This window comes from Parasteatoda tepidariorum, chromosome 2 (genome assembly GCF_043381705.1).
Source record: "Parasteatoda tepidariorum isolate YZ-2023 chromosome 2, CAS_Ptep_4.0, whole genome shotgun sequence".
NCBI classification, from domain to species: Eukaryota; Metazoa; Arthropoda; class Arachnida; order Araneae; family Theridiidae; genus Parasteatoda; species Parasteatoda tepidariorum.
The window spans coordinates 24424351-24475480 of NC_092205.1; the positions used below are offsets into that span (position 1 = coordinate 24424351).

At 29.2% G+C, this 51130-nt stretch overlaps 3 protein-coding genes across 4 annotated transcripts; all 3 read right to left on the reverse strand.

Annotated features, from left to right (window-relative positions):
* Positions 1–2094: 2094 nt before the first annotated feature.
* Positions 2095–4084, reverse strand: LOC139425077 (uncharacterized). The gene has a single exon (XM_071178113.1). It carries the CDS (start codon positions 3990–3992, stop codon positions 2490–2492), a length of 1503 nt encoding a protein of 500 aa, XP_071034214.1. The 5' UTR covers positions 3993–4084; the 3' UTR covers positions 2095–2489.
* Positions 4085–7571: 3487 nt separating this feature from the next.
* Positions 7572–10295, reverse strand: LOC139424966 (uncharacterized). The gene has a single exon (XM_071177320.1). It carries the CDS (start codon positions 10215–10217, stop codon positions 8556–8558), a length of 1662 nt encoding a protein of 553 aa, XP_071033421.1. The 5' UTR covers positions 10218–10295; the 3' UTR covers positions 7572–8555.
* A 5612-nt stretch (positions 10296–15907) lies between these two features.
* Positions 15908–32804, reverse strand: LOC107442463 (uncharacterized). Of its 2 annotated transcripts, XM_043055984.2 has the most exons (3): positions 24533–26228; positions 17931–20701; positions 15908–16085 (listed from the first exon to the last, which is right to left on the reverse strand). In XM_043055984.2, the coding sequence occupies exon 2, from the start codon at positions 19551–19553 to the stop codon at positions 17976–17978; it is 1578 nt and encodes a 525-aa protein (XP_042911918.2). In that variant the 5' UTR covers positions 19554–20701; positions 24533–26228; the 3' UTR covers positions 15908–16085; positions 17931–17975. The 2 variants fall into 2 exon arrangements, with proteins under 2 accessions (XP_042911918.2, XP_015911522.2); XM_016056036.4 differs by lacking the exons at positions 15908–16085; positions 24533–26228 and adding an exon at positions 31091–32804 and having other exon boundaries at positions 20555–20701.
* Positions 32805–51130: the final 18326 nt, after the last annotated feature.

The following is a 51130-nucleotide window of genomic DNA, read 5'->3' on the forward strand; positions in this document are numbered from 1 at the left end:
GTTTTGCCTATGGCAAAAATTTTCCATACATGTATGGCAAAATTCTGCCATACGTATATGGCAAAAGTGTATGGCAAAATTTTTGCCATAGGCAAAACCCCATAGGAATATCCTATGGCATTTTTTTATGGCAAACCTATGGCAAATTTTCCTAAGGGAAGGAAGGAAAATTCTAATTAAATCATGAAATTATCTAAAGTAAGATTATGTATTATAAAAGCGAACACTTTAATAGCCTCAGATTTTATAATCGGATTTTTAATTATTAGAGCACAGTTCTGAAGTCGGGAACACAACCTTAAATGTGCTAATTAATTAATAAGGGCAACATTTTAATTTAAGAAATAAAACACAAAAATGTACTTTCTCAAATAATTTTTTGCCGTACTTTCAAAGTAAAAGAAAGTTAATCAAAACCTTTTTGCTCAGATTTATAGAACTTTCAAAATTCTATGTAAAATTTTATTTTTATGATTGTTTATTAATTTTTATTTTTTAATTTGCTAAATAATACAACATCTGTAAGGACTTGGGGGAATCGACTTGAGAAATTAAAAGTTAATAATGTGATTTCTTGAACATAATTTTTCATAATACGATTTTACTTCATATTTGGAGGGTCAAGTTTTTTAATTTGTTAAAAATATATGTACATTTATTTTTTTTAAAAAAGTGTTATTTTGCAATTGATTTCGTAACTTATATTCGCAACTTTTGAAACAAGATCATATTCAGGATTATATCCCCATAACATTATTATGAAATCCAAGTACGTTAAAACAAGAGTTAGATCAAAAGTTAATATAGTGTTTGATTTCTTGTCCACTGTCCTTTAAAACATATTTATAATTTAGTTCGAATTTCAGTTTTTTATTAATTGTTAAGTATTTTTTATATAAAATTCAAGGACCAGGATAGACTGGTTGTAGGACGTTGGGCTCGTGTTCGTCAGAACGGGAGTTTGAACAACGCTGGCAAAGAAAACCCGTGTATAAAAAGGTGACTGGTGCACGCTGAATCTGCCGGAGCCTCCAAGTTCCCGTAACAAATCAATACCGCTGGTGGTACTGAATAAAAGCTTGATCGTTCTCTAGTTCTGGTCAAAATAATGATTTGTGGATGAATGAATGGATGTGTGAATGGGTCCACCGTGTAAAACGAACTGCAACATTAGTGTGTGTGGCTGAAATCGTATTATTAGCAATAGATGGAGCCACTGAAAAGCAAGAGAAGCACCCTATACCTTAAATTCGCTTGGTTTCCCAAAGCCGGCTTGCTGGCTATTCCCAAGTGGCATTTTAAACAGCAATATATAAAAATAAGCATAAAATAAATCAATTAAACTTTTAGCTAACTTAATACTTCCAAGAAAAAATAAATGCTACATCTCTGCTAAAAATTAGTTCATTAAAAGATCATTTTATTTCAAATTTCATATATAAAATTAAATATTTAAGTGAAAGTACCTACATTTAAGAACGAAATTGTTAATGATTAAAAAAATTAAGATTTTCAGTAATGAGCCCACTTCTACATATATGCCTTTTTTATCGCATTATATAACTTACCTACACATTATATAAATTATTTTTCTAAATACATTAAAATAAAAAAGAAGCGTTTCGATATCTGAAGAATCATCATCAATATTCAAATTGGTTAGGTCCATGTTTTTACTTATTTTCAAAATTTTCATCGAAAATGAAGAAAAAGTATGCGCAAGGTAGGGGTCAAATTAATATTAAGTCAGGAATAAAGAATATTAAAATTATTAAAATAAATATTAATAAATTTTTTAATAATTTTAATTAAATAAAAATAATTATATGGTAAAAAATGTATTATTTAAACAAAGAGCTTTGATTTTTCTTAAATGTGAGGAATATAAAAATTTATAAAATAAAATTTTAATGCAATTTTTAATAATTATAATTAAAATACTTTAATTAAATTTTAATTAATTAATAATTTAATTAAAAATATATACTTTTAAAAAATGAAAACTGTATTTGAAATTCATTTTAACTAAAAATAATTAAATAAATAAAAATAATTATATGGTAAAAAATTTCTTATTTAAACAAAGTGCTTTGATTTTTCTTAAATGTGAAGAATATTAAAATTTTAATAATCTGAAACTTCATCGTTAAATTTCATATTTGATTCTTCATAAAACATTTTGCCTGAACCAAATATTTATCATAATTAATAATTAATTAAATTAATTTCATAATAAAATAATAAAAAATAGATTTCAAGTTTAATATCTTTTGTAATCAAATGGGTGCCTCTTTTTAACTAGATGTCCGGGACCATTGCCGATCTTGCACACCACAGGAACATAGATGCGTTGTTCTTTCCCATCAAAAGCACTAGTATCTAAACATTGAACGTCTCCCAGTTATTCAAATATAGCTGCACAACGTTTCTTAAACCTTATCTCATCTACCAGACTAATTTTTCGCTTCGTTATTAAACTTTTGGGATAATTAGAAAACTATTTCACTTGCCAATTTCACATTATGTTCGACCCACGTTGACCACTCGGTGGAAGGTAATACCTTAAGAGAGTTTTTTACAACGTAATCAATTGCAGCTGATTTTAAAGAGATATCGTTCACCATGTCAGACAACGAAAGAACGTCACACACATTATTCAACGACAGAACAGATTCCAGGTACCCTGAGCACATCTCTTTCAAAGAAAGAACTTCATATTTGTCAGCGACAACTAAAAGATTCTTCGCACTTTCCACATCCAGTTTGTCAACTGTACCGGAATACAAGTATTCCAGAAACAATTTGAGTGTTTTGGATTCCACATCATGAATTTCAACCACACCATTCTTGCTCTCAAGCATGTCTCGCTCAAACATGGCACTGAAAACAGGCGATCTGACAGCTAGCAATGCCTTGTGCGATGGAATTACTTCGTTATCTGCTTTTAAGACAACATCAGTAAATTTTGAATCTGTAAGCATGTTCTTTAGATGGCTTTGAAGGCGAAACAAACTGACACTGTTCGATGTTGAAGCTTGGCATTCATTTGAATGAGACTCGGAACTTAGCTGAGTACTTTGTAGTTTGTTATGGTCAATCACACCTAAATCTTCTTTGAAGTACTCAATTGTAGAGAAAACCTCATTATTCGTTGAGGATATTTCAATATTCATTTTGATATCATTATTGGGAACACTCCTTGCGGGCCCATGAACAATACCTGCAAGATTTCGACTTGCATCTGAAATCAGCAAAGCAAATTTTTTTGATAGAATTTGAACTCCTTTTGAATCTAGGAAAGTTACGATGCAAGAAATAAACCGAGATTTAAACTTCTCAATTCTTGACCATATTTCCACTCGAATTTCATCGCCCACAACTTTGCAGTTTATTTCAACTGAAGACATATCAGGAAAAATGATTTTCTTTTTGCTTAACCATTCACGAGATTTCGGAATAATGATAATCGAAGTATGTTTGAAATTATCCAAGCAAAACTCAGTCAAAGCTTCACATCTAGAGTAAGAAAATTCGTTTGGCATTAATGGCAGCACATCGTGAGTTTTTATCAAATAGCAGCTAAGTATTAAAGTGCCAGTAGGCCAAAGTTCCATTTCCTCCTGTAGTTCTCTGATTTTAATTAACTCTAAATCTTTGGACTTGTCTCCTCTATGAATTTCTTGGTTTTGAATTTCACAAACTTTCACAATAATATCATTAGAGTTGCACAACTCGAATCGTAAATCGATTGTGATTTTATCTTCACTTTCATCATCTTTGTTATATTTATAGCGATACAATTTACATGCAACACTGTCGACCGAGGTTTCAGAACAGCCCCTTGGATAAAGAAATATTGACCATTCACTTCCACCTAAACTGTTGACTCTAAATAAAGGACTCATAATGTATTGGCCATATCTTTGAAACGCAAATGAATAATTTTCTATTTTCCATGAGCATAAAAATTCCTTATTTTCAAATGACGCCATTTTATGATTACAAGTACGAAGTATTTTGAAAATCAACAACTATTCTGAAGCTTTTATTAAACTAAAGTGTGATTACTTCCTCCTAAACTAGAAACATTTTTTATCTAAGAATATTCATTGTTCTTTTTTGTGTAATAACGCATGAGGTGAACTAACAGAACAGAATTCACAATCTGTTGATATCTTACATACATACGTTTATCTAATACTGTTTTGACTTTAAAATAACGAGTGCGAATAACATATTAATATATGCATAGATGTTAATATCTTATTTGAACACGTTATTTTGTAAGAGAAGAAATAAAAGAAATTAAAACTCTTTTATCAAATCGGTCCACGTAACAAGAATAATTTATCAGAAGAGCTTTTCCCATTCTTTCAAATTCTTGATCATGTGAATAAAATATTCAAATAATTTATATGATTTTTAACGTAAAAATCAAGTAGTTTGTTTTTCGGTTTATTAAATTCTTAACGCTCTTTTTTTGCCCGGACTACTATAGCATTTCCTTTGTTTAATTTTTCTTTTACTCAATTGAAAAATATTTTGAACTTTGCTTCGTTCGTTTTATTAAAAATAAAATGAATCATTAGAAAAAAATTTACATATATATATTTTGATTAAAAACTGTAAATTTAAAAAATGCGTCAGCATTATTGATTAAAATATTACAAGAAATATGAGCAAAGAAATTGTTGTTTTTTTAATAATAGGGGAGAGTGGTGTCAATTGTAACATTTTTTACTTAACCATTTTTAACTAACAAAAAATCCAATATATTATTAGTATTAATTGACAGACGAGTAAAGTAGACTATCCTCTACTAGAAAAAAAATTAAATACCTGATTTTAAATATTATTATATTAGTTATTAACAATTTTTNACGTGCACTAGAAATCAATATCGAGGGACATTTTGAGCACCATATTTGGTGATCTCAAACATGCTAACATGTTAATTAATTAATGAAGACTATATTTTAAGTTATTTTTGAGTCTGATTTCGTTACTTAAAATATCTTCTGTACTAATTAATTCTCATATTTACGGTCATCTCCAACCATTAAGATTGAGTCCTAAAATGTGAAGATCCGATTATTAGATCAAAAGTTATTCAGGAAAGTCAGTTTCTTATTTGGCTTACTGGTCATTTATAATACGAAGATTTTCTCGTGTTTCAAAAAACTTATTTGCAAATTTTTAATATGGTTAAAAGAAATGACAAACATTAAGTGTTAAATAAAACTATATTAAATAAAAGAAAGCCTTTCAGCATATGTTACAGTAGGACATACTAAAATGCGTTTCATTTTAGACATCAAATCGGTGGTGAATTTTTAAATATGAACACAGCTAGAAATTCGTGTTTACGAAAATGGTCACAGCTGAACATGCGTATTTAAGAAAACAAACAAAACTGAAAATACGTGTATAAGAAAATGAACACAGCTCGAAATGTGTGCTTTCAAAAATGGACATAGTTAAAATGCATGTTCATGAAATGGACGCAGTTCAAAATGCTCATCTTCGAAAATGAACACAGTTTGAAAAGCGTGTATATACAAAAATGGACACATGAAAAAATTGCGCCTGATCAGTTTTTCCCCCAAATTTAGCAATTAAATGAAGAATTATGTTCTTATTTTTCCTTACTTAATACCCTTCCTTAAGCATAATAATTACTGGGCTGAGTCCCTAATTTCGGGGGACAGAAAGTCAAGGACTACGGATATTACGGATGCAACTTTTCAGACTATATCTTCATATTCAGAACTCTAAACAATAAAGTGAGTTTTAAATTTCTACAACGTAAATTTATTGCCACTGTTATACATTTATAGGACCCGTAATATCCCTGGTGAAAGAGAAACAGTTGACTTTTAATATCTTTTCAAACGAATAATAATTTAATAAAATGTACCAAGTGATAAGTGATTTTTGGAAATAGGTGATACCACGTTACGAATTTTTTTGGATTCATTAGTTTATTCTTTACAGAGTTGGCCAGAAGTGTAATCGGTTACATTTTCCGATTACAGTAATCAATTACTTGTAATCATGATTACAAGATAACATAATTTTGATTACAGCTGTAATCGTGATTACAACAAAGAATTACAGTAATCAATTACTTGTAATCATGATTACAAGATAACATAATTTTGATTACAGCTGTAATCGTGATTACAACAAAGAATTACAGTAATCAATTACTTGTAATCATGATTACAAGATAACATAATTTTGATTACAGCTGTAATCGTGATTACAACAAAGAATTACAGTAATCAATTACTTGTAATCATGATTACAAGATAACATAATTTTGATTACAGCTGTAATCGTGATTACAACAAAGAATTACAGTAATCAATTACTTGTAATCATGATTACAAGATAACATAATTTTGATTACAGCTGTAATCGTGATTACAACAAAGAATTACAGTAATCAATTACTTGTAATCATGATTACAAGATAACATAATTTTGATTACAGCTGTAATCGTGATTACAACAAAGAATTACAGTAATCAATTACTTGTAATCATGATTACAACTTTGATTACAGCTGCAATCATGATTACATAGTCGATTACAGTAATCAATTACTTGTAATCGTGATTACAACTGTAGTCGACGGCCAACTCTGATTCTTTACTCATAAAAGAAAATTTGAAAAAATGGAATCGAATTTTATGCTAATTTTCCTAAATAGCTATGTCAATTTTTTTTAAATATACATTTCAATCTGTATCCGTTTTCTTAAACATATATATTTTGAGCTATGTCCATTTTCGTACACATATTCCAGATTTTAAAACTCATCGACAATATGGAATTATAATATACGATAGGGAAATACAGTACAGTGAGTTTAAGTAATATTAAATATTAAGTAAAATTAAATATTATATATGTGTTAAAAATATTAAATAAAATAAAATATTAAATAAATATTAAATAAATTTAAATATTAAATAAAATTTAATATAAAATAAATATTAAATAAAATTAAGTATTAAATAAAATTAAATATTAAATAAATATTAAATGAAAAAATATTTCTCAAAATCCTTTAACAAAACATTGTTCAGTTAGGCAAAGCATGAAATTATAGAAAGAAAATTAAAATTAAATAAAATTGAACGAACTCTTCCAATGCATTTTCTATTGCACCAAAGTATTTACAAATCTATAGATTAATATATTAATCAATTGCTTATTGATTTATCTATTTTGATGGTTAAAAGTAAAGAGCTTTACGATTGCTAGCCATTAAAATAACTAGCGTCTATCGCTAATATACTTATAAATATTATAAATAAATTATTGAAATTATTTATTTATAATATTTATGCGTGGGTTCTCTCTGTCATCTCTAATTGCATAAAAATGCTCCCCTGGTTGTAGAGTTCTTTTGAATTTCTATCAGCACTCAACAAATTAATTCAACCATTTTCCATATAATACACATCAAACAAAAGAAGTTATTTTAAGTCTCAAATATTTTCTTCGAGTAATAATTTTCTCTTTTAGAAACTAAATTTATAATTATTTAACAATTGCTAAAATTTTAATTTTGAAGAAACATTTATTATTTTTATTTTCAATGTTATAGGTAATATTTAAACAGAAAGCTAAAAACAACATTATAAAAAATACAGACAATATAACAATAGCAAAATGCATATAATAACAAACATTTTAAAGATATTATTCACAGTTAGATCTTAAAATGTTTTTTCTTATGATTTTTCCAGTTTTTAGCGGAGGCTCGAAATATTATAAAACTAATTCATACTCTTTAGTTCTTTGAATAAAAATAAAGATAACAATAAAAAAATCATGAGATATACATACATTGCCTTGAACATATATTATTAGAATGATAGTCAAAAAATAAATAAAAGATTCACAAATTCACAAGTTCACAAATTAACCCGTTATCTGTTTTTATTGTTTTTGATAACGAGCTATGGTATTTGTGCACCCGTTTTTGACATAATCTAGCGTTCCGGTTTAGTGCTTCTATTTCATTTTGTTTTTCAAGTAGGATAAACTAGACTTTCTGAAAATTTACTTTCAGTCAATTAAATATCTCCAAAATTACAACAGGGGGAGACAAAAAGCAAGTTAGCATTAAAACAGATTAGGGGTTAATACTCAAGAAAAGTAAGTCATCGAAATATGACGAACCTTAACTGGAAAAGACTAAATAATTATATAAGCCAATTTAATTGCATTATGAAACTCAAAAGGATTCCTTAAAATAACTTTGTCACCCCTGAGTCCTCCAGCAAAGAAACAGTTTTTGATGCTTTTAATCTCACCTACTCGTTGAAGACTTATAAGAATGTGATAATTTTTATTTTTTCATCACTTAAGCATCAATGTACGATCATTAACTAAATACTTGCTTGACGCTATATATAATACACTTTCGGGCAGAATTTGTTTCTAAAAAATATACTTAGGGTAATCATCACCTATACAAAAAAAAAAAGAAAAAGGAATCGCACAAAATGTTCTAAAATTCTTTCAAGGAAAATTATTGTTTATCTGCCCGATAAACTCTTTGACTCACAATTAAGCTTTTGAGACAATTTAAAAAACAGTTCAGTGGCAAGTTTTACATTATTCTCGACCCATGTGGACCATTCTGGCGAAGGTAAAACTTTAAGAGAGTGTCTTACAATGTAATCAGTGGCAGCCGATTTTAAGGTGGCGTCATTCACCAGGTCAGCCACATATAGCACATTACACACATTATTCAGTGACATGACAGATCCCAGGTACCCGGAACACATATCCTTCAGAGAAAGAACTTCATATTTATCAGCAATAACCATAAGATTTATAGCATTTTCGTCATCCATTTCGTTAACTGTTCCAGAATATAAGTACTCCAGAAACAATTTTAGAGTTGTGGGTTCCACGTCGGGAATTTCAACAATACCGGTCTTGCTTTCAAGCATGTCTTGTTCAAGCATGGCACAGAAAACAGGGGATCTAGCTGCTAGAAGTGCCTTGTGGGCCGGAATTACTTCACCATCTGCTTTTAAATTTACATCAGTAAATTTAGAATCTGCAAACATATTCTTTAGGTGGTTCTGCAAACGTAAGATGCTGTCAGTTCGTGTAGCCGAAGTTCGTTTTGGGTTTAATATAACCGCGGCACACGGCACATTAGAGTTTTGAAGTTTATTACCGTTATCAGTATTTAAATGTTCGTTGCAGTAGTTAATTCTTGAAAAAATGGAATCATTAGTAGAGGATACTTCAATCTTTAGTTTAATATCATTATGAGGTTGACATGTTGTAAGATCAAGAACTGATTTATGAATAACACCTGGTAATTCCCAAGTTTCATTCGAAAAAAGACGGGAAGAAGTTTTACTTAAAAGTTCTCTTCCTTTTGAATCTAAGAAAGTTACGATGCAAGAAATAAAGCGTGAGTATTTGTACTTAACTGTTGAGCAAACTTGGACGTAAATTTGATCGCCAACAACTTTGTAGATGAGCACAACTGGGAGCATATCAGGAAAGATTATTTCTTTTCTCCTTGACCATTCGGAAGATTCCGGAATCCTGATAATCCAATTATGCTTAAAGTTATCCACACAAATTTCAGTAAAGGCTTCGCAACTGGAATATTGATTTCCTCTTGGAACAAATGGCAACACATCGTGAGTTTTTATCAAATAGCAGCGGAGTACTAAAGTGTCTACAGGCCATAGTTCCATTTCCTCTTGGAGTTCATCGATTTTGACTAACTCAAACTCTGTTGATTTGGCACCTCTAAGAATTTCTTGATTCTGAAAATCACAAATTTTCACCGTATTGCCATTTAAGCTCGCCAACTCGAATCGTAAATCGATAGTAATTTTCTCTTCACTTTCATCGCCTTCGTTGTATTGATATCGATACAATACACATGCAACACTGAAGGACATGTATCGACCATAACCTCTAGGATAAAGTAAAATTGTCCATTCACTTCCCCCTAAATTTCCGACTTTAAATAAAGGACTTCGAATGCACTGTCCACATCTTTGATAAGCAAAAGAATAATTTTCTATTTTCCATGTGCATAAAAAGTTTTTATTTTCACCTGTCGCCATTTTATATTTCAATACTAAATAAGGAATATTTGGTAATGAAACCTTGCTTTGTAGCTCTCCAGAAATAATAAATTTCAGCTCTTTCTTCCAAAACATGAAACAGAAGGAAGAATCATTTTCTACCCGTTATCGAGATAATCACGCATGCGCAAAACTTGTTTTAACAGGGAAAGAGAAGGAAAGGACTTCGTAATCTATGTTCAAATCATTTTTGTATGCGTTTAATATGATGACGTGTAATGTTTTACGTCCTGAAGAGAAAAAAAAAGCGAACTTAATTTTAAGGCTATCTTAATTTAAAATGAACTATGATTTTGATTTAAAACGAATTAAATTAAGCAGAATAATTTATTTTAAGTGTTTTTAAAAAAATAATTTTTAAAAATTAAGTTTTGACGAAGTTAAACAATCTACTTTAAACAATCCTAAAATCTTTTTTTTATTATATTATACAGATTAATTATTAGAGGTATAGCAGCAAATTTTAGGTTTTGTATACGTTATCATACATATTTAAATGAATCAATTTCATAATTTTTACGCGTTTGATTTTTCTTATTTTTTTTAATTTTATTATTTTTTAAGCAACTAAAATTAGATTGTCAAAATGTTACGGAAATATGGTTTAAATTTAAAATTAAAATCATTTTTATTTATTGCTTTTCACAATTAAATTTAGTTTTCTTTTATTTAATTAACTAAATATGTAAAGGTTATTATTTTTTTTTGTTTATTCTTTCATTGGTTTATTCAATTTAATCAGAACCAAAATACATAAATTGCAAATTCGAATGACTTAAATTAACTAGATATAATAAAAAATTCAAATTTCCTCAGTTCAATTTTAATCACAAATATTCTTTCATAATAAAACTTTATATATAGTATTTCAATTTTATATTTAGTCTTGAAAATCTTCTAAAGTTTTAAATTTAAATCTGATTTTATTCTTATTTCAATCATGTCTGTTTTTACTGAATAAATGTGTCATATTTTAATTTTCATAAAATGATGCAGCATCATTAGTTTTTTTTTCTTCTCCTATTTATGGTGCGTTTTTTGAAACTCTTTCTGACGAATCATTTAAAATTAAAGCAATAAAATGTACCAATATTTTTAAGAGGCGAATACTTTCCTTTTAAATTAAAATAAATAACTGCTGCCGCAGTACGCGTTAATGTCTGATTAAAGTTTGCTTTATAAATTTCCGAACATTATGTTTAAAAACTTAAAACTTGAATACTTAAAAATTATAGTACTTTAAATAGATGGTAATAGAATAATTTGTAATTTAAATGAATTTTTTCTTTGAGTCATCAAATATGAAACTACTTTTTAAAAACACTTGTTACTAAATGCAAAATTTATTTTGTAGTAAAATGGTAACGAATAATAAAAGAATTGTAAACTAAATGCATATTTAGCGAGAGAATATGTAACAGGGCCTTAAGACACCTTATGTACCGCCTCTAAAAATGATTATAAAAATATTACTGTTATCAATAATATTAGTAATAATTTTCAAAAATTACAAATATGACTGTATTAAAATTAATCTTTTACCAATAAGGAATCTGAAAGTAATAAAAAATTAATTCTATGTACTAAATGCAAATTTAGAAAGATAATTTGGAATAGCACTTAAATGCAGTATCGTGATATTAAATGACCTAAAATGATTTAAAAAATGTTGGTCATTATGTGCCATTACAATGATGCCATTAGTAATTATTTTCGAGAATCATAATTATGAATGTGCCACATCTTTTCGACTCTCATAATTTTGTGACATGAAACAAAAATTAAATAATTAAGCTATTTATTCAGCAAGAATATTTCCATCATAAATAAAGAAGAGGTATTGTTCACCAAAAATAATTATAAAATAGCAATAAAACAAGTACTAATTTACGGAAATTTCATTTTGCTCTTTCAGATCACTTAATAAAGTACCTTTTTTACCCTAACAGTGCTAGGTAATACTGCTATTTCTAGAATGAAATCATTATTTAAACGATTATTGTTATTTCAGATTGATTAACGTTATAAAGATCTTCTGATACAAATTGTATTAGCAGAAAGTTTTGTTCACAATCTTTCAAAGTATGTCTCAGTTTTGACCTCGAGAAATTTCTATTATTTTCTGTTAATCTTAATATTACTTTTTTATTAGTAAAGTTTCTGAGTTTTGAAAAGGTATTAACTTGATTAATTTTACCCATTTTTCCCCTCTTGCATCAAAGCTAGAGCCATACAGTTTCATTTGAACTAATATGAGAATGTTTATTTCGAAATATGAGAATGTTTATTGCGATATGAGAATGTTTATTTCGAAAAGAATAGAAGAGAAATTAAAAGCCAGCTGGTAAGTATCCTACTCACCGATTCCATGACAAAGGAATTGATTGAAAGGCTTGACTTCGTCAAGCCTGTTTTGTCCTTTTTTTTATAATTTCCGAAATCCTAGTGGAGTTCTATTATTGCCCAGTCATTTTAGTTCTTCGGTGTGAAATTATAAAATAAAAAAAGTTTGTTAGTTTTAGACAAGGCCTGATTATCGTGAAGACAGAGACTAACGAGAAATACAAAATATAGGAGCTCCCACCTTTTAATGTTTAAAAAATTTTAATTGTACACTTAAAACTTTATTCAAGTTTGCACTTATTGATTAAACTTTTACACTTCTTGAATCTTTACCCAAATTGTCCAATGTCGCATATGAGCCAATACTTACTTTTGCTACAGTGAAAACATAACTGCAACGCTTTTCAAAACTTTCGGACTCATTCTGATCAGTAGGCAACATGTGAATAGGGGTCATTTTCAAATTGGGGAGACACTTAAAAAATATTTTTAAAAATTTAAAAATATTGTAATTAATAATCGTGAAAATTTCAGCTGCAATTGTAATGTTTCGTGTACATAAAACTCAAAACAACAACGCACGTTTGATTTAGATCATTAAGTAAATAAAAAACTTGAATCTGGATTATTTTTCCTTCTATTACCTGTACTCAAAAAAGTTCAAATAAAAAAACAAGTAATCAGAAACAGAAAACATCTCAGTTTTAGTACTTACATTGTAGTTAAAACCATGTATAGAATGAATTGTATTTTCTATATTATTATTTTTATCAACATAAAAGATAAAAATATTTCCCTTCTGTTACTATTTACGAAACAATTTAAACTTTTAAATTGCGCATTTGTATTTGAATTTGTATATTAAAAAGTTTTCACACAGCTTACTCGCTAGTCAAATTGACACACATTGTAAATCACTAAAAGTGCTTTATTGTTATATTATATAGAGATGTAAAGCATAATAAGTGATAGATAACAGAATAGAAATAGGTTACACCAGGGATGGGCAAACTTTTCTGATCGAGGGCCAAAAATCGAGGAAAAAAAATTTTGGTGGGCTGAATAAAAACATCTAAAATAAAAAAAATACTATATGCAATTTTCAATGTAAATATTTAATGAGATAAATGAAATTGCGATTTCATTTTTAAAAGTTATTATTTTAAAAGTTACCTCATATTAAGGTTCCAAGTGAGATGTACTTATTTTAAGGAACAAGGGTAAATGTTTGCCTGTTATTCTACTTCTGAAATGATTTTTTCTCAGGTTCGTAGATGAAAACACTTGCTCACACATAAATAAAAGGAAGCAAACCTAACCCTGATTTTCTAGGCATGAAGCATTTGGGAAACTAGCTTTTGGTATTGATTTGCAAAACTCAATTTTTGGCACATTTAGAAACAATTGCTTCAGATGGCACCAATCTACGGCTATTCTATAAATATCTTCTGCTCATTTTACCAATTGAAGCTGTCTGTGCTAGCCTCCATCATATGTTTGCCATCCTGCGCATCCTGCGTTGCAAATTACTGAACTTTAGCCATATAAATATTGATACCTACCTATATTTCTTTGAATGATTTTAATATGTAAAAAATTAATAAAAAGTTAAACATTAACTGAATCTGAATCTTGTTTTATTGCCTATGTTCAAAAATGCTTAAATAAGAAAAAATAACTCATCAGAAACAAGTAAATATCATGGTTTGGCACCTTTATTATTGCTACATACATGTAGAATCAATTTTTTTTTATATAATTATTTTTATTATTATTATGATAGAAAAAAAATTCCAGTTTGTTACTATTTACGGAAATAATGTTTTATTTAATCGAGGAATTCCGTATTTCAAGTTAATACTTAAAATTTTTTGCATAATTTAAACTCCAGACAAATTTATACTGTAAATCACTAAAATTGCTTTTTATTAGCTGTTGCCATTAACGTGAATTAGCATTTTTATCTCTACAATAATTGTTCGATAAGTTTTGGCAAGTTACCAGAAACAAAAAATTTCTCAATTTTAACACTTTCATTGTTGTTTTTTAACAATATAAAAGATAAAAATGTTTCCTTTCTGCTATTGTTTACGAAGCAATTTGAACTTTTATTATCTTATATTTCAAGTTATCTAATCTTATATTTAAATTTAGAAAAGTAGCAATACCTTGAAATATTACTTATCTTATATTTCAAGTTATTACTTAAATTTGCTTTTTGCATAACTCACACTCTAGTCGAATTTACACTGTACATAACTAAATTTTTTTTGTTAAATTATTTAAATATTTAACGCTTAATGAATGGTGTGAAAATGTAACAGAATGAAAAACATATTTTAAATAATCTTGCGTTGCAAATTACTGAACTTTAGTCATGAAAATACCTACCTATATACCTTTTAATAAATTTAATATGCAGTTAAATACTAAATCAAAAGTGGTCAATAAATAAAGTTAACATGAACATAGTAGCGTGGTAGAGAAAGACAGATGAAAAAAGGAACTCTAAACATTTATACATACATACATATATTTTTTTTTATACGATTCAAGCTATAAACACAACTTTAAATATTTTCTTCTTCGCGAAATTTGTTAACTATTAAATTATTATTTTATTTTTAACCTTATTTTATTTTGCTACAGGCCGGTAAGTTTGGTTTCTGCTTTATTTTATTTCATACTCTTTCTCAACTGATTTTTTTAGCGATATCGACACATTATAAAGAATAATTTTATCTTAGGATACTTATTCTTTATTCAGAAAGATCACATTAAAATATAGCAAAAGATGAGTCTAGAGGAAAACTTTTGCTTTTTCCCATTAATAGTTTTCTATTTTATATTATTTTATTATTATTTGTGATTAACCACCGAAATTTTTATGATTAATTATTACAGTAATTGCTTAAACAGACGTCATTGCGCATACAGTCTATAACGATGCAAAAACGATTCCCGGATTTGCTCAAAGGTGCTGGGAGTGAATTGATGTAATCCGTTGCAACATCAAAAGTACACCACATGAAATTTATCTTTCAGTTAATAAATTTCTGAACAAAATTTAATTATATCCACTTCAAAATTTGCTTCTCAAAGACGTTTTTTTTTATTTATAATGGCTTAAAAGAACCTAGTTTTTAACTTTTTTTTCTCCAAAAAATTTAGAAAGAAGCGGTTAAACATTCATTATTTTATAAAAGTATTTTTAATATTTTACCAGAGATATTAAATCAATAGTACTGAAAAAGAAATAAAAAATCTTTTCCTTGATTTTAAAAACGGAAACATAAAAATGTGATGACTAAAATAAAATTTTAATACATTTTATCCATGTAATACATTTTATACATTTAATACATTAGTATTGAAAAATAAAAAAGACCCTTTCCTTGATCTTAAAAACGAAAACATAAAAATTTAATGATTTAAATAAAATTTTAATACATTTAATACATTTTAATGAAATTTTAACGTAATTTATATTTGAATTGAGGAAACAAATTTCTGCGAAACATAATTTCTAACAAATTCTTCATTCATATTTTCACATCTGCTGGAACAAAACCTCCCCGTTTTATTTCTTCAAACCTAAAACTAAATTGTTAGAAATATAAATTCAAAAGCATAATTGTTGTATATTAGCACACTTTACAAGTTAAAAGTTTTTTATGAGTATTTTAAAGAACATGTACACTGGAAAAGGGTTAAAATTAAGAAAAAATTTAAAGTCTTATAATCAATTTAAAACAGAGTTATTTAGTCACTACTTTTTTTTCCTCTTCTCTCTCTCTCTCTCTCTCTCTCTCTCTCTCTCTCTCTCTCTCTCTCTTTTATTTTTTATTTTACGTACGCTATACGTGCTTTACATTTGACACTCAAAATAATAACTTTTTCAAATCAATAATCACCGAATTGTTGTCAATATCAGCGATAAATACTGTTAAAACTTCTATTTCTCGAATATCAAGCTCACGCTGCCTCTGAACCATTTTTTGACGGTTATCGGATTAACAAGGCTAGTTAACCTTTCGCTTACGATGTACCATGTCATAAGTAAAAGGTTAAAACTTGATGCCAAATTAATATTTTTCCCAAATTGAGTCTTTTAAGTTTTATTTTGTCAGTATATATCACCCAAATATGTATCAATATATTTATTTTAGTTTTTAAAGCAAAAAATTTTATTCTTTAAAAAACATTAAAAATCATCCATGAAAATAATCAGTTGCATACGAAAATCTATAAAAATTCTCTTTTATAAAAGGGTGAAATCAAATGAATATACCCATAAATATATTGTGTGTGTCATTTCTTCACAAATTTACCAAAAATATAAAGATCACAGTAATGAAAACGAGTAGCGAATAAACTTTTAAGCTCATTTACTCGAAGTCACTTTCCTATTCCATTGATTTCTTCAATTGAGTCCATAGTTCTGCAATTAGATGTTCTTCAATATTTCCATAAGTTCATCAATGAGAGTGACATTATATAATTCGGATTGCTTTTAAATATTATAAAGCATGAATTTAACTAAGTGCTAGAAATTTAACCCGACTCAAATTAATTCTTTGATAGCCCATTTTATTTCTCGAGAAATTTTGAACCAGAGTAAAATTAGGTAAATTAAAATTCTATCAACAACAAAAGAATTATGTTGAAAATTAAAAATGCCTAACACGCAAATTGATATGAAATAGAAAAAAAAATTAAAAAAATCAATGAAAATAAAACATTCTAAAGTTACAAAAAGAGGAAAAATGACAATAAAATCATTAATTTAAAATTATGTAAAAATCTATTTTCAACATAAAAGAAAAACTCATTGGAAAAAAAAAATTTTTTTTAATGGCAGCCACTTGGAATTATTGTCCATTGGCCACAGAAAGTGCCAGAACTGCTAACTCTCTTTTCGTTACCCTGTGGGCACCTGTGGCGGAGCCACGGTGGTGGAGCAGCGTCGCCCACGTCACACTACCACAACCCGTTGTTGAAAAATTTTAATGGCTGTAATAGTCTTCTGTTTATGTCTAAAAATATAAAACAAGCTAGAAATATTAAAAAAATCAGATTTCGGGGGGAAAATTGACGACTGGCAGACAATTTTTAAACCAGTGTTGAATGATGTATTTGCCTATACTGTTTAGCTGCTTATAATCTTTTACCTGGTAATGACTATTCACTAGATTTTATATTTGCAGCTTCACTTTTTTGTTGGCAGCGCGAAAAAGGAACTGCATCGGCTTGGTGACATTTTAAACGTATCAGTACACAAGTGTTGTTTTGAAAATGATTAATCCAATTTGAGCAGAAAAAAAGATATTGTTGGTTGTTAATTGTTTACAACACGAAAGTACAATTTTTAAAAGATATGGGTCATTAATTTTTACCACCGATATTTTGAAATAAAAACGAGAAATAGAAACACTCAAAACTTACCAAGTAGATTATCTGGATATACTCTTTACGATCTGTATTTACTAATCAGGAAGACACTTCTGCTACAATATCAGCAGCCAATTCTAAATTCTGCCTCAACCATTTTTTCCACTTTGAAGTAGATAGGATTTTCGAAACATTAGCTTTGATATACGCCATAGCGCACAACTTTAAATCTTCTTGATTAACCATATCGGCAACAGCAATTACATCGCACACATTTTCATCAGACAAGATGGTCTTCAAGTAAGCAGAACATCCCTCTTTAAGCGGTATAACTTGATACTTATCAGCAATTATCATCAGTTTGATGACATTTTCATGGCTCTTCATTTCAACGGTGTCTGTGTAAATGTATTCTAAAAACAATTTAAGTGTCTCTACATCAACATCTGATAAATAAATAGTACCTGATTGACTCTCCAGCATATCTTGATGAAACATGGCTGAAAAAACGGGTGATCGTGCTGCCAGAAGAGCTTTATGGGCTGGCATAATTACATTTTCTGACTTCAATGTCACATCAGTAAATGTTTCATTCTTTAACAATTTGCATAAGTCATCTTGCAATGGCAAATGAACAAATTTCATTAATTCTTGCGATTTGAAGTCTACATTGCTTTCTTCAGTTTGCGTTGAGATTGAAATTCCTTCTGGATTAAGGGCTTCAGCTGTATTGGCTAGAATTTCATTATTTTCGCTGGAGTGAGCCGAACTCTCAGTTGCATTTAATATGCAAGCAGGTGAATAGCTTACTGTATCGAATCGAACTGAATTTGAAGATTTTGTCTCACATTTTAAATAATATTTGTCATCCATTCTTCCTATACAGAACCTATCACGTCCAACCGATTCGAGATATTGTGTGGGAGTATCCAGCAAAACCTTTGCTACTGCACCATCTGGACAAATTAAAGATATTTTGAAAGATACATAAATTACATCCTGGGCTCTTTTTGTGTAGAATGAAACATACACTTCTCCCTTCTCATTCACCGAGAAATTAATACAGAATCTTGTAGGCGTCGGTACAACCTTTTCTCCTTTCAAAGCTCGTAAATCTTTATACGTGCAAGTAAAAGTATCGACTCCGTGAATGGTGTTGCATTCACAATCAGACTTCGCTTCGTCAGCTCTTTGATTTTCAAGACAACTGTTGAAATTCTCACTGGAGCTATCAACTTTCATTCTCATTAAAACGCAACGAACTATTATAATATCTTCTGGTAAATCTTTCAGATCTCTCTCTAAACCTATATCTTTGAAATATATATATTTATAACAATACCCTTCATCTATAAAAGTCTGAATGTCAGAGGAACGAAAAAGCACACCATTGATGTCATGTAATTCAAATCGGTGACCTATAACATCTTTTCCAACACTTTTGCTTTTAGATATATCATATAACTCCAAAGTATTAGATGTTTCATTTTTGGCATTAAACCAAATTAGTCTACAAGAAGACTCGTTCTGATATCCTATGGGGCAAACATCTACTTTCCACCGTGTTTGGCCTAGACATTCTGCCTGGAATTCTGGACATCCTATGTATCTTCTCTCTCCGAACGAAACATTTTCGATTCTCCACGTAAAAACAAATTCTCTCTTTTCACTGTTCATTTTTTTCTCTTTTTTGGAGTAGCTTAAAAAATATTTAATCTCTATCTCTGCTTTATAAAGTCAAATAATAATGACAAAGAATGCATTACCACTACACTTAGTAATGATATGTTGCTCTTTTATCTATGCTTGCTATGATAAAAACTCCTGGAAACAATCTATTCTATCTAGGGGTGTGCAGAGGGATAGAGAACGGTTGCAAGCAAACGAACGCATCCATATGACTGCTGTGGAATCTAAAATTTTAATTCAATAATTTTTTTTATGAAAATTAAATTTTTCAACTGATAAATATTTGGCTTATGCAAAATAATATATCAAAAATAAACTATATGAGAATATGACAACTAAATATAATATGAAGAATAAATTATGATTCAATAACAAATGGATTCATTAAAATTTATATTTTTAGAAATACTCTTTTGAAAATAATTTCTTCTAAGACACGTATTTAAATTTTTATAAATCTATTTAATTATAAACTTTTTTCTGCTTCTTTTTTTATTTCTTTTCATTGCTCTTTCTATTAATTAGTAATACTTTACTTCATAGGGGCATTTAGTAGAAAATTTAACCTAGAAAAATACATATTTCTGTATGTAACTGATTCTATCCGGCTAGAAAGACTATCTCTCCGAAATTGATGTTGAATGACTAAAAAAAAATGTACGAAGGAACACTTTTTTTCAAGTTAACACCACTTAGAGCCTTCATGCATTACTTAAAGAGTGTAATTTAAATCTGAAAAACGTAGAAGGTTGCGCCATTCACTCCAAACATTAAAGCTTCTGAAAACACTAATATTACCATACTTTTTATATCATCTGTAGAATATTTACAGTCTATTACGAGTGAGATTGAGTTTGTTGCTCATTTGTTACAATGTTGCAATTTCACCAAAAATATTAAATCAATACTGAAAAATAAAAAATAAAAAATATTTTCCTTGATCTGAAAACCGGAAACTTAAAAATGTGATGACTTAAATAAAATTTGAATACATTTAATATATTTTAATGAAATTTTAACGTAATTTATATTTGGAAACTGGATACAAATTTCTGCGAAACATAATTTCTAACAAATTCTTCATTCATATTTTCACATCAGCTGGAGCAAAATTTCCTCGTTTTATTTCTTCATACCTAAAATAAATTATTAAAAATAAAAATTCAAAAGCATAATTGTTGTACATTAGCACAATTTACAACTTAAAAAAGTTTTTTTGAGCAAAATTAAAGACACTTTAAACTGGAAAAGGGTTAAAATTACGAAAAAATTTAAAATTTGTGTGTCATAATCTATTTAAAACAAAGTTATTTAGTCACAAAGTCAACAGCTATATAGTTATTATTTTTCTTTTCCTTTTCTCATTCCCTCTTTTTCTCTCTTCTCCCCTTCTTTTTTTCTTTTTTTTTTTTTTTTTTTTTTTTTTTTTTTTTTTTTTTTTTTTTTTTTNTTTTTTTTTTTTTTTTTTACATATACACTGCATCATTTGACACTCAAAATAGCAACTTTTTTAAATCAATAATCACCGAATTGTCGTCAATATCAGCGATAAATTATGTTAAAACTCGAATATCGAGCTTATCGAATAACTTCCTCGAATATCAAGCTCACGTTGCCTCTTAACCATTTTTTGACGGTTTTCCCGATTAACAAGGCTATTTAACCCTTTGCTTACGGTACACCATGTTTTACCAGTCCTAAGCGAAAGATTAAAATTTGATGCCAAATTCACGTTTTTCTCAAATTGAGTTTTTTAAGTTTATTTTGTCACTATATATATTGCCCAAATACGTATCGACACATTTATTTTAGTTTTTAACACAAAAATTATATTCCTTGAAAAGCATTAAAATCATCCATAAAAATAAGCAGTTGCAACACACAAAAATTGTTAATAATCCTCCTTTATAAGAGAGCTGAAGTCAAATTAATATGCCCCCAAATATATGAGTTACTTCTTCACAAATTTACCAAAAACATAAAGATACAGTAAAGAAAACGAGTAACGTATAAACATTAAAGCTCATTTGCTCAAAGTCACTTTTCTCTTCCATTAAGTTCTTCCAATGCGATCGTTAGAGTGAAATCACATTAATTGGATTGCTTTTAAATATTATAGACCACAAATTTAACTTAGTGCTAGAAATTTAAACGGACTCAAATAAATTCTTTGTTAGCCCAATATATTTCTCGTGAAATTTTGAACCAGAGTAAAATCAAGTAAATTACAAATCTATCAACAATAAAAGAATTATGGTGAAAATTGAAAATGCCTAAAACGCAAATTGACATGAAACAGAAAAAAATTTAAAAAATCAAAGAAAATAATATATTTAAAAGTTACAAAGGGGAAAAAAGATAGATCATTAGAAAATCATTAATTTAAAATTGTGTAAAAATCTATTTTCAACATAGAAAGGAGAAAAATTAAAAACGTTTTAATGGTTGTAATAGTCTATTGTTTGTGTCTAAAAATATCAAAACAAGTTAGAAATAAAAAAAATAAAATTTCGGTGAAAAAATTGACGATTGGCAGACAATTTTTAAACCAGCGTTGAACGATGTTTTTGCCTAGACTGCAGAGTTGGCCAAAAAAGTAATCGATTACATTTTTCGATTACAGTAATCAATTACTTGTAATCATGATTACAATTTAACAAAATTTTGATTACAGCTGTAATCGTGATTACAACAAACAATTATAATAATCAATTACTTGTAATCGATATTACAACTTTGATTACAGCCGTAATCATGATTACATAGTCGATTACAGTAATCGATTATTGTAATCGTGATTACAACCTTCATAAATTTTGATTACAGCGCGAGTACAATATGGATTACATTAATCAATTACTTGTGATCTTGATTACAGCTGTAATCAAAATTTTGATTACAACTGTAATCATGATTCCAAATAATTGCGATTACAAGTAATCATGAAAAAAACGATTACGGGTAAATATGATTACAATTAATCAAAATATATGATTGCATGTAATCATGATTACATGTAATCATGATTACATGTAATCGTAAATACTAGTAATTACGATTAATATGTAAGAATGTTGGTAAAAGTTATAATACGTGTACATAGTTGCGTAAATAAAATGCATACATGTATGCATGTACATTTATATGTACATAGATATATGGTATGTACACGCAACGTATGTACTTATGTACAACTTACGTATGTACTTGTATAACTACATACTTTGTTAATACTTATGCACATGTAATGTATGGATGTACAAAAAAATAGTTATATGCACAATGTACGTATGTACATACAACGTATACAGGTACATAATTACAAGTAATGTATAAATACATGCGTACATTTAAATATATATAATTACAATATACGCATGCATTGTGCATGCATGAAAAAAATTTATATAAGTAAAGTTATCAAAGTTTGTTTTAAAATTTATTTTAAGACATATGAAACTCGACCTCATATTTTATAGAAAGCAAACGATAATCTTATTTCAAATTTCTAAATATTATTTCCACATATAAAATTTACCGTTTTTTCCTTTGCCATTTAAGAAATTTCTATCGACCATGCATTATGTTACAAAAAAAAATCTGTATTGTCAAACATTTCATGAAAATACCTGAAAATAATTATTCAAAAAATTTTAAAATGATATAGAACATTCAAAGCTGAAAACTAAATTTAAATATCGCTTGATTTTGTCATTTAACTAGCTTGAGTCATTATAAGTTAACTCACATGCATTTTATTTATTGCATTGTACACATATTTAGACATAAATGTAATGTACACATGTATACGCGCAATGTATGTACATACATTCATGCATTGTACATGCATCTATAGTACATATGGATATGCATACATGGAACATACGTGCATTGTACAGGTGTGGATACATTCATTGGGCATATATACATTGCACATACGTATTGATTGGGGTAGTATGTATGTACACTTGTAAAATTTGTACAAAAGAATTATGTCCAATATATTTAAGCACATATGTACAGTATATGCACACACATATGTACATTATATGTTTATTACATCGTATGTACGTTATATGAATCTACATCTGTACACTATACGTACAACCATCTGTACAATATATGCATCTCAAATGTGTGTATGTACATACGTTATGCATGTCAAATGTATGTGTGTACATCTGTACAATATATGCATGTCGAATATGTAAAATATAAATACTCCCAATGAAATTAACTAAGTGCTAGAAATTTAGCCCAACTCAAATTAATTCTTCGATAACCCAATTTATTCCTCGTGAAATTTTGAACCAGAGTAAAATTAAGTAAATTATAATTCCATCAACAACAAAAGAATTATGTTGAAAATTAAAAATGAGTAAAAAGCAACTTGACATGAAACAGAAAAGAAATCGAATAAATCCATGAAACTAAAACATTCTAAAGAAAAAAAAGACAATAAAATCATTAATTTAAAATTATATAAAAATATATTTTCAACATGGAAGGAAAACACATTGAAAAATTTTAATGGCTGTAATAGTCTTCTGTTTATGTCTAAAAATTTCAAAACAAGCAGGAAATTTTAAAAAAATCAGATTTCGGTGGAAAAATTGACGATTGGCAGACAATTTTTAAACCAGTGTTGAACGATGTATTCGCCTATACTGTTTAGCTGCTTATAATCTTTCACCTGGTAATGACAATTCACTAGATTTTATATTTACAACTTAATTTTTTTGTTGGCAGCTCGAAAAAGAAACTGCATCGGCTTGGTGACATTTTAAACGTATTAGTACACAAGTGTTGTTTTGAAAATGATTAATCTAATTTGAGCAGAAAAAAAGATATTGTTGGTTGTTAATTGTTGACAACACGAAAGTACAATTTTTAAAAGATATGGGTCATTACTTTTTACCACCGACATTTTCAAATAAAAACGAGAAATAGAAACACTCAAAACTTACCAAATAGATTAGCTGGATATACTCTTTACGATCTGTATTTACTAATCAGGAAGACACTTCTGCTACAATATCAGCAGCCAATTCTAAATTCTGCCTCAACCATTTTTTCCACTTTGAAGTAGATAGGATTTTCGAAACATTAGCTTTGATATACGCCATAGCGCACAACTTTAAATCTTCTTGATTAACCATATCGGCAACAGCAATTACATCGCACACATTTTCATCAGACAAGATGGTCTTCAAGTAAGCAGAACATCCCTCTTTAAGCGGTATAACTTGATACTTATCAGCAATTATCATCAGTTTGATGACATTTTCATGGCCATTCATTTCAACGGTGTCTGTGTAAATGTATTCTAAAAACAATTTGAGTGTCTCTACATCAACATCTGATAAATAAATAGTACCTGATTGACTCTCCAGCATATCTATATGAAGCATGGCTGAAAAAACGGGTGATCGTGCTGCCAGAAGAGCTTTATGGGCTGGCATAATTACATTTTCTGACTTCAATGTCACATCAGTAAATGTTTCATTCTTTAACAATTTGCATAAGTCATCTTGCAATGGCAAATGAACAGATTTCATTAATTCTTGCGATTTGAAGTCTACATTGCTTTCTTCAGTTTGCGTTGAGATTGAAATTCCTTCTGAATTAAGGGCTTCAGCTGCATTGGCTGGAATTTCATTATCTTCGTTGGTGGGAGCAGAAATCTCAGCTGCATTTGATATGCAAGAAGGTGAATAGATTAGGTTATCGAATCTAATTGAATTCGAAGATCTTGTCTCACATTTTAAATAACATTTGTCATCCATTCTTCCTATATAGAACCTTTCCCTTATACCCGATTTGACATAATATAATCGGGGAATCTCCTCCAAAACTAATGCTACTGTACCATCTGGATTAATAAATGATATTGTGCAAGATACAAGAATAACATCTTGGTCATTTTTTATGCAGAATGAAAGATACACTTCTCTATCCCTATTCACCGAGAAATTGACGCCGAATCTTGTAGACGGCGTCGTTACAACCTTTTCTCTATTCAAAGTGCGTAGATCTTTATACATGAAAGTAAAAGTATCGACTCCGTAAATAGTGTTGCATTCGCAATCAGACTTCGCTTCGTCAGCTCTTTGATTTTCAAGACAACTGCTGAAATTCTCACTGGAGCTATCGACTTTCATTCTCATTAAAACGCAACGAATTATTACAATATCTTCTGGTAAATCTTCCATATCCCTGTCTAAACCTAAATCTTTGAAATATATACAATCATTCTTTCCATCGTCAAAAGTCTGAATGCTAGAGGAAATACAAAGCACACCATTGATGTCAAGTAATTCAAATCGGTAACCCAGAACATGTTTCCCAACACTTTTTTTCAATATATCATGTAGCTCCAAAGTATTTGATGTTTCACTTTTGGCATTTAAGCAACTTAGTCTACAATAAGACTCGTTCAGATATCCTATGGTGCAAAAATCTACTGTCCACCGTGTTTGGCCTAGACATTCCACCTGGAATTCTGGACTTTTTATATATCTTTGTTCTCCAAACGAAACATTTTCGATTCTCCAAGTAAAAACAAACTCTCTCTTTTTACTGCTCATTTTCTTTGGAGTGTAGCTTAAAAAAATATTTAATCTCTACTTTTGCTTTTAAAAAGCTAGTTATGATCTGCGATGATAAAGAGTGCATTACCACTACACTTAGTAATGATATGCTGCTCCTTTATCTATATTTGCGATGATGAAAACTGGAAACAATCGGTTCTATCTAGCAGTGTGCAGAGGGGTAGGGAACGGTTGCAGATATCAAGCAAAAGAGGGGATCCAGATGACTGCTGTAGACTCTAAAATTTAAATAATCAAAGCAATCTAATTTTATTTAATTATCTCTAGTGATTATAATGGACAATTACAATTTAATGACAAATTAGGCAGTTTAGCAGTCCTCTTTTTTTACTGTATCATCAAAGAATTCATATAAGAATACTGAAAATCACAAATTTCTTACAAATTCTCGATTAAATTCTAAAATGAGTTTTCAAAACTGATTATGCATCTATAATCGCCTTGAAGAAATATTCTGAATGTACCTCCCCCACCCCTTTTTTTTTCTCCGAATTGATTCCCGAGAAAAAATTTACAATTGACATTGAAAAATAGAATATACTTATAAAAAACATTGACATTCTAGATATTTTTTATTTACTGCTAATGTTTCGTTCCTCATTTTAAAATAGAAAGTAAAAAACAATGACCTATACGTATACGATAACGATTTTTGTTTCTATATTTGATAGAAACGATTATTTTCCACTGGTTTTAATAAAATTGATTTTTATAGAATTGAAACATATACTTAATAACCTCTCTTCAATTCTTCAAAGATTTATTTGTCATTGAAGAAGGTCCTTTTTAAGTTCAAAATTATTGATTTTTATTCTTTTATTGCATAGTTAGCAAGCATGGCAACTGAAGGACAAGTTTAAATACATATGCACTAATTTAAAAATACAATATACACAAAATGAAACTCCCTTTTCTTTATCAATCTATGGTTATCCATGAATCTACAGTCGAGCTCACGACTGTTAGTTTCTTATTTTATGATAACAATATGCTTTGTTTGTTATCAATTTTTTCTAAGATATCAATTTTTGATAAAAGTTTAATTCGCATATCCTAAATTTTGCATGATTACTACTCATTTTAAACACAAAAAGAAAATATATATATATAATTTTTATAAAATTTCTAATGTAGTGCAAAATTTTTATGGTTGATTTTGTTAAAATTTGAATTATGAAAAAAATTATTAAAGAGCACTTCATCACGGGACACACTGTGTGCTAACACACTGGAGCTTTTCTGTAGTTAGTGTTTAAATCTAAGACTGACCGTGCCCCGAGGCCCCATAATGGATAAACTAAGTAAGAAAATGGAATCAAAAATTTAAATATGAAAATTTAATGATACACAAAAAGCACATGTCAAATGTACACTGAGAAAATACTGATAATGACTCGTCTACACATAAGAAATATAAATAAAGATAAAGTTAGTTAGAATAACCAAATTAAAATTAAATTAAATTAAATTAAATTAAATTAAATTAAATTAAATTAAATTAAATTGCTAGATTTTTAATAAATTTTTCGAAAAAAGTAAAAAAGTAAAATTAGCAATAAAAGGTCCCAACTTTTGACTGTCCACCTGCCTATACCATGTTCTCCAAACAGCGCTTACAGCCGCATGTTTTGACGGCCATGAATCTGAACCCCTCAAAAAAGTATCGCAGCACATCTTTATGCCTGATTTTGTAACTTAAAATATCATCTGTTCAAAATAATTAACATATTTAAGGTTAAATCATTAAAATAGAGTTCAAGTAGAAAATCCAATCATTAGATTAAAGGTTATTCCTTTCTTTATTCATTTTTTTCCTCGCATTGAACATACTATAAAAGAAAATATTTTAAAAATACAATGAAAATAGAAGGAAGGATTTTTTTAAAACATAATGCCAATTTACGGATAAAATGTGATGTTTTAAGAAACAGTAATTTCCAAGTATCAACAATCTTTTAAAAACTACAAGTTGTACCATTGTGCTTTTCTTAACTCGAACTTGCTGCTTGTAAAAAGCGTAATGAAAAATTTAAAATCATCTGCTCTATTTTTGTTTGTTACTATAATGCGAAATAATGAATGAAGCTTATCCAAACAGTTCTATGAAAAAAATATCATTTTTAAATCAATAAGCTAAAAAGTATAGTGGCACTTTTTTTAAAGAAAAAGTACAACCAATGTATGAATGAAGTAAAATAATAATAGGTTGTTAAAAAGGTTTTTTTCAGTATCAGAATAGCACGGTTGGTAGGGTGTTGGGCTCATGTTTGTGAGAACGGGAGTTTGAATCTCGCCGACAGAAGAATCTCCGTGCATATAATAGCGACTGATGCGCATCAAACCTGACGGGTCACAAAATTCTTCAAATTCCCATAACAAATCAATACCTCTGAGGGAGCCGCGATGCCTCTAGGGATAGAGCGTTCGCCATCCAATGAAGTGAACCGGGTTTCGACCCCGGCGATGACTGTTCGAAACGAATTCCGCAACCAGCCTGCACCGACCACAGTTCTGACGTGAAATATCCTCAGTGGTAGACGGATCATGGGTTATTGCTCCCTTGCCGTCAACTGATTCGAGTAATCCAACTGATTCGAGATATTGTGCGGGAGTATCCAGTAAAACTTTTGCTAATGTACCATCCGGACAAATTAATGATATTTTGAAAGATACATAAATTACATCCTGGGCTTTTTTTGTGTAGAATGAAACATACACTCCTCCATCCTTATTCACCGAGAAATTAACACCGAATCTTGTAGGCGTCGGTACAACCTTTTCTCCATCCAAATTGCGTAAATCTTTATAGGTGCAAGTAAAAGTATCGACTCCGTAAATAGTGTTGCATTCGCAATCAGACTTCGCTTCGTCAGCTCTTTGATTTTCAAGAAAACTGTTGAAGTTCTCACTGGAGCTATCGACTTTCATTCTCATTAAAACGCAACGAACTATTATAATATCTTCTGGTAAATCTTCCATATCCCTGTCTAAACCTATATCTTTGAGACATATATATTCATTATGATACCATTCATCTATAAAAGTCTGAATGCTAGAGGAACGAAAAAGCACACCATTGATATCATGTAATTCAAATCGGTAACCTATAACATCTTTTTCAACACTTTTGCTTTTCGATATACCATATAACTCCAAAGTATTAGATGTTTCACTATTGCCATTTAAGCAACATAGTCTACAAGAAGACTCGTTCTGATATCCTAAGGGGCAAAACCCTACTGTCCACCGTGTTTGGCCAAGACATTCTGCCTGGAATTCTGGACTTCTTATGTATCTTCTCTCTCCAAACGAAACATTTTCGATTCTCCACGTAAAAACAAATTCTCTCTTTTCACTATTCATTTTTTTTTCTTTTTTGGAGTATAGCTTAAAAAATATTTAATCTCTACCTCTGCTTTATAAAGCAAATTAATAATGCATTACCACTACACTTAGTAATGATATGCTGCTCTTTTATCTATGCTTGGGATGATAAAAACTCCTGGAAACAATCTATTCTATCTGGGGGTGTGCAGAGGGGTAGAGAACGGTTGCAAGTATCAAGCTAAAGAACGCATCCATATGACTGCTGTGGAATCTAAAATTTTAATTCAATAATTTCTTTATGAAAATTAAATTTTTCAATGGATAAATACTTGGATCATGCAAAATATTATAACTAGAATAAACTATATGATAATATGACAGCAAAATATAATACGAAGAATAAATTATGATTCAATAACAAATGGATTCATTAAAATTTATATTTTTAGATTTGAAAAATATTTAAAAATACTCTTTTGAAAATAATTTATTCTAAGACACGTATTTAAATTTTTATAAATCTATTTAATTATAAACTTTTTTCTGCTTCTTTTTTTATTTCTTTTCATTGCTCTTTCTATTAATTAGTAATACTTTACTTCATAGGGGCATTTAGTAGAAAATTTAACCTAGAAAAATACATATTTCTGTATGTAACTGATTCTATCCGGCTAGAAAGACTATCTCTCCGAAATTGATGTTGAATGACTAAAAAAAAATGTACGAAGGAACACTTTTTTTCAAGTTAACACCACTTAGAGCCTTCATGCATTACTTAAAGAGTGTAATTTAAATCTGAAAAACGTAGAAGGTTGCGCCATTCACTCCAAACATTAAAGCTTCTGAAAACACTAATATTACCATACTTTTTATATCATCTGTAGAATATTTACAGTCTATTACGAGTGAGATTGAGTTTGTTGCNGTAATCACGATTACAGCTGTAATCAAAGTTGTAATCACGATTACAAGTAATTGATTACAGTAATTGATTATGTAATCGCAATTACAGTTGTAATCAAAATTATGAATGTTTGTAATCATGATTACAAGTAATTGATTACTGTAATTGACTATTGTAATCATCATTACAGTTGTAATCAAACTTTGTAACCATGATTACGAGTAATTGATTACTGTAATTGGCAAATGTAATCGATTACATATTTGTTCTACTCTGATGTAATCAAAAATTTTGATTACTTGAAATTGCGATTACTTGTAATAGTGATTACAAGTAATTGATTACATAGCTGTAATTATCTGTGATCAATTACTGTAATCGACGGCCAACTCTGCTATACTGTTTAGCTGTTTATAATCTTTTACCTGGTAATGACTACTCACTAGATTTTATATTTACAACTTCAGCTTTTTGTTACCAACGCGAAAAAGATACGGCACCGGTTTGGTGACATTATTAATCTAATTTGAACAATTATTAATCTAATTTGAACAGAAAAAAAGATATTGTTGGTTGTTAATTGTTTACAACACGAAAGTACAATTTTTAAAAGATGTGGGTTATTACTTTTTACCACCGACATTTTCAATCAAAAACGAGGAATAGAAACATTCAAAACTTACCTAACAGATTAGCTGGATGCACTCTTACAATCTGTATTTACTAATACAGAAGACACTGCTGCTACAATTTCAGCTGCCAATTCTAAATTCTGCCTCAACCATTGATTCCAATTTGAAGCAGATAGGATTTTCGAAGCATTAGCTTTGATATACGCCATAGCGCACAACTTTAAATCTTCTTGATTTACCATATCGGCAATAGCAATTACATCGCAAACATTTTCATCAGACAAGATGGTCTTCAAGTAAGCAGAACATTCCTCTTTAAGTGGTATAACTTGATACTTATCAGCAATTACCATCAGTTTGATGACATTTTCATGGCTCTTCATTTCAACGGTGTCTGTGTAAATGTATTTTAAAAACATTTTAAGTGTCTCTACATCAACATCTGATAAATAAATAGTACCTGATTGACTCTCCAGCATATCTTGATCAAACATAGCGGAAAATACGGGTGATCGTGCGGCCAGAAGAACTTTATGGGCTGGCATAATTAGATTTTCTGACTTCAACGTCACATCCGCAAATTTTTCATTCCTTAATATTTTGCATAAGTCATCTTGCAACGGCGAATGAACAGCTTTCATTAATTCTGGCGATTTGAAGTCTACATTGCTTTCTTCAGTTTGCCTTGAAATTGAAATTCTTCCTGAAATAAGAGCTTCAGCTGCATTGCCTAGAATTTCACTATTTTCTCTGGTGTGAGCCGAACTCTCAGCTGCATTTGATATGCAAGCAGGTGAATAGCTTAGGTTATCGAGTCGAATTGAATTCGAAGATTTTATCTCACATTTTAAATAATATCCGTCTTCCATTCTTCCTATATCGAACCATTCCTTTCGACTCGATGTGACGTAAATTAATCGGGGAATCTCCTTCGAAACGAATGCTACTGCACCATCTGGACGAATGAATGATATTTTGCAAGATACAAGAATTACATCCTGAGAATTTTTTATGCAGAATGAAACATACACTCTTCCATCCCTATTCACCGAGAAATTAACACCGAATCTTGTAGACGACGGTATAACCTTTTCTCCCTCCAAAGTGCGTAGATATTTATGCATAAAAGTAAAAGTATCGACTCCGCAAATAGAGTTGCATTCGCAATCAGACTTCGCTTCGTCAGCTCTATGATTTTCAAGAAAACTGTTGAAGTTCTCACTGGAGCTATCTTCTTTCATTCTCATTAGAACGCAACGGATTATTACAATATCTTCTGGTAAATCTTCCATATCCCTGTCTAAACCTATATCTTTGAAATATATAAATTCATTCATTCCGTCTTCAAAAGTCTTAATTCTAGAGGAACGAAAAAGCACACCATTGTTGTAAAGTAATTCAAATCGGTAACCTATAACATCTTTTCCAACATTTTTGTTTTTCGATATATCATATAGCTTTAAAGTATTAGATGTTTCATTTTTGGTGTTTAAGCAACATAGTCTACAATAAGACACGTTTGAATTTTCTTTGGGCCAAAAATATATTGTCCACCGTGTTTGGCCTAGACATTCCGCTTGGAATTCCGGACTTTTTATATATTCCTCTTTGTGTCTTTCTCCTCGAAAAGAAAAATTTTCTATTTTCCACGTAAAAACAAACTCTCTCTTTTCACTGTTCATTTTCCTTGGAGTGTAGCTTAAAAAATATTTAATCGCTACCTCTGCTTTTAAAAAGCAAATTATCATCTGCGACGATAAAGAGTGCATTACCACTACACTTAGTAATGATACGTTGCTCTTTTATCTATGTTTGTGATTATTAAAATTCCTGGAAACAATCGATTCTATCTAGCGTTGTGCAGAGAGGTAGGGAACGGTTGCAAGTATCAAGCGAAAGAATGCATCCATATGACTGCTGTGGAATCTAAGATTTTAATTCAATAAATATTTTTCTTACGAAAATTACATTTTTCAACAGATAAACATTTGACTCAAGCAAAATATTATATGTAGAATAAACTATATAAAAATATGCGAATAATATATATGAAGAATAAACTACGATTCAATAAAAAATGGATTCATTGAAATTTCAAATATTGTTAGATTTAGAAAATATTTAATAATACTCTTTTAGAAATAATTTATTCTAAAACACGTATTTAGATTTTTATAAATCCATACATTTCCTATTTATTTATAATCTTTTTCCTGTTTCCTTGTTTTCTTTTTTATTAATTTTTGCTTTGTTTTTTCTATTAATTAGTAATACTTCACTTCATAGGGGCATTTAATGGAAAATTTAACCCTAGCAAAATACATATTTCTGTATGTAACTGATTCTATCCGGCTAGAAAGACTATCTCTCCGAAATTGATTCTGAATGACTAAAAAAATGTAAGAAGGAACACTTTTTTTCAAGTTAACGCCACTTAGAGCCTTCATGCATTATTTGAAGAGTGTAATTTAAATCTAAAAAACGTAGAAGTTTACGCCAAGCTCATGCGCATTCACACCAAACATTAAAGTTTCTGAAAACACTAATATTACCATACTTTTTATATCGTCTGCAGAATATTAGCAGTCTATTACGAGTTGGATTGAGTTTGTTGTTTACTTTTTACAATGTTACTATGCACCAACATAAACAGAAGTTCACAATTGTGTATTTAATAATGTAAAAATGTATTATGTTTACGCAATTAAAATATGGGGACTATATTTCCTGTATTTCGGCTACCCCTTATATTTTGGAGACCAAAAATGTGATTCCGCTGAAAAAAAATTATGTTTATTCAGAGAAAGTACATTTTTGTGTCTAATTTCGTAATTTGAAATATCGTCTGCACTAATCAAGTAGCATAGTAGAGGTCACCCCCTCAAACCATTAAAATTGAGTCCTAGAACGTGAAGATCCGATCATTAGATTAAAAGTTATTTAGAATGGTCCATTTTTTGGAGCATTATACATAAGCATTTCAAACGAATCATTCTTACTTCATAATGTCTCTTGAAAATAATTTCATTGATTCTTATGTGTATATTATATTACCGTTGAAGCAAATATTGGTGTTACAGAATACCAAAAATGGTAGCAGATACTTCACACCGAGTAGTGTAAATTTTTTTTAATGGCGGGCACTTGGAACTATTGTCCATTGGCCACAGAAAGTGCCAGAACTGCTAACTCTCTTTTCGTTACCCAGTGGGCACCGGTGGCGAAGCCACGGCGGTGGAGCAGCGTCGCCCACGTCACACTACCACAACCCGTTTATAGGGCGGGTCACATTCACACACAAAGGAGAAAGGACATAGAACACAAATAGAGAGAAAGAAACATCCATGCCTTGCCCGGGATTCGAACCCAGAACCTTTCTAATGCAAGGACAGTTCCCTGCCCCCTACACAAGCCGGTCTGCAGTAGTGTAAAATAACACTCTTTGTATTTCCTTACCCCGGTAACTGTGCTTGGTTTTACACAAATTTGTGATAAAATAGTTGCCACCATTTCTGGTGTTAAGATAAACTAAAATTCCTTGAATTATTGGTTCTACACCACTTAATAACGTAGTTGCCACCAGTTTTGGTGTTATGATAAGCTAAAATTCTTTAAACTATTGGTTCTACACCACTTAATGAAGTAGTTGCCACCATTTTTGGTGTTAAAATAAGCTGAAATTCTTTAAATTATTGGTTCTACACCACTTAATAATGTAGTTGCCACCATTTTTGGTGTTAAAATAAGCTAAAGTTCTTTAAACTATTGGTTTTACACTACTTAATGAAGTAGTTGCCACCATTTTTGGTGTTAAAATAAGCAAAAATTCTTTAAATTATTGGTTCTACACCACTTAATAAAGTAGTTGCCACCATTTTTGGTGTTAAGATAAGCTAAAATTCTTTAAACTATTGGTTTTNAAACAAACTCTCTCTTTTCACTGTTCATTTTCCTTGGAGTGTAGCTTAAAAAATATTTAATCGCTACCTCTGCTTTTAAAAAGCAAATTATCATCTGCGACGATAAAGAGTGCATTACCACTACACTTAGTAATGATACGTTGCTCTTTTATCTATGTTTGTGATTATTAAAATTCCTGGAAACAATCGATTCTATCTAGCGTTGTGCAGAGAGGTAGGGAACGGTTGCAAGTATCAAGCGAAAGAATGCATCCATATGACTGCTGTGGAATCTAAGATTTTAATTCAATAAATATTTTTCTTACGAAAATTACATTTTTCAACAGATAAATATTTGACTCAAGCAAAATATTATATGTAGAATAAACTATATAAAAATATGTGAATAATATATAAAATATGAAGAATAAACTACGATTTAATAAAAAATGGATTCATTGAAATTTTAAATATTGTTAGATTTAGAAAATATTTAATAATACTCTTTTAGAAATAATTTATTCTAAAACAAGTATTTAGATTTTTATAAATCTATACATTTCCTATTTATTTATAATCTTCTTCCTGTTTCTTTGTTTTCTTTTTTATTAATTTTTGTTTTGTTTTTTCTATTAATTAGTATTACTTTACTTCATAGGGGAATTTAATGGAAAATTTAATCCCAGCAAAATACATATTTCTGTATGTAACTGATTCTATTCGGCTAGAAAGACTATCTCTCCGAAATTGATTCTGAATGACTAAAAAAATGCACGAAGGAACACTCTTTTTCAAGTTAACGCCACTTAGAGCCTTCATGCAGTATTTAAAGATTGTAATTTAAATCTAAAAAACGTAGAATTTAACGATATGCTCATGCGCTTTCACACCAAACATTAAAGCTTCTGAAAACACTAATATTACCATACTTTTTATATCGTCTGCAGAATATTAACAGTCTATTAAGAGTGGGATTGAGTTTGTTGTTTACTTGTTACAATGTTGCTATGCACCAACAGAAACAGAAGTTCACAATTGTGTATTTAATAATGTAAAAATGTATTATGTTTGCGCAATTGAGACTATATTTCCTATATTTCGCCTACCCCTTATATTTTGGAGACCAAAAATGCGATTCCGCTGAAAAAAATTTATGTTTATTCAGAGAAAGCACATTTTTGTGTCTAATTTCGTAATTTGAAATATCGTCTGCACTAATCAAGTAGCATAGTAGAGGTCACCCCCTCAAACCATTAAAAATGAGTCCTAGAACGCGAAGATCCGATCTTTAGATTAAAAGTTATTTAGGATGGTCCATTTTTTGGCGCATTATACAAAAGCATTTCAAACGAATCATTCTTACTTCATAATGTCTCTTGAAAATAATTTCATTGATTCTTATGTGTATATTATTTTACCGTTGGAGCAAATATTAGTGTTACAGAATACCAAAAATGGTGGCAGTTACTTTACACCGAGTAGTGTAAAATAACACTCTTGGCATTTCATTACCCCGGTAACTGTGCTTGGTTTTACACAAATTTATGATAAAATAGTTGCCATCATTTCTGGTGTTAAGATAAACTGAAATTCCTTGAATTATTGGTTCGACACCACTTAATAAAGTAATTGACACCATTTTTGGTGTTAAGATAAGCTAAATTTAATGATTGGTTCTGCGCCACTTAATAAAGTAGCTGCCACCATTTTTAGTGCTACGATAAAATAAAATTCTTTAATTATTGGTTCTTCACAGCTTAATAAAGTAATTGTCACCATTTTTGGTGTTAAGATAAGCTAAAATTCTTTAAATGATTGGTTCTACACCACTTAATAAAGTAGCTGCCACCATTTTTAATGCTACGATAAAATAAAATTCTTTAATTATTGGTTCTTCACAGCTTAATAAAGTAGTTGCCACCATTTTTGGTGTTAAGATAAGCTAAAATTCTTTAAACTATTGGTTCTATACCACTTAATGAAGTAGTTGCCACCATTTTTGGTGTGAAAATAAGCTAAAATTCCTTAAATTATTGGTTCTACACCACTTAATAAAGTAGTTGACACCATTTTTGGTGTTTAGATGCACAAATATTTTTTACTGTGTGTATCGTGCTTAAATATAAAAACCTGAAGACCATAAATGAAGGTGGGGCTTAATACCATCCAGTTAAATTGAAAACCGTGTTTTGAAGGTCGGGATACAGGCAATTTTTTTTACTGTGTACATACGTTCTAGATTAATTATTATTATTTTAATATATCTCGTTTGAATAACTTTACGGATTTTTATCTGCACCTTAATCTTAGTTTTATTTCAAATATCATTGTAACGGAAAATTAAAAATGGTGGCAGTTACTTGACACCGAGTAGTGTAAAAGAACATTCTTGGTGTTTCACTATACCTGAAACTGTGCTAGGTCTTACACTGGGTTAAATGAACTTTAGGATGTTCCTGAAACACCGCTCTTAATGTATTGGTAGAATCCTTATAAAATGAGAAGTAAAAAAATACATAAATTAAAATACGCAAGTTATTATTGGAGTGAGAAAGAGACAAAACATTATCGAAATCTAACGAATCACCAAAAAGTAAAATAGGTTTCAAAAGACCAAACCCAGTTCGATTGCTTGATGAGTCTCGGAGATGTTTGCAACTAACACATTTCAACTTTACTTTGTTTTGCATTTAACCAGGCTGGTTTTGTTCCTTTTATTCTTACCTTTCAAAGCAGTAATTCGATAAAAGTGTTGGTCCTTTTTTCTTAATTTAAATATTGATAAATATAATTGGTTGATTCATAATATCTTTAATTCTGGTAAGAACTCTAAAAACATGAGTGGGGACCATGAATCATCCTTTTTTATCAATTTGTTAACTTCAGCCAAAATCGCCAAGTCATCTGAATTCTATTACTTAAGTATAAATGTAAGTTACTTAAGTACAAATATTATGTACAATTATTCATATGATATTATGTACAGTCATTCAGTTTTTATACTCAGAAATTTTAAAAATTTTCAGTACCTCGCTCCATAAAGATTCCTTTTTATAAATACAGAATTTTGTCTAAAAATATATATTATATTCTTTTTAGCCCGCTTGTTACAATAGAGTGTATTTTCTTTTTAAAAAATATTTGTTTTATTTAAATAAAATTATAAACTTAAAATAATTTTCTTAGTATTCTAATTTAATAAATTTGAATAAATTTCTAATTAAAATTACACTTCTTCAATTCCTTTAATAATAAAGGTATCAAACTTAAAGTTTGTTCAAGATATAAACTTAATTTTGAAATTCATATGCAATTTTTATAAGAAAAATGCAGTCATGAATTTTTTTTTCTTTTTTGAAGTTTTAATATCACACTTCATTTTATCCTAAATTAATAGAGACACCAATTATAAAAAAAACCAAATTCATCTTTGCTCAAAGCAGGACCTCTAAGATATTTATCTTTTATTCTAGATAATATTAGAAGAAGAAAAAGACAGTGAACATTCGTAGATATATGAAGCTAATATATTTCAACACTTCCAAGGGAGAATATCTAATTTTTAGCCTATTCTAAAATTCTTCAACTTCACTTAATCATTCCTCCCTCTCAAGAACCCCTTACTCCAGAGACAAAGGATCAAAATTAAGCTTTCCCCTTCTCATCCATCTTTATACCCCCCCCCCTTCTGAGTCTCTCAAGCATAATGAACCCCTATAAGAATCCCCCACACGAAATCTTCTATCACTGCAACTCTCTCATGCAAATTCGTGCTGATATTACCTGCCATATTTTTGACGGATAGATATGAGCGAGATGAAATGACGGAATATATTTTTATACATCCTTCAAAGAAGAAGGGGTGTTGGATAGATGATTTTGGGATTTGGAAGACAGCTTGTCCCCTCTCTGTATTCAAAAGAGGGGATTTTTAACTTCATTTTCTCCTTAATGAGTTTTTAAAATCCTACAGGAAGGCTGAAGTTTGAAGGTAGAACTGGCAATTGAAGTCTGGAGTTAAGAAATCTCTATTTCTTAAATAAGATGCTGTCAAATCTTGGTGTACACTACAGTTTATTACATTAGTAGTTTTGTTTTTTATGGTTGTTAGTGAAATTTTCCAGAAAGAAGAGAAAAAGAAATAGAAATGTGATATTTTCTAGAAAATCCAAAGTTAAATTTTGAAGATGAGTTAATATCTTGTTCGGCAAACTAAAATAACTCTTCTCAGAAACGTTTTCATTGTGATATTATGCAAGGGGAAATTATATGAGGAAAATTTTAACTTCATTTTCTCCTTAATGAGTTTTTTGAAATCCTACAGGAAGGCCTAAACTGAAGACTGATTTTAAGAATTGATCTAGCTTTCTTAAATAAGATGCTGTCAAATCTTATTGGCATAAAATAACAGTTTATTTCATTAGTAATTTTATTACATCAGTAGGTTGTTAGAAGTGGTAAACTTTCTAGAAATTCAAAGCAACTCAATTTTATAGATGTTATTATTTTGACTGTCACAAATCAAGATAACACTTTCGAGAGATGTTTTTATAGTGAAATTAAACAATATTTGTGTATTTTTTGTAACTTGATTCATCGGGAATTTTCCCTGTGAAATTATAATACACCAATCTCCTCAAAAACAATTTGTATTAAAAAAATTATGCTCTTCAGAATTTTTTTTAAATCCATTTAATTAAAACACAGAGCTTTTTTCGCTGAATAAATTGTAAAAAAACTATTCGAATGGGAGAGATTTTACTTGTGCATCAATAAAGATGTTTTGATTAGGGAAACTAATTATGACGTAAAAAAACAATTTCAAAGAAAATAATTTCATTTCGAAATAGAATAAAATGCTTTTTATATCTTCCAAAAGTTGATATAGTAATATATAATATTAGAAAATTTTATTCAAGGATAGTAATGAGTAGATAATAATATTAATCCCTTTAATAGTTCTGTTTCTAAAACAGATAACTAAAGTAGTTGTTCCTAAAGATGAAAGTATTTCTTCCTTTGGATAAGAATTTAAAATATCATTAATAATGATATTTTAAATAGGAAAACAATTATGAAGTAAATAAACAATTTTAAAGAAAATAATTTCATTTCAAAATAGAATAAAATGCTTTTTACATCTTCCAAAAGTTGATATAATAATATATAATATTAGAAAATTTTATTCAAAGATAGTAATGAGTAGATAATATTAACCCTTTTAATAGTAGTTCTGTTTCTAAAACAGATAACTAAAGTAGTTGTTCCTAAAGATAAAAGTATTTCTTCGTTTGGATAAAAATTCGAATTGGTTTTGAGGCAAATTTCAACATCTTTTCGTTTAAACTAAATTATAAATATTAATCAAAATTAAAAAAGCTTAATTTGCTAGATAGTTTGATTTAACCTAGTACAGCCATAATATTTAATTGCAGCAAATATTATGGCTCAATACACTTTTATATTTCTGACAGTGTGAGGCAAAGCAAATTTTTAATCCTTAATATTGTACTCCTTTTAAGCAAGTTTTAAGTAATTAAAAAATGCATATGCTTTTTTTTTCTTTTTAAAATGTATGCCAGTACAATAATTAAAACAACAAGTTAAAGTGAGAAAAGCGTAATTATTATAAAAAACAAATCAATATTTATGTAAAGCAGGAACAAAAACATAAATATTTGTTGAATCACTGGAGAGAAAGGTGAGATGAAAAAAATATGAAAACCAGTTTAATTGGATGATACTTGATGGTGTTTCTAGCAGTCAATTTTCAACTTTTGTTTGTTTATTTTAACAATAAGATAGGTTTTGATATTTTTAGCTTTACCTTTCTTTGTATTTGTAAGGTTTTGATACCGATTTTTTTTTCAGGCTTCAATTTTTATCGCCTCTAATGTACAGTACAGAACCCGTTATCCGGAAATCAGAAAACCGGAAAACCAAAAAACCGGAACGAAATTCGATAAATTTTCCCGCCATTTTTAAAAAAAAAAATTTTTTTCCTCATAAGATTTTAGGATTTTTTTTTCTTTTTTGAAAGATGTTTACCTCACCGTCATTTTGGAAATAATCATTAGTGTATTCCTTCATCGTTTTTTCTTCTTTTTAAGATTATTTCCAAAAAAACATTTTTTTTGTTGGGTTTAACAATAAACAAACGGCTTTTTGTAGCGATTCAGAAAACCGGAAAAATCAGTTATCCGGAATAGCGATGGTCCCGATCGTTCCGGATAATCGGTTCCCTACTGCAAGCTTTTTTTCACTTAGTCATAGATTTTAAAACATTTGCATTGCAAAACAGCTAATATAGAAACAAATCCTATAAACATAAATGTTTCATGCATAAGAAGGGTACATTATTTACATTCAAAATACACGGAGGAAAAAGTTCTTTTAAAATTACCATATTGTATAGTAAAGACATTTCATTGAAAAAAAAATCGTAACTGTTTTAATTAAAACCAATATATGCGAGTTTTAAACCATTCATTTGAGTAATTTTTCCATTCATATAGTTTATTAAAAATTCTAGTTTTTAAAGTCGTAGTTCTTATTACCACACATTTAGTAAAAAAATACAAAACTGAACAATTTGACCGGAAAAATGGTTTTTATGCCATGCTACAAGGTATCACAATAAAATTACCTAATTTTACCACATTTACCGAACTTGATCATATATTATAAAACCACATTTTATTGCTAATTTTAAAAAAGTCGCTACGAAATTATTATTTTTCGGCGTTCCCCTGGATGCAAAAACATGATAATTTTTACCATATTCTAATAGTTTTTACCATACTCTTTTTTTCTCAATCTAGGATTTTTGTTTTCTCATAAAAATTTTCTCTTTCCCTTTTTTACCCCACATAAAATGTCATGCATGGTCTGGGTATTTCAGATAAATTACTGCATAAAATGAGGTAGCATTTGTATCCATTTTTGATATAAAAAAGTATAACTCTTTGCCATATTATATCAATCCTCCGAACTATATGGGGAAATGACACCACTAAAGTGTTTAAAATGACTAAAGTTTATGATGTAAAGTAGGCATAAAGCATGTTTCAAAGTTATATATGATTTATCCAAATAATTCAAAATGTAATGGATATTATTGTAGAAATTTAAATAGATTTTATAAATATCCATCTTCAAATTATGTACTATCTAGAACGGTCCATAAATAGTGCATAATATAATGTACAAATACTATATGCAGTGCCTGCGCAAATTAATTAACAAATAGGCTAGACCCATGAGCTATTAAAATTTTGTGTCCGACTACGTTAAAATCCAATTGTTAGATCAAAAGTTATTCATGAGTTAATTTTCTTCAGTACTGTACCTAATGAAAAACCCTTCCTTAACATCGTATTATTTTTAATTTATTTAGTTTTTAAAAAGTTTATCTTTTTTGAGAGCCTTATGTATCTTCTTTGAAAGAAAACCATGATTTACATAAAGGAAATGTGTTATTTAAGAAAAAATGTGTACATTTTAACTCTTAAAATTATACCAGGTCTGCCGATAAATATACGTGTTTAACATATGTGCAGGATGAGCATTAAAAGAGAAACGTAACTAATATAATATCATACTTTTCCTAAACTAGTTTAGTATTGCATTAATTGTTAGTGTTGTATGATGTCTTCTTGAAGCTATAAGTATTTTTTTTAAAAATTTTAATAATTTCATTTCATACAAAAAATATTTATTAACATAATTGACAAAAAAAATAAAGTTTAAAGCACATTAAAATACATTAAATAACAGCAATCTAATTTAAATTATTTATCTCTAGTTATTATAATGGACATAAACAATTTCCCGACAAATTAGGCAGTTTTTGCAGTCCTCCTTTTTTACTTTATCATCAAAGAATTTATATAAACATGCATTTTATTTATTTATTAAGTTTAGAAAGTTATTTGACCATTTATTTATTTATTATTGTCTTAAGAAATTATTCATTTTTTTTAAAAATATTTCTAGACTTATTTTTACTGAAAATCACAACAAATTTCTTACTAATTGTAGATTAAATTCCAAAATGAGTTTTCAAACCTGATTATGCAACGCCATCTATAATCGCTTTGAAGAAATATTCTGAATGTCCCTTTTTTTTTCTTCTTCTTCTTTTTCCCTTTTTTCCGAATTAATTCCCGAGAGAAAATTCATAATTTACATTGAAACCTAGAATATACTTATAAGAAATCGTGACATTCTATATAATTTTTCATTTACTGTTACTTTTTTTTCCGCCTCATTTTAAAATAGTGAAGTTTAAAACGATTACCTATACGTATACGATAACGGTTTCTGTTTCTACAATGGATAGTAACAATTATTTTCCACTGGCTTTAATGAAATTGAAGTTAATAGAATTGAAACATGTACTTAATAATCTGTCTTTAATTTTTCGAAGATTTGTTTGTCATTAAAGAAGCTCCTTTTTTAAGTTCAAAATTATTGATTTTAATTCTTTAATTGCATAGTTAAGAAGCATGAAACTAAAGGATAAGTTCCAATACACATGCAATAATTTTAAATTACAAGATACACAAAATGAAACTCCCTTTCTTTATCAATCTATGGTTATCCATGAATATACAGTTGAGCTCCCGACTATTAGTTCCTTATTTTATGATTACAATATGCTTTGCTTGTTATCATTTTTTTTTCTAAGATATCAATTATTGATAACAGTTTTAATTCGCATATCTTAGACCTTGCATGGTTACTACTCATGTTAAACAACAAAAAAAAACCAAAACTATAATTATAATACAATATTTATCGTTGAGCAAAAATTTTTTAGTTCATTTAATAATATTTGGATTATTAAAAAAATTATTAAGGAGCACTTCTTCACGGGACACACTGTGTGCTAACACACTGAAGTTTTTCTGTAGTTAGTGTTTAAATCTAAGAATGACTGTGCCCCGAGGCCCCATAATGGATAAACTAAGTAAGAAAATGCAATCAAAAATTCAAATATGAAAATTCAATGATACGCAATAAAAAAGCACATGTCAAATGTACACTGAGAAAATACTGATAATGACACGTCTACATATAAGAAATATAAATAAAGATAAAGTTACAGTTAGAATAACCAAATTAAAATTAAATAAAATTAAATTAATTTAAGTATAAATTACCATACCTTTAAAAATCATTAAAAATTGCTAGGTCCTTAATAAATTTTTCGAAATATAGCGAAAGATGCAAAATGAACATTACGTGAAATTAACAGACGTAAAATTAACTGATAAGAACTGACGTAAGAAAGATGTAAAATTAACAATAAAAGGTCCCAACTTTCGACCGTCCACCTGCCATGTTCTCCAAATTGCGTTTACCGTCGCATATTTTGACGGCCATGAATCTGAATCCTTTAATGAATCATATTTATTCTGTGGCAGCACATTTTCATGCCTGATTTTGTTACTTGAAATATCATCTGTTCAAAATAATTAACATATTTAAGGGTAGATCATTGAAATAGAGTCCAAGTAGAAAATCCGAACATTAGATTAAAAGTTCTTTCTTTCTTTATTCATTTTTTCCGCGCATTGAACATAGCTATATAGAAAAGTATTATACAATGAAAATAGAAGGAAGGATTTTTTTTAAGATAATGCCAATTTACAGATAAAAGATGATGTTTCACTTAAGCAGTAATTTCCAAGTATCGACAATATTTTAAAAACTACAAGTTGTACCAATGTGCTTTTCTTAAATCAAATTTGCTGCTTGTGAAAAGCTTGAAGAAACATTTAAAAGCATCTGCTATATTTGTTTGTTACTATAATGCGAAATAATGAATGAAACTTATTCAAACAGTTTTATGAAAAAAACATAATATTTAAATCATTAACTAAAAAATATATTGGCTCTTTTTTAAGAGAAAAAGTGCAAGCAATGTATGAATAAAATAAAATATTAAAAGGTTGTCAAAAATAAGTTTTTTAGTGTCAGAATAGCATGGTTGGTAGGATGTTGGGCTCGTGATCGTGAGAACAGGAGCTCGAAGAATCTCCGTGTTTATAATGGCGACTGGTGCACATCAAACCTGTCGGGGTCACAAAGTTCTCCAAGTTTTCATGACAAATCAATACATCTGAGGGTACTGAATAATCGTTCTCTGGCTCAGGTCTAAATTGCAATTTGTGAATGAATGAATTTTGTAAGATCAGGTCCTTCCCGTAAAATAGGTTATGACGTGTGTGTGGCTGAAGTCGTATTCTTGGCCATAAATGACGCTACTGAAAGAACTAGAATGCACCCTCTTACTTAAAAATTCGCTTGATTTCAAGCAGGCTTGCTGATTGGCAGGTGGCATAAGTAACAACAATAAGAAGTTTTTTAAGACGAAAAAAAATCATATCGGAGTGGGGAAAAAAACATAAGTAGAACAGTGTTATTTCTCTCCTTCCAAAAAATGTCACTCGGAATTAATTCATCTGCAGTTTAAAATATATCTACAGCAAAAACTCACAACGTGAAAAGAAAATAGCTATAATATCATATATTCAAAATAAAATGCATGAACAATTAACAAAAATATTGAAAAAAAAGTTATAAGAAATAGAAATTGATATAATGAGCAAAAAAGGAAGATCTCCCTTAACAGAGAGTGGAATAAATTGATACCGTTTTATAAATTCCCCTTCAAATTTGCTCTTAATTGAAAATGAGAAAATAATATTGCTAGAGCATGATTTTTTAGGATGATTTCTCTTCATATTTTTCTCGTAACTTACACAACACAAAAACAGGATTCCATTTTAAATCTACTAGCAAAAAGTATGGATTTTCCTTGAAGTTGATGATTGATTAGCTTTCAATATGCTACATATAGCATCTCATATTAAAAAATGAAAAGTGGAAACGTCGAAAAAAATACTCAAACTTGTTCTTGAAAAAAAAATTTAACAACATGAATTTTCTTTTTTCTTTTGAAACAGCAGTATACATAATAAACATCATACATAATAGAGTTACATTACTTTATGCTATCATTACTTTATGTAGAAATGAGGAAAAAAAATGTGACTTTTAAAAACCAGAAAGCTGTTATTTTATTAGTAAAAAAATTAAGAATAAAAGATTTGAAGGAGATGGGAAATTACAAATTAATGATGATGAAAATGCAAAAACCTTTCAATATCTTCAAAAATACGTCGAGGTAAGAAACTTTAATCGAACTTTGCATGGACGAAATTGTAACTTAGTAAAACATTCGCTTTATCTTTAAATAAATAAAATGTTGATTTAAAGATAAAGCGAATGTTTTACTAAGTTACAATTTCGTCCACGCAAGTTCTATTAAAGTTTCTTATCTCGACGTATTTTTGAAGATATTGAAAGGTTTTTGTATTTTCATCATCATTAATTTGTAATTTCCCATCTCCTTCAAATCTTTTATTCTTAATTTTTTTACTAATAAAATAACAGCATTCTTGTTTTTAAAAGTCACATTTTTTTTCTCATAATAAATAAGTCATAATAAATAAAAAGTTGATTTAATTTAAATTGTTTCACATAAATTCCATAAATATGTTAATCCAAGATCTTTAACTTTGCTCGTATATTTAAATAATTTAGTAAAACATTCGCTTTGCTTTAACCCAACTAATATTTATATAACTTAATTCACATGAGGACCAAGAATAACTCTGCCTTTGGACTAACTAATTGCTGGTCATTTCTGAGGTAAATATTGGTCACAGATTCTTTTTTATGTATTTCTGTATGATGAAGAAAAATACGTTTTCACTAAAGACAAATTTGATTTCAGTAATCAATTCCTTCTAAAAGAAAAGATACTTATTCGTATAATGGGGAATTAGCTACACTCTAGAATCGATAACTGAAGCGAAAAGATATTTTTTTGGAAATTTAGTGTTGAGCCCTAGGGTAAAATTGTGCAAAGATTTTCCTGTTATACACCAGTTTCCCTTTAAATAACACAAGGAAAGCCGGTTTATTGATGCAGAAAAGTCTATATCAGAAAATTTGAAAATAAACTGGGACTAACTCTCAGAGGTTTAATTCAGTAAAAAGTTTAAAACGTGAAAAGGGAAATTTTCGCTTTTTTGTGGCCGCTGCAGTTCAATTTCTTATTTGATTTTAAGTAAGAAGTGGTTTAAACTTTCAATGTTAGACTAAATTATTTTAATCAAAATTGCAATAGAATATCAATTTTGATAAATTTCTAATTCATAACATAGAGCCATGGTTGCTCAAGGTTATTTCCAACAAAGGGTCCTTCACGAAGACTAGTTGGTCCTAAAGCTTGATCCAGAAGTTCCTAATCTTCTGGGTAGGGTTCAAACTTACAAGGCTATGGCATAGAAAGTTGTGAACTCAGAATTGAGTCGGCTCTTTCAAAAAATTTATAACGCATATTAAATTAAAATTAAATTAAAATTAAATTAAAATTAAATTAAAATTAAATTAAATTAAAATTTAATTAAATTAAAATTTAATTAAAATTAAATTAAAATTTAAAAGGCGTTATTATAGAGTTAAAATATATAACACATATTATTGGTCTGATTTTGCACTTTCTAAGAATTACCCTGGATTTCGGATAATTATTGGCTAGTGCTTAGCCACATATTAGTTGCAGCATATTTTTTACTCTAAAGTTTGCATTTTTGTTTTAACTTTTTTTTTCATCTTTGGTATTTTTTGCTCAAATAATAAACACGTTTTTTCTTTCAATATGCCAGACGTCAAATTAAATGCACACAAATAAAAATATTGCAAATACTCGGGGATATTGAAACAATCTGTGAGAAAATGTTCATTGACTGTTCTTGACTAAGATAGGCAGACTTTCCGTTTTATTAATGTGGAGAAGATATTTTTTAAGAATAAAAAAAATATAAATAAAATGTTATCACAGATTACAGCTTAAACTTCCTAATAAAAAAGATAAGTCAGAAAATGAATTATATTTTCAGAAATTCAAGAGATATCAAAGATAACAGTCATGTCATGTCTGTTATATTATGTTTGTTGCTGGTTTGTCTGATTAGAGAAAAAGATAACTTTTAAGTCTGTAAGCAACTCCGTTTGTTTATGTACAACAGACGTTTGGGAAATACCTCCTCTTATTTTATCAATTATTCTTGAACTTTATTTTTATCTATCCTAGATTAAATGACTGATATAGTAAATACTATCTTATCAATTCAACCATGGAAATGTAAAAACAAACACGTCAGATAAAATGACATACAAAAATAACTTTCGTTTAATCGCTATAAGAAGATATTATTTTTATATTTATGTTACCCAATATTTACCTACCTTCAAGGTAGTTCTGATAGCATTTAAGAACTGTTTAGATTTTCGTTATGCCATATTTTATCAGCTCTTTTCTAATTCATTTTTTTTTTTCTCTTCAATGAATTGACGCAATCCTAAATCATGCGCTCTCCATAATTGGCACCTTGACGAATTTCAGTTACGCCAACCCTTTCGCAAATTCCATAATTCGTTTATAAAATTCTACTGTGAATCAAACGAATATTGTTTAGATTGCCATTACTTTCCTTTTTGATAATAAGAAAATACACTTCTATTTTGATTTTTTTGGGGGTCATTGGTACCAAAATGTTGATTTCACAGTCCTAGGCTCCGCCGTTTCGATCCCGCTTCCATTTCAGAATTCCCATTTCCATTTTAGAATGTCAAATACTACCGTAAAAATTTTCCCTGCATTTGCTCGTCTTAGTACTTAAAATATCTGAAAAAGTTTTTTTTTTTTAGTAAATCATAGAAGGGCATGTTATTAAATTGATAAATTGGATTGAATTTTTTTTTAAAAAAACTAATAATTCTAGTACGGCAATTGCTCTAATTCAATTACTATCTTAAGTACTATTATTCAGTGAAAAATGTAGAAATACCATCTTAAGGGAACATCTTTTTTTTTTCTTCACATTTTACTTGAGAATGTCCATGAAGTGTGATATAGACAGGTGATAATTCGTTCTGCTCTTATCTTTCATAGGACTGATTGTGCTGCAGCTGTTGCAGAAGTTATTTTACTCAAAACACTCAATATTCAAAATTAAAAAAATAATAGAAAAGAGAAAGAATTTGCTTTTGAAAGAACAAAGTAAGGCCAAGTTAGTCCTTTTTTGTTCTAGTGTACTTTTGACAGTGGACGATAGAACTGTTGTGCATAAGCCTGGCACAAATGTAAAATTAGTCCTGAGGGATAAATATAGAAAAGAAAAAACTATGATTTTTTTTTCTTTTCTTTTTTTTTTTTTTATCCTAAGAGAAATTGGGTGTAATGTAAATTTTCCACGTCCACACACTTTTAGACTCAATCAACTTCATCGACTGGGGCTTAATTTCATAATAATCGCAAATAAAGTAAGAGTCATGATAAATCAAGCTAACATGGGCAATGATGGAAAAACAACACAACAAGATCAAATTTAAAAAAGAAGTCTTTTTTTAATTTTTTAACAATCGTTGAACAGTCGACCCAAATTTTAGGTTTACGACTACTAATGTTCAACTCCGTAGCCTTATAATTTTGATATATGCCTTATAATTGCCAATCCAAAGAAAAGGGATTTCCTGGATCTATAATTGGGAAGAATTTGCCTTCGTGGAGAACTTTTTGATTGAACTAACCCGCATTTACGTTACATGGAAAGGAAAAATACGAAAACAGCAGAATCATCAGAAATAAATAAAGAATTATCAAAAATAAAATAAAAACTTGAAATGTGAGAAATGTAATGACGAAGTTTTAAATTGCAATTATAAACATAAAATTATCAAACTGCAATAGTTCCTCTTACCGAAATGGCAGTAGTGTGGGAAGAGACACTTAGACCATGTCAACCTTCATCTATGAAAAGGTATTCCATCATAGAATCGAGTTCAATTGTCTTATATCTAAGTGAATTGGAATTGGAATTTCACAATCGTAGACGCACTACAGTACTCCCATACCAGAATTATATCTGTGATAGAATTCGATGAACGGATACCACTAGTTGATTCATTGCCGTTTTAGGAGAAGCCGAGAGAGCTGTATTAAGATCACCGTACTTTTGCTGATCGTGAGAGCTGTATTAAAGCCAGGGTCGTGAATGCTCCTGTGTTGCCATTAGCAGTAAAATGTATGCAGGTGAACGCTGTGTTTGATCGAGACTGAGTGGCAACAGCGCGAGGAGGTGGATAATGGCTCGGTCACAAGTAGCAAGTCAATGTTGAATATTCAATGTGGACAGTTCAATGTGGACCATCCATCATTTTAGACATGTTCAAATCGAAGTGAGAATTTCTGTCAAAGTAGGCGTGTTCACATCACGTCCGGGTCACCAATGTGGGAAGAGTCACATAGACCATGTCAACCATTATCTATGAAAAGGTACCCCATCATAGAATCGAGTTAACATGTCTACTGTTCAATTGAATTGGAACTGTATTTTTGTAGTGGTTGACGCACTACAGTAGTGTCCAAACCTTGGCCAAGGTCCAAACTAACGAAGCTGAAACGGAATGTATGTCAGAATTGAAACTAGCACAGACTGGTGGTCAATTCTTTCCCCTGCCTTACGACAAGCACCTTTGCAATCGTGCAATGCAGTTTTAAAGGTTAAATTATAGAGGACAGCAGAGAAAGCCTATTTCTTAGCTTCAATACATACAAAGACTGCGGAACCCTCACATTGTATAGTTTATGATACGGAGCCCCTTTTAAGATTACAATTTTTTGCTCAATATTTGTGTAATGAAATTTAAAATTTTAAAAAAAAATCGATAATTTTATTGTGTCTAAAATTAAAAAAATAAATAGAACGAGCTTTAACATTTCCTTGGTGAAAACTGCTACCACATCCATTCTTTACCCTCCCCTTATTACTAACTATTACTATTACCCTCCCTCCTATAACTATATACGTCCCTAATACTGACCGATGGGACGATTCTTGGTTTCAATTGCCACAGAATATTAAATTTAAAAGAACAGTGAGACAGAATAGAAAAAAATACCGTTAAATGAGCGAGGAATAATTTACAGGTAAACAATTTTTTTATTCAAATTTTAAAAAATTCGAATTGTGAATTTAAAATTGCAAATTTGAATTCTTGATAGCCATTCTGAAAAGCTCAGATAATTCGGACCCAGTTAATATTTATATAT

Bases quoted from the DNA above. Each gene is read 5' to 3' on its own strand.
- LOC139425077 (XM_071178113.1), bottom strand. From the start codon at position 3,992: ATGGCGTCATTTGAAAATAAGGAATTTTTATGCTCATGGAAAATAGAA.
- LOC139424966 (XM_071177320.1), bottom strand. From the start codon at position 10,217: ATGTTTTGGAAGAAAGAGCTGAAATTTATTATTTCTGGAGAGCTACAA.
- LOC107442463 (XM_016056036.4), bottom strand. From the start codon at position 32,787: ATGATAATTTGCTTTTTAAAAGCAGAGGTAGCGATTAAATATTTTTTA.